This window comes from Callospermophilus lateralis, unplaced genomic scaffold, assembly GCF_048772815.1.
Source record: "Callospermophilus lateralis isolate mCalLat2 unplaced genomic scaffold, mCalLat2.hap1 Scaffold_45, whole genome shotgun sequence".
Classification (NCBI taxonomy): Eukaryota; Metazoa; Chordata; class Mammalia; order Rodentia; family Sciuridae; genus Callospermophilus; species Callospermophilus lateralis.
Window position 1 is genome coordinate 11,162,057 of NW_027514398.1, and position 72,089 is coordinate 11,234,145.

The 72,089-nt window shown below is 35.5% G+C and overlaps 1 protein-coding gene across 2 annotated transcripts; it reads right to left on the minus strand.

Annotated features, from left to right (window-relative positions):
• Nucleotides 1-15,365: 15,365 nt before the first annotated feature.
• LOC143388859 (uncharacterized) lies at nt 15,366-55,686 on the minus strand. 2 transcript variants are annotated; one of them, XR_013090080.1, is made up of 7 exons: nt 55,623-55,686; nt 53,757-53,927; nt 52,236-52,404; nt 33,187-33,338; nt 27,977-28,186; nt 16,580-16,767; nt 15,366-15,454 (listed from the first exon to the last, which is right to left on the minus strand). XR_013090080.1 is itself a non-coding variant. In XM_076842331.1 (6 exons), the coding sequence occupies exons 2-6, from the start codon at nt 53,841-53,843 to the stop codon at nt 23,240-23,242; spliced, it is 648 nt and encodes a 215-aa protein (XP_076698446.1). In that variant the 5' UTR covers nt 53,844-53,927; nt 55,623-55,686; the 3' UTR covers nt 22,896-23,239. The 2 variants fall into 2 exon arrangements, 1 of the variants encoding a protein (XP_076698446.1); XM_076842331.1 differs by lacking the exons at nt 15,366-15,454; nt 16,580-16,767 and adding an exon at nt 22,896-23,269.
• Between the last annotated feature and the right edge of the window lie 16,403 nt (nt 55,687-72,089).

Below are 72,089 nucleotides of genomic sequence, written 5' to 3' on the forward strand. Positions count from 1 at the left end.
AAATAATCCAGGAACATAAAAACAAATATTACCTGATTCCATGTATACGTGAATTCTACAAAAGTCAATCTCATAGATGTTGAGAGAACAGTTGTTACCAGAAGCTGGGAAGAGTGTAGAGGATGGGAGGATGGAGAGAAATTGGTCAACCAGAACACCATTACAGTTAGGATGAATAAGTTCTTGTGTTCTATGGCAGAGGAGGGTGAATATAGCATTGAATAACTGAAACTAGATAGAAGGGAGGATATTTAAAATATATTTACAATAAAAAAATGATAAAAGTTGAGATAGATATTACCCAGGAATCAAAGTAATTACATTGCACATACTAAAATGTACTTATAAGGTGTTAAACAAAATAAATCTTTGAGAGAAGAAATATTGCCTGGGAGGTCAGAATAAATGAGAAGAAAAGCCAGGCACTGTGGTGCACACCTGTAATGTCCATTAGTTTAGAGACTGAGATAGGAGGATGCCCTCTAGGGAAGAATACAGGTGATTTGGATAAGGCAGAGAGGAGTGAAGGGAGTGGAAGAGGGTAAGAGGTTAAGAAGAATAGTGGAATGAATTTGACATTATTACCCTATATACATATATTATTACATGACCAGTGTGAATCTACATCATATACAACCAAAAGAATGAGAAGTTATACTCTATTTATGTATGATATGTCAAAATACATTTTATTGTCAATTATAACTCATATGAACAAATAAAACAATCAAGTATGCATCCCTTTTCTCCATTTATACCATCATCATTCTAAACCAAACCACTAGCCGGGGCTTGGAGACCCTGGGGTATGTCACAGAACTGCTGTGGGAATCCAAAATTTACACATTTAGTTTCCTCACGAGAGCCCTCATTTGCATTTTGAGGTATTCTAAATAGCAAAAACTATGAAATTAACTTATACAAATATAATCAACACTCAGAAAGGTATTCTACATAATTAAAAATCAAAAGTGACAGGATTTCAGAGCATACACACACACAAACACACACACACACACACACACCACACATATATGTTTAGGTGTAGCCACAAACCCAGCCCAGGAATTCAGGGCTTAATACTTCCATTAAAATATGTAAGCTTGGTTGCATCTAGGCATATTTGTTAAGCTGCTACACTTAAAAATACTTCAAAGAAATGGTACTCCTCATATAGTTCTCAATCCCACTGTGAAATCCCAAAAGTAAAAAAGAATTAATTATAATAGTGCTGGTTAATGTTAATATTCTGAATTGCCTACGTTGATGCTAACATGTAAAACCCCTATGTAAAACTCATTATGACAAATGACCTTGTGGTAAAAATAAAAAATAGCCCTAACTTTGCTACCAGCTTCTTTTATCAGAATGGTGATCATAATCAATTCCCACCTATAGAACATGAACAGAGGCTCAAACATATCGAATGATGAAGTGAAAAAATAGAAAGCCTTTTTTTACTAAAACTGGGTGTATGAACAAAAAAATTGACATGAAATATGGGTGTTACTATAAAGACATGTACTTACAAAATGCATGTCTCAAAAGAGCAAAATGTCATGTCAACAGAAGACAAATGCCTTAAAAACCTGACCATTTCAACAATAGTTTATCTCCCATTTTAAGACAAAAACAACTGATAATTAAATTTCCATGAAGCTTGAGTAAGACACACTGGACAAAATACAAATCAAAGTATTTCAGAATGAATATACCCTTTGCACAGCAAAAAGGGAAATGCCAATGGATGAGTAATTGTACTTACTGGGAAATAGTGAACTAAAAAGCAAAGAAAATGAGGACTTACAAAAATGGTTTCCATAAAAAGGGTTGATTTAAAATATGAAAGTCATTGATATATAAACAATGAATCATTACAAATCACCTAATTGTAATAAAATATAAGGTACAAGAAAAACACATAAATTATACGTACAGAATGTAGAGAATAGACTTACACTGAAAACTTGTAATTTACTCTTTTGGGGGGACAAACAAAAGAAAACACTGGCAGATAAAGTTTAGAACACAGCTTTTAAAATGATACACCATATGCACAACTTTAAAAATGATACATGTGTACTCCCATTTAAACCAGGTGTTCCTCTTTCTCCCTTCAATATTCCCCCATTCAGGTCAGCCCCCAACCAAAGTTTCCCTTCACACTTATACCCCCAACAAGGTCCCACTATTGAAGCCAGGTACCGGCCCTAAAACCTCCACCACACAAACTCAGCTGCCTCCAGGAACACCCAGGAACAGCACCCAAGTGCCTCTGCCCCACTGCCCTGAAACCTCGGCCACACCCACTCAGCTCCTGCCAAGAGCACCCAGGAACAGCACACTAACTCCTATGCCACACTTCCCCACCTCAACAGGCCTTAGCACTAGTGCCCCCTCCAGGCACTCCCTCACAGCATGCACCCACTACCCCACTTAGCTGCCAGTCCCCCTGCACCTCTCCAGCCAGGGTTGCACCACCAGAGGCCTCACGACGTGTGTCTGCTCCAGTCATCACCTTGCAGCCACAGGCACTGAGTGCCCCCTCCCCACACACTACCCCACCTAGCCCTCTGGTCCCAGGACACCTCTCCTGCAAGGGTCCAACCCCAACAGGCCTCAGAAAGAGGGCCCTCTCAAGGGGCCAGCACAGCATGCCCCCTCCACACACACTACCCCACCCAGTTCTAACTCATCCAGGTCCAGTCCCCAATGCCTCTCCAGCCAGGGCTGCGCGCCCCCTCCAGGCCTCAGCATGAGCACCCCCTCAAGTAACTGCCTCGCAGAGACAGGCACAGTGTGCCCCATCACCACACATTACCCACCGAACTACTTCACCACCCAGCTCTGGTCCCCTAAAACCTCTCCACCCAGGGCCATATGCCACATACCACTGGGGACACTGGAGTCCTCCCTACCTGAGACTGTCCTCATAAGTCCACTAAGACCAACAAGAGGTGGTGGTGAGGGCCATGCTGCCCCTGTGGGAGGCCCAACATCCTCACCAGGAACCATGAATGAGAAAGGATGGCAAGGACACCTTCCCAGAGGGTGACATAGTCTAGGGGCAAGACTGGACCAGCCCAGGCAGCCATCAGTAGAAAGGATCTCTGTGATTTGAAGGCCCTAGCCTCTCCACAATCTGCAGTTTTACGCTGCCCAGAAATCCACTGTGCAGATGCAGTTTGGGATAAGTTCCTGCATGAATCAGTGAATGTGTGCAAACTGCATGCACGTGTGTGTTGAGGGCAGGGCTATGTGCAGGGATGTTCCCAGGCCCTACCTCACAGTTATAGAAACAGTTCAGCCCTCCCAAGGTACTACCTCATCCAGCTCTGGTCCCCTAAGACCTCTCCAGCCAGGGTTGTGCCCCTACAAGCCTCAGGACAACTGCCCCCTCCAGCTACCCCCTAGCAAGAACAGGCACAGTGCACCTCTCTCCACAAAAGTTCCTACCCCACCAAGCTCCACCCCATTCAGCTCTGGTCTCCCAATAATACTCCAGCCAGGACTGCACCCCCACAGGCCTCAGCACAAGCATCCACTGTAGGCATTGCATTGCGGTGACAGGCACAGCAAGTACCCTCCCCATGTACTACCCCATCCAGTTCCTGGTGCCCTGACACCTCTCCAATGAGGGCCTTGTACCCACAGGCCTCTGCAAAAGCGCCCCCTCCAGGTATCTCCTCACAGGTAGAAACACAGTGGGCCCCCTCCCCATCAACTACCTCACCCAGCTCAGTTCCCCTGAAGGCTCTTCAGCCAGGGCAATGCCCCCAAAGGCCTCAGCATGAGCTTCCTCTCCAGGCACCACTTTACAGAAACAGCATGCCCCCTCCTCACACACTACCACACCTAGCACCTACCCCATCCAGTCTGGTCCCCCCAACACCTCTCCAGCCAGGGCCATACGCCACACATTGCTGAGGACACTGGAGGTCTCCCTACCTTGGCTCTGCTCCCAGGTTCAGCAGGAAGGATCTCAGGTACTTGAGGAACATGCTTCTCCACTGTCTACTGGCCACTTCTGGATGCCTGGAAACTCAGAGCACAGAAACAGTTTGCAATATGCCCGCCCAAGCTTGTGTGCCTCATGCACCTGCCTGTGTGTTGAGGGTGGGGTTTTGCCGAGGAATGTTACAAGGCAATGCCTAGCAGCAACAGGCACAGTGCGCCTTCTCCCCAGACACTACCCCACCCAGCTCAGGTCCCCTAAGATCTCCATCCAGGACCCTTCCCCAACAAGCCTCAGCATGGTCACCCCTTTAGTCACTGCCTCCAGAGATAGCACAGAGCATCCCCTCCCCTGAACTATCCCACCCAGCTCCTACCCCACGGAGAGCCTACCTCACCTACGTCCTACCCCTCACACCTCCTACCCCACCATGCTCCTGGTTCCCTAAGAACTATCCAGCAAGGTTCCTATCCCAAACAGGACTCAGCAGGGTCCGTGCATCCATGAACCACCTTACAGGGAGAGAGACACACTTTGCCTCTTCCCCATGCATTACTTACCCAGCTCTGGTCCCATGACGCGGCTCCAGCCAGTGGTGCACCCCACAAACTGCTGGACATACTGGTGCCCTCTCTACCTGAGGCTCTCCACTGGAATCCACAATGTCCAAAAGGAACACAGTGGTGAGTGCCAGGCTGCCTTTGTGGGAGGTCTCACATCCTCACCAGGAACCGCAAAGTGGAAAGCCGGAAGGGACTTCATCCCAGAGGGCGACAAAGCTTCTTGGCCAGGAGCAGAGCAGGCCAGGCAGCCTTCCAAAGGTAGGTCCTCAGCTACTTGAAGACACGTGTTTCTCCACCATCTGCCTGAAACTTCTAGGCCGCAGGAAACCACTGCACAGAAGTAGTTCGCAGTGCGTCTATGCCTGTGTGCTTGTGTGTGTGCTTGCGTGTGTGGGTGCTTGCACGCGTCTTGCATTCATTTATGAGTTGAGGGCAGGGCTGTGCCCAACAATATAGGGGTGGGGCCACATGATGTGCAGGGAGGGCGAGCGGGAAGCAGAGTTCCCGGGAAGATGGGGAGGATGGCTTGTGTTGCAGGAGGGGGCACTGCAGAACTTGCCCAGGAGGTGGCGTAGGGTGCCTGCCGGTTCCTTGTCTGGGCCAGAGTGTAGGAGGCAGCGCAGGAATGTTGTGTTGTTCCCCCCCCTCCCCTGCAGTTTCTCTTGAGGTTGTGGTCAATGCACAACTTTTGCTTTTTGGAGCCAAGGGAGTTCTCACAGCCCTCTTGGCTTCAACTTGTGGGAGGACTGGAGTTCTGGCCAATGCGGTGCTCAGCACTAAATAACTCTGGCCAAACATGGAAACCTGCTGGTGCCAATGCAGAGACCTGGTAGTGATGATGCAATTGCTTGGCTGCACAAGACTGCTGAGGTCTCCTGTCAGTTATATATACATATACACACACGTACATATCTGAACCAGTAAGCACAGCTAGCACTCACAGGCACATATATACACCTGATACACCTGATCACATGGATTTATGTAAAATTGGTTAATATGTAGAGGTAAGGTTAGGGTTAATATGAAATTTTGGTTTGAGTTAGTGGTAGGGTTAAAGATTAACATGTATATGTGAAAATATGAACAGTCCTAAGAATTTACATTAAAAATGAACCAAAACATATATAAACATACAGGATATGACATAGAGAAAAATACAATATGAGTCATGTGATTACACATGTTGTATACAAGTGGAGGTGAGGATATAACTTATAAATGACATATATTAGTATAGATGCAGATTTATCATTAAACAAATAAAATAGAAGTCAAAATACAATTTAAAATTTATTGGACTTCATGGATTCAAGTCAAACTGGATTTAGATAATGTAAAGATAATATAAAATTTTGGTTTGAGTTAGGATTAGGGTTAAAGAATGAACATGTATACTGGGAAATATCTGTATTCATAAGATGAATGTGTGAAAATATGTTAAAAAATATATAAAAAACATGCATGGTATGACATTAGGGAGACTGCTATATGAATCATATGATGAGACATTTTGTAAATAGGGAGTTTCAAGGATATACCCTATAAATTATATACAGTGATATGTATGTGAATTTAATATTGATCATTGAAAATAAAAGTCAAAATACACTTTAAAATTCTTATTGGTGTACAAGGATTGAAGTAAAATTTGCCTTTCTTATAGAAGTAATATAAAGGTCAATATAAAATTTTGGATTGTGTTAGGGTTTTAGTGTAAGAATGAATATGTGAATTGGGAAATATCAATATTCATAAGAATATACTGTGAAATTATGTATGAAAGCATATATGAAACCACATGTTGATACAGGCATAAGTAAAATGTGAGTCATGTGATTACAAATTTGGTAAACATGGGGATGAAGAATATATCCTATAAACAATATATACCAGTATATATGCAAATTTAATATTGATAATTGAACATATAAGTCAAAATACACATAAAATTTTATCATAGTGTACATGCTTTTAATAAAATTTAGTTCAGTTTCTTATTTGAGGAAAACTGATAATGCAAGTTATATAATAGAAAGTATTTTCAGGGTAACAAATTTTTACCATGACGGTAGGATACCTGGTCCTACTTTAATTTAAATTTTAATGTAAATTTTTTTCCCCAAACATACTAAACGTTTCTGACTATGATGTGTCAGTACTCTTGGGAAGGAGGTTAACAAATGTCGACCTGACATTGAATAAGGAAAAACAAGAGACCAAACAGGGAAAGTCTTCCAGGTATAATTCCAGAACTGAAATGTTGATTGTGTGCCAGTTTCAGACTCTAATCTCTACTCCTGGGGGGAGTAAGGGAAGGAGAATTCATTTCACGAAATAAATTTGGGAAATGAGGTCAAAGAATCTGATCTCTTTCATAGAGCATTCTAATTAAATCCATTCCTCAACTGTCATGGAAATTCTTTTTCAGTACTGACACAGAGTGGAGTCAAGGTGTCATACCTGGGCTGGATGGCCCCTCAGGAGAGCTTGTTTCCAAAGCACTGTCTGGAGGAATCCCATCTACTAACTGCAGGGCTGAAAGAAACAACACAATTTATAAACAAGCCTCATACAGAAAGCACATTTACAGCTTCACTGTAGCTTTTTTTTATATATAATCCAAAAAGAATTGAGCCTTGACCTTCCTAAAAGTCATTTTACTACCCAACTGTGAAATGACAAAATTCCACTTAGATTCATTCCTCTTACTATATAAGTCAATCCTGGAGTGGCAATGTTTTCTAAATAAGTTTACAAATTACAATCTGCTCATTTTCGGATAATGAAGCCATATAATTTTGTCATTTTATTTTGTGTTGCAGATTCATAGAAAGCAGGCAAGTGAGAATAATCAGGGACTATTTATAAATCCTAAATATCATTATTTAACAAAAAGACAAACATATCATTTCTGTTTGTATTAAGCAGAACATAATACAAATGATAGTGTTAATGGGAAAAGTAACATTACCAGTCACTCGGCCATTTCCATCACTTGAATGCTGGGCTGCTTTGGAGGATGGGGAAAGTGCTTTTCACTTTGTTCTCCTCAAAGATGAAGTTCCCAGATGGAGGAGCTACTGAGCTGCAGTGAGCCTGTTCTCACTATGCTTGCTTCACAGGGACTCTGTAAAAAACAAAACCACCAAACACAATCCTATATTTAGAAATTAATTGCATACCTTATGAAGACACTGATCTTTAAAACAAATCCATCATCTACCAAAATGAAGCACAATAGTAATTTATTAAGAAAATAGTTATGGAACAAAAGAAAATATGTGCAGAAGTAAGGTAAAATGTAAGGAAAAATAAAATATATCCCTCCTCAATTAACTTAGACTAGGACAGGGGACAAATATGAAAATAACAAATTGAAATGTAAAAGGCTTTTGAGAAATACAATTAAAAACTAATTTTTACAGAAGAATCAGAGAAATTATTGAATGCAAAGTAAGGGTTAAAAAGAGGAAGAATACTGGTACACTAATACCTGGCTTGGTTAATCTCTCTCTTATTAGCACCAGTGTATCAGTGGAAAATGTTTCAAGAATTTATATTTACCCAAGATAAGGTCCTTGAAGTCACAGACTACAAATGGCTACTGCTCACATTCCTGGCAGGTGAATGTCTGCAGAACCTAGGACTTTCCTGCCTCCTCAGGCAGATTGATGCCTTCTGGCCAACTGCCACACCATCTTTGCTCTTTCACTTATAACAAAACTTAGAATTGTTCATATTTTATTTCTGCAATTTCTCTTTTCCCTCTTGAATTTCCCAATTAAACTTTTACCAACCCTTGACCCATTACACTTTTCCTATCAAAATCACCAATGACCTTGACCACAAATAAATCAGTGGTCATTTCTCAGAACTCTTTTTTTTTTTGGACCTGTTAGCAGCAATAAACACACATGACCTCCCTTCTGTAGTGCTTTTTCTTACCCAGAACACCACATTTCTCACTCTCAACAGATCCATACTCTGGCTGCTCTGCTTTCTTGGTGCATTACTTTTCATCTTCTGACCAACATTGGTGTCACCAGAACTCTGGCCATATTCTTGTTAATATCTATACTCACACTTTCTTGATGATTTGTTACCTTTAAGTTTTATATACATGCTGATGATTGTAAACTCATGTGTACTCCATCTGATGACCTGTTTTGGTCTCCAGTTCAACTTAGCACATCTAAACCTGAAATGTTAGCAGTCATTCCTTTTCTTCCTTCTACCCCAAACTCTGTACTTCTCATGGTCTTTATCTTAGCAAAAAGCAAGTCATTTTTCTATTTGCTGTCATCTCCTCTCTCATCAACCATTACAAGTCTACCCTGTTGACTCCTCCCTTAAAAGACACAGAGCATCAGCTTGACTTCTACCATAGAGTCTGAATCATTGACAACACTCTAACAGGGCTCTGCTTCTACGCTACATGCCAACTGTCTTTTCTCAACATAGCAGAAAAAAAGGATCCTGTTAAAGTGTGTAAGTCACTTTAGGATGCTTTGTTCAAAACCTTCTAGTATTTTCCCAATTGGCACAGAAAATCTAAGTCCTTTTAATTGATGTCCTGGTTCCTAGATGTCTCTGACCATCTGCAAGGACAGAATAGCTCACTCCAGACACACTGGCGTTTTTGCTGCCTCTCATGGTGCCTGGAGAGTTCCTGGGATGGCTACCCTGGCTGTTCCTATACCTACAACATTCTTCCTTCTGATAGCTTAATGTTTCCCTCACTCATTTCCTTCTGGATATTTCTCACATGTCACCTTTCAATGCCTTCCTCCTTGACTCCAAAATTTTCTATCCCATTTCCAAGCTTTATTTTTTTTACTATAAGCCTTTAACAGCTTTTGGCTTATTTACTGGTTAATTATCTGCTTCCACTGGAATTGGCTGTAAGGGCAGGAACTTGTTTTTCTATTTTGCTCATTGCTGTAATTCTGGAAGAATTGTTTGGCATACAGAAGTTTCTCAATAAATATTTAACTGAGTGGAAAATGAATTCTGTATTTTCTTCTTCATGGGTAAGAAGTCTTGATAAACTTGGACTAGATGTTTGTGTAAATTTGGGTCATTCCACTCTTACAGGACCATGTAAGTACATCCAAGCAAAATAGTCCAATACATAAGAAGTTCTCTGTCTTTGTGCTTTGCTATATATCCAGAAAAAAGTGACGAATTTACTATTTCATAACTTTCTAATACTTCTGCCAGAGTAAAGAAACCTGCCCCAAAAAGAAAAAAAATGATTTAAAATCTATCATCATTGCCAACTGTGTGAGATACTAAAGACAATGATGGATCACTACAGGGACAGAAACACAAGACTACATGGCAGATTCTATACTATACAAACCCCTCATTCATAATTCCTCTTAAGGAAGGAGAGGTAAGGTGGCTGGTGATCTCATCATCCCCCAAAATATTAAACTTCTACCATAACAGTTGGTATATAGTTATAGCTAGCCCTTGCCATCATATTACGCTGTTCCTTCTTTCAGAACTCAGACCTCTAATAATCTAGCAAGAAAAGAAAACCTGCCACTCAAACTCATATTTTGATTCTGAACCACTAAAGTCAATTCTGATTAATTATTGTGATCATCCCCCAACGGGAGGTCAGACCTCTGAAATAATTCAAGAGAAGGATCCTCAGTAATAAACAGATGATATAGAAACATAGTGAGGAATTAGCAGTAAATACTGATTTGAGTAGATTATAATGCCTCTGTGGTCTGAAACTTTCACTTGATCTCTCATAGTATTAGCAAATTCAGAGAAACTCAAGGAGATGGTTAAACTAAAAGGACATTTTAAAATATTTGTCTAAAAATCTAAAGATGTTATTTCTTGAGAAACTGACTTCAGTTTAGCCTTATCCAAGCATCACTCTCACTGCAGACCTGGTTTATTAGTAACAATACAGTAAAAGCACGCCAAGTATGACATCTTTGATCTTCCTCCTTAGTTTCATGTTTCTCATGTTTTGACTGATTGCTCTCATGAGGTATATAATAAAAATACTTTTACCTTAGGCCATATTCTCAATCACTGTCACTTATGGATCTCACCTATTACATGCTTAAAGCAGTCATGATATGAACTTCACAGACAATAGTGTTTAAGAGCTAAAGACTTTCATAATACAGTAAAGCAGACAGCATAGAAATTTTAAAAATAGAGGAATTTTTATACTCACAAATTCATGTGAACATATCCACAACTCAAATACAGAATACCCACATGTTCATATATTTATCAGTCTGGAGATCCTAAAATAAGCTAGCATTTTTTGTACAGAATATGTATATTTCTATGAACAAGAAATTTGAAATTTGTCAGAATAAATAAATAGCATTTATGAAGACAATTGAGGGAATACAAAGCTATGGATACCTTGGGAAGCATATACGGTATAATCATTCTACAAAACACTGGTATAAAGGGGTGTACATTTCTAGAGTTGCAGTTTGAACCACAGACCCTCAGAACAAGGACATTAGGAGAGACATGATTCTTACTAATTGATATGAGGTAGAACTTGTGCCTGTCATAACTAGATTCCATCGTATAATTAATAGTGAAAACTTGCTAAATAAAGAGACAAAATATAAATGTAACAATTAGTATAAGATGATTCAAAAGCAGGAGTTCTGAATTAATAAGAATTGTGAGATTAGATAATCAACACAAGATTAATAATAGAAATGTAAATTTTGAGATGTAACACCAGTAATAGCATTTAAAAAATAGCTTTATATTTTCAGTCATCCTATGGGATACAGAAGAGGTTAGTTGTTTTTATAAAAACAGACTCTTAGAAAAGAGCTTCAGTCAGCTAAGGTAACAGCCAAAGAAAGTTACTAAAAGTCATATTTGAAGTTTTTCGGGGTTGACTAAAATATCACTACTCAGAAAACCTGGAGGAGTACTTGGTCTTGAAGAAAAGATGATCTGTATCTACTGAACATATCCTTCTCTTGGGTGAAAGTCTGCAGGAAAAGATGGAGTATTTACATTAGAACACTTAAGTATTTCTTGGTTAGATTGTAGCCAAGAAAGCTGGGTGTATTTAGATATATATATACTGTATATATATCCTAATACAAAAGATTGGAAAGGCTCCAAACACAGGAATACTTACAGCTAGAAAGTAGACTTCCTAAATTACCACAGTTATTAAAGTAATACACAAGTTTCCATTTAGAATATATATTCTCCTGTGTCCTTCAGGATGTGCTCCCAATAGTCTCCAAGTAACTGTACTTTTGCACTGATCAGAATTCAATCACCTAGTGTTCTGAAGGTATATCTTTTTAAACCAGAGGGAGATTCATAGAAGTTTTTTATGTTGGAAGATAGCTCACCATAATGGTGATCCCCAAAATGGACTATGGGGTCAACACTAGGGGCAGAACCAAGAAACATGTCATTTACTGTCTCTGTGACCTTCAGTCTCATCATCTATAAAAAGTAACCATATCTATGTTAAAAGGTGCTGTGATCCTTAAATAATCTCAGCATATATAAAATGGTGCCTAGTACACAGTACATGTTACATATTTATCAGCTGTTATTACATGACATGTGAATGTATTCCGTCAACAAAATAAAAACATGATAGTTATTAAGGTTAAAGTGAAAAGTATGGATATTAAAAAAGGAAGTATTTATTACTGCCTTTCTCTTTGGTGACAGTGGCATTGCAGGTCCTACTGAAATCAATCTCAGTTATGATCAACTTTAAAACCCAACAGTGTTCAATGTTCAGGAACCTGTGCTTAGTTCGCTGCATAAGCCAAATTCGCTGTTCTAAAATTCTCCACCTTTAATCCCCTCAAGTTATTTCATCATACCATGAAAAACTTTAATAAAAGTTAAATATTTAACACTAGTTTGTTAAATGTTGGAGATGAGTACATGAATATGCATTAGAGTATATATATTTGAACAATCTAACAGGTGAAGTTTACATGAAGAATTAAATAAAGAATAATTTATAAATATTTACCTTTTATAACCAGGATACATTTCCTTTGGTCAAATTTTATATATATACACATACATATACATACATATATATTTTACAGTGGTTAAAATTTAATTATTTTAAATCTAAAGGGTTTACAATATGAGAAAATGGGTTTCTATTTACCAGGAGAAACCTGATATGGTTAATCATTAGATATATTCAATTATTTAATTTAGTCAAAGCTACTAATAAGTCTGTGTGCCATTAGTGACCACTGCAAGTGTAATAGAAACACACATCACCAAACTGTGCGCTCTGTGAAAAGGGAAACACTACAGGAAAAAACAGAATCCTCTAGCAAAAAGGGCAATGTCAGGTTGAAAATCAGGCCCGATAGTTAGTGTCCCACAATTCTCATCCAAATCAAAATTCACTGGTTCAAATGAAACTAAATAAAAGTTGAAAACAGAATTAAATAATGTTCAAAAGACTGATGACTAGCTGAGAACTAGCTTTGCACTAGTTACTAGGTCACTTATTAATCATTAGGTGAATCATAAGATGTGGGTCACTGGAATCAATGCATTCTAGATAAGAGTTAAAGAACACAAAAAGAAAAAAATGAATTAAGGCATATAAACAGTAGTCTAATTTTAATAATGTTATTTAATATATCTATTAGGAGTTTTTTTTATTATCTGTTTACAATATTATTTTCACATGTGGGGAGGAGCAGGGTAAATAGAGAGAACCTAAGAAATCCTGTAAAATTATTATAAATTTTAACACCCCTCCACCCTAACCACCCCCCTCCCCCCAAAAAAAAACCACAACTTTTTTTTGCCAAAAGCACAATGCAGGTCTACCTTTGTTTTAATCATCCTCTATTACAGACTCATCCCTGGTGACCATCTTCCTCAGGATCAGAGTTTTGTGGAGGTTTTGAGGGCTTTGGGCAGCAGTTGGGTGATTTCCCCAGACTGCAAACACTTTGGAGGACCTGTGCCTCCTCAGAGGAGGGTCTCCCCATGGACCCTCTTCATGGATGGAAAATCACTTTCCCCCTAACTTGTCCTTGGCAGGAAATGAAAACTTTTCCCTCAACTCCCCATGGAATCCTCTCCCTTCACATACACAGCTCACGAACCGCTTGTGAAGGAAACACTGCATTCATCTTTTGGCTTTGTGTGTTGGAAGCAGGCTATGATTTTGAGCATTTTATTTTTTTAAAATGTTTTTATTAGTCCATTATGGTTATACATAATAGTGGGTTTATTTTGACAGAGTCATATCTTCATGGGATGCAATTTGCTCTATTTCAGTCTCCAGTACTTTCTCTTCCCTCCCCTCCTCCTTCTTCCTTTTGGCCTTCTTCTCCTCTACTGGGCTTCCTTTTATTTATTATTATTTTAATTCGTGCTTTATAGACATGCATAAAGATGGAATTCACTGTGGTCTATTCATATGTGTTCATAGCATGATTTCATTAATTTCATTACGAAGTTCCTCCCTTCTCAAGTCCTCCCTCCCTCCTTCTCAATCCCCTTCCTTCACTCCACTAATCACTGCTCTATTTTCAGGGGATCCATCTTTTCTTTTCCCCCCTCATGTTTGAACATATTCTTTTATCCAACATTTGAACCAACATTTTTTTTTTGTCCTGATGGTTATTGAACCTAGGGCCTCATGCTAGGCAAGTGCTGTGCCCCTGAGCTGGATCCCCAGCCTGAAACCAACTCTTTTCAATGGAAAATTACTATGTGAGCACGAGATTACAAAAAAATTAAAATGGTGCAATATATTAAACATGAAGTCTCTCCCTCCAGTCCCCTCCTCAGAAGCCACTGTTCATAAATTTTCTGTTTGCCTTCCAGAATTATTCTATGGAGAGCATTGAGTTCTTTAGACAATACACACTTAGTAGGGAACATGTTGTTAAGTGAATAGCAGTCTGGGGTGGAGGCTGGAAAATATTCTCCAGCAGTGGCTTTTAGACATCAGGGACCAAGTTTTACCATAGAACTCTTTGCCTGAAAAATACCTCTAATTTCCGAGATTCTGTTAGTACTTTGGTCTCCTTCGTGTCAGCTTTCCTGCCAAAGGAAGGCATTTGTCTCCCTAATGACCTGCAGGCAGGAAGGATGTTCTGTAACCTCACTTTGTTCTATTTACCTTCACTGGAGCCACAACTGATCCTTTGAAGAGAAGATGGGACAATGAGCATGAGGAGTGCTTGAGAAAGCTCTATTGAAATGTTCATTTTCTCCTGTTAGTTTGTCTGTTTTACTCCTTAAGTCCATTATTTTAAATCTGTATGCGTTGCACAGATCATTCTCAAGCACTTCCTCTGTACAAGGCTGTGTGTGCAGGTGAGGAGACAAGGTGAACTTGTGCCTGAGAACAGAGAACAGTCCTGGCAGAGGTGGTGGTGACTCACTGGGTGGAAATGGTGCAGGACAGGGCCAGGTAAACCATCCAGGGCCGGTTCTTATTGTCTTTTCTATTCTGAAGCATCTGCACAGGTCAGTTTCTGTGGAAGGTTGGACTTTGTATGTATTTCTTCTGATGATTCATATGAGGTGAAATCTATTCTGAGAGGGATATGGATTGCTTCTAAAAATGATTCAAATGATGAAGGAATTTTATACATGATCTTTTTGGGTTTTTTTCTTGAATAAATCTTAAGTTGTGATGAAATGGTGACTGAGGTGCTTTGCCAAGTCTGACATCTCTTTAAATAGATCCCCCATTTGGGTGTGCATAAGAACGGCAGCCATTCGAGGCAGTTCATTGCATGGTGTTGCTGTATTTGCATTTCTCATCAAAGCCACCTTTTCTTATTTAGCACTTTTATGTTTCAGTGAGGGTGGTATTGGAGGTAGTGATGTTGGAAGTAGTTGGCTTCTATGGTTGCAGCTAAAACTGGGAAGTAATAATTTCCTGGGTTTTCTTTTCCTATCCATGTGATAGAAAATATAAAAACATAAAGAAATATGGTTAGTATGAATACCCCAGGGAATACAATTTTACATCCAAGATACTCTAAGGGAGGAATGATTGTTAATGTCAGCTTTAAAATTCTGTAAATCAAAAATAGAAGAGAACCCTAAAGACCTTTGTCACACCATGAAGCACTGTTAATTCATGTTAGCATTTTAGCCACCCTGGTTTGCTAGGAGAGAGAATGCAGGACACATTCCCATTGCTTAGGAGATTCACTAAGAGACACGGGCAGCCCAGGGGCTTCACTGTGCACCTTTGGGCAGAGCTTGCTGTGTCTCACTGGGAGAGAAGGAAAAGAGGGGGCTCTTGACTCTTTTTCATGTGATTCCCAGGAAATTCTCCCAGAGGATATCTCCCCAACCACAAAAATCACAAGAGTTACTGGGAAATTTTGCAGTTGAACGTTAGTTTAGAACAGCAGAAAAGCAAAGAGCATGCTAACCATGTCATCTTGATATCTTTAGGGTAATTGTGAGAAACTGTTGCCCTGTGTACCTCAATCTGGGTTTGAAATATGTTCTGTGGCTGCCTTCATTCAACAATTTCAGAATCGTCTGCTTAGAAATAGGGGCTGGAGGTGTAGCTCAGTGGTAAACCACATGCTTAGCATTCACAAGGCTTTGAGTTCAATTCCAGCACCTCACCCCCCCCAAAAGTCATATTACTCTAGGCAAATCATTATTTATTCTGTCTGATTTCTTTTGATCCCTGAACTAAAATTTGAACTTGAATATTGGTTACCTATGTGCATTTTTTTTCTGCTAGGGATTGAACCCAAAACCTTATGCATGCTAAGCACATACTCTATCACTGAGCTATATCTCCATCCTGGCTATGTGCATTTTTATTAAATTAAAATGATAATATCAGAAGTGGGGAAAATTTTGTTGCAGCAATTATTTGTAGTATCATGCATATAAAAGCTCATCAACTTAAAAAAAGAGCAAACTGTGCTATGTTCATACAGTGTGATAAACTAATTTTGTGTGAAAAAAGTTTAAAAGCTTGGTAGGTACTTCTGTATTAGTTATTTATTGGTAATAAACCCCAAACATGTTAGCTTAAAAAAATACACACTTATTATCTTGTAGGTTCTGTTAATCAGGGATCCTGGAAGGATTTAGTAGCTCATTCTGGCTCAGAATCTTTGATGAAGCTGCCTTCAAACTCACTTCTTGACTATTGGTGCCTCTCTGTAGATCTTTTTCCACAGAGCTGCCTCATGACATAGCATGGCCAGCTGACTTCCTCCAAAAAGATGAATCCTAGAAAGAATAAGAGAGATCACCCAAGATAGAAGTCATAATCATTTTATGACCTAACCTTCTAAGTGGCATCACATTACATATTCTGTTCACTTAATGAGAGAAAATTCCCCAAGGCTATGAAGAACAGAAGGTTGGGATCATCAGGGAACAAAGTGGAGGCTGTTACAACTGATTACTATTTTTAATGTATTAAAATAAATGATAAAATAGTATAAAATATAAAAAAAATTGTAGTAACATCAATAATAATATTATTAAAAGAAACATATGAAATTTGGGTGAGGATTGGCCCTTGGAATAGAAGGTGGTAGCAGGATTGGGAAAGGGTCAAGAGTACCTGTAATGTTTCATTTCTCTTTAAAAGAGTGAATATGGGGCTGAGGATTTGGCTCAAGCGGTAGCTCGCTCGCCTGGCATGCGTGCGGCCCAGGTTCGATCCTCAGCACCACATACAAACAAAGATGTTGTGTCCGCCGAAAACTAATATATATATATATTAAAAATTCTCTCTCTCTTTTTTTTAAAAAAGAGTGAATATGAAAAATGTTATAATTCAATAAATTTGGGAGACAGTGAATAAATGTACATTAACATTTTTGTATTTTTGATAGGTCTACAATATTTCACAATACTAAGGAATGAGCAAAATACAAATAATTAAAACCTCTTCATCTATTTTCTGTGAGCTCACTGGGATGGGCTTCAGATATTTGGCAGAGATATGAGAGATAAAGGTGAGGGAATCTCTGACTCTCTGGTTATCTGTTTTGCTTCGGTTTCACTTTATTGGAGGTTCTGGTGTTACTAAAGGACCACTATTTAGCCAACCAGTAACATTTTAGTATGTAATAGACAGTCTTACATTGAGTGACAGGGAAGCTGACTCACCCTCATACTCTAACCCTACTCTCCCCTAATTTAGGGATATGGATCCTGGCAGGAGAAGGCATAGTTAAGTTTTCATGAATGGAAATTTGTTTCTGCACTTTATTTTTAAAGATTTGTAGAAACAACAACTCCATCTCTAGTATTTAGTAGGTTACTGAAACAAATTTTCAATGAAATGAACTGGTGACATGGTCTTGAAACTTTTCTGTTTATAATACTTTTTTTTAATAACACTTTGCTTATATAATACTTTTGCTTTTGCTTATATAATTCTGGTCGCATAGTGTTTTGTAATGAACTTTAAATGAACATTTAGATGATATTGTCATCTTATTGTAATTCATTGTTTTTCATTAAATATACTTGAATAATTTTTAATAACACCTTTTTTTGTATTAAGGTAAAAATACGCAACATAACATTTTCCATCTTAAACATTGTAGATACATGGAATGAGGTACATTTGCATTCCTATGCAACTATCACCTCCTTTCAACTCCAGAAGTTTTCATCTTACAAAACTGAAACTTTGAACTTATTAAACAATAACTCCTGATTCTCCCTGCAGCCCTGGCACCACCTTTGTACTTTCTGCCTCAATACATTTGACTATTTTAGGTACCTCTTATCAGTGGAATCATATGGTATTTTATTTGGGGGGAGCTGGCTCTTTTCATTTAGTATAATATCCTCAAGTTTCATCTATATTGTAGCATCTGTCAGAATAATATTTCATTAGATGTTTCTATGTCACATTTTGCTTTTTCATTCATCCTTTGACATTTAAGCTGCTTCTTAGGTTTAGCTATTGTGAACAATGGTGCTATGAACACAGGTATACAAGTATCTCATCAATACCCTGCCTTCAAATGGGGGGTTATATACCAACTAATAGAATTACTAGATCATATGGTGATTTTATTTTTAATTTTTTGAGAAACTGCCATCCTGTTTTCCAGAGTGACTGCATCAATGTATGATCCCATCAACAATACCTCAGAGCTCTCATTTTCTGCATCTTCACCAACACTTATTTCCTGATTTTTTTTTAAATTAGGGCCATCCTAATGGGTATGAAGTGGATCTCATGTGGCTTTGATTTGCATTTATGTAATAATTCATTATAGTATTTTTTCATGAGTTTATTGATTATTTTCTTTAGAGAAATGTCTATGCAAGTCTTTTGTTCATTTTAAAATCAAGTTGTTTGTTTTTGTTATTGAGTTTTAGGAGTTCTTTATGTATCCTAGACATGATTTGTAAATATTTTCTTCTCTTCTGTGGGTTGCTTTCCTTTCTTTAATTGCCTGTGTCCTTGGTGTCAGACCCAAGACATTATTCCAAATCCAATGCAAGGCATTTGACTTCTAATTACTGTTGCCACTTCTCTGTTTGTCAGGTGGAACACATCTCCTATTTGTCCACTGAATCCATAAAACATGTATGTAATTGCAGCTTGTGATTACTCTACATTTTCCTTTTTCATTTAACATCTCATTGTTGTCACATTATATTCATCTGATCTTTTTTTTTATTTTAATATTTATTTATTTTTTAGTTATCGGCAGACACATCTTTGTTGGTACGTGGTGCTGAGGTTCGAACCCAGGCCCCACACATGCCAGACGAGCACGCTACCACTTGAGCCACATCCCCAGCCCCATTCATCTGAACTTATTAAAAGATTTTTGTTATGAAGCATTTTCCTAGTTTTTTTATTATTGTAACTGGTAATGTTTTTCTAAATTCCTTTTTAGCAGTTTTCCTGCATTTTAATTGGTGTTTTTCCTTTATGATTGCTGATTCATGGATTTGATGGAATGCACATGCAGATTGCATCTCTGTGAACAGGTATTTTAAATATGCCAGGATTGTTCCTAGAAGATTTCCTAAGTAAAAACTGATTCCAGTCAACTTACTTAAATTCATTCTGAATTACCTCAGACTCTGTCTTTAACACATTCAATATTTATGCAATGCATCCCCAGGAGTGTTTCAAGTATATTGTTTGAGGATGAGATGAAACATCCAAAAATAATTAACACTGTGGACAAAGATAACAAAAGGACAAAACTGAAATAGAAGATGCAGATGTACAATTGTTTGCAGCATGAAAAAGTAACAATCAATTGAGAGTGATTTTTTTTTCTGGACAGGATTGTTGCAAACAGCAGCAGGTTTGATGTTTATGAGTTGCAGCATTTTATAAGATGGACAGAAACCAGGATCATCACTGTGGTGTATTACATGATCTGGGTACAGTTATGTTTCTGTAATTGATTAGAATTGTCCATGGAGAATGTTCTTTCCAGCAATCTAAGGATTTCTTCAATGTTTCAGTTTCTCCAAAGGCCACTTGTAGGGTAATGTGTTTCTAGAGGAATGAATTTTCTAAAGGATCAGAAAATAAGATTGAGGTTTTACAAAGATGTCTATATTATTCTCATTGCCTCTGCTAACAGAAGCACTATATTAGAAGCCAGAGGCCTAATTTGTTCCTCCCTATTTTTTTTGTTAGAATTAAGTTTCAGAAGTTGGATAAAATCATGTAAAAATTGTTGCTTCTGAAAGTAAAAGATCAAACATTTGCTTTTAGATGGAAAGGGTTTAGATTTTTAGTGAATATAGTTAAATTGATTTTCATGCTTATGTAAGCATGGGAGGAACACCACTCCAAGAAAGATTGGGCAGAGTGGTATGACTTGCAATATTAAGCAGAGTACACAAATGCTTTTAAGGACACTACAGAACTTGCTTAACCATTTTATTTCACTCTAGGTGTAACAAACCTTATGATCCATACACTCAATGAGAGTGTGAGGTACCCCATATTCCTGCTCTCAAAAGTTCTTCTACTCCAGAGAGATCCCTGTTTCTGCTGATTTGGACATCAGAAATGGCCCTTAGTAGTCTGCAAAGTGGTGAAGTTTGTCTCCAGAACACAGATGAGTAGAAATGAGGCAGTCAGACCTCTCTGGTCTTTCTAGGGGCTGTTTACTATCCCATCAAAACATGGTCTCAGGAAATACCCACAGAAAAGCTCCAATGAAGTAACTCACGTTTCCATATGTGTACTGAGCTACACTGAAAATATAAATTCATTTGCATTTCAGAAGTGGAATACCTATTCCTGAGAAATGGAACACAAATACAAAAATTTATTGTTTTTGGTAAAAGTGGAGATGGTAAAGTGTGTTCTTAGTCTACTACCTTACTAACACATAAAATCAACCCTGAGAATGACATTATTCTTAGTTTTACTTAGACTTCCATTCACATTTTGTTTGCTATTTTTAATTATTTATAATTCTCTAAGCATTTTCACATAAATGATTCATTTAATGAAATTGATCCAACACTTGCTGTGTGAGAGGAAGCCTAAGCAAGAGTTACCTCTGTTTTTATGGGTGAGGACATGGGAACAGAGGGGAGTCAATAGGATATATTACTCTCAATCTTTCAAAATGTGGTTGGATCACCAAATACAACAGGGGGTGAAGTAGCAACACAGAAGCTCATTAAAAAAAAACATGTCCAATCTCAAGGAATTTTAGGGATTCTTTTTGTTGGTTTCTGAATTACAGAAAAGTAATGGAATTTCTTACAGTGGTCTATGTTATGCTTTGAATATACCTTGCTGCTCTGTCACTGCAATTTATTTTTAAAATGGACATGTTTCTTTCTCTCCCTCTTTCCCTGCTCTTCCCTAATCTCTCTGTCCCTAATCTCAGGGGAAACAGGATTACCTTTCTTCCCCATCCTAGGGAGATGTCCTTGAGCATACATCCACCATAGGAATGACTTTGGGGATGGTACCTGATCTAAGAAATGACTATCTCCTAAGTAAATTACAACTCCAACAGAAAACAGGTGGAATGTAGCCTTTGATTCACCTCTTAAAAAGTCTCCTGCTCCTTGATGTGCAGAATCACAGCCTCTGGGACAGGGCTGTGCTTCTTCTTTGCTAGCAAAGCAATAAACCTTTTTCTTTTTTTCTCAAAATGATCTCCTTATTATTGGATTGGCATCAGAGACAAGGACTGAACTTTTGGTAACAAATTCTTTATAAACTTTTTTGAGTTGTGAGTAACCCTTTGGTGTCTTGCATAATCTTTTAATACAGTGGTGTTATTGTGTAAGGAATTGATAATAAAACATTTCTGTACTTGCCTAAAAAAACAAAAACAAAAACAAAAAAAAAAAAACAACCAATCAATCACACAAACAAGAACTGCTTCTGTTGGCATAGCAAATATAGCTTTTCTTCATAAGCTGTTCCTATTCCTTCTAGATCCCTGGTGAAATCATGTTGTGAAAGACAGTAAAGCATATTTTTGAAACTACTAATGAGCTCAAGTAACACAGATAAAGATGCACACTCTTGGTAAATAGCCCATAATCAGGCAATTTTTGTATTGTAATTAGAAGAATTTATTTGAAGATAAAATTGAAGTTATCAGCATTCTTTGTTAGAATTTTAAACATTTTCATGTGATATTGATTTCAGATATTTAAAGAAATATTCAATGACTTGTTTCCAGTGTGTCCTGGAGTTTGGTAGAGAGAAACAGTTATGTTGAGGAAGATAATGTTTGATTAATGAAGATTTCCATTGATAGTTTGCCTATTCATTATTTTTTAACCATAGTGTGAAGTTTGATTTTTTTCTCATTTTAATCCAAAATTTATCTTCTATAATTTTATTTTATTAATTTAAAAATGTATCTTGTTTTTCATGGACATAAAATGATTGTACATATTGATAGAGTACAATGAGGGTCTTGATGCATGTGTCCATTATGCAACAAATTGCATCAGGGTACTTAGCATATCCATCACTTCATATGTTTGTTCATGGTGAGAATATTAAAAACTTTCCTTCTAGTTATTTTGAAGTAGTCAATAAATATTGCTGTTTTGAAATGTTTGATTAATATTGCTAGCCATATCACTACTGTGCAATAGAACACCTGAACTTATTCCACCATTTTAACTGTACTGTCTCCTGAATAAATGGTGCTGGGAAAACTGCAGAAGAATGAAGTTAGACCTCATTGCTCACCAAATACAAAAATCAACCCAAAATTGCTTAAAAGCTTAAATATAAGACATGTAATAATAAAACTATTAGAGACTCATTTTTTTTGCCAGTTCACTCTGTTTAGTTTTTTTTTTTTTAAATTAACCCATATATACAATTTTATCCAAGGCAGTTATAAACCTAGAACTTACATATCCAAAGAAATTGTGTCCTTTTAGGTTGCTACTTTTGGAGAATATGTGCCAATCCTGACATGTTGTCATGAAGAACACTCTTAGGACTTCTCTTTTTTGATTGTCTTTCATGTCAATTCACAAGTCATGAGAAAAGTAGTTTCACTTTTGGGAGTCAGCATTACTCTGTGTTATCAGCCTTCTCCTTCTCAGAAATTATTTGGTTATTTCCGAAGTTTCATTCATCCCACAAAGGAGTAACATTTGACACCTTTAAGGGCATTTTGAAAAATGGGTCATTGGCTTTGGTGAGTTCCAGAATTGGCTGTAGCAATCTAAAAAAATAGGCTTTCAGGACAACCAAAAATCAATTATCATTCTCAGAATTTTTGAGAACCTGGAAAGAAATAATATTAAAAAAACTTCTTAAGCTCAAAATATTTATTTCTTGTGTTGTCTAGATTTAAAATTTTTATCTTTAAAAATTATTTATTTATTTATTTTAGTTGTAGATGGACACAGTATCTTAATTTTTATTTGTTTATTTTTATGTTGTGCTAAGGATCAAACCCAGGGCCCCCTACATGAGAAGCAAGTGCTCTACCACTGAGTTACAACCCCAGTCCCTAAAATTTTTAGTTTTGAAAGCAGGAAAAAAAGCTTATCGAATGCATGTCTTTGAAACCAATTTCTATATTCAGTTAACACTCATTTGAAAGCTAAAAACTTAATTCAAGTTCATTTTTCTTTTTGAAAAGGTGGTTTCTGACATATTTTTTGCCTACTCACTTTGGATTATTTCTGAAAGGCAGAAGGCCCAAATTATTACCAATCCTTATTCTTTAGATATATGAAGCTTACGCTTAGGAGGCAAACTAAAATGGTCTTATTCATTTGAAATTTTAGAATACTTGTAATATCCAAGATCTATTGCTATATATAAAAAAATTTCACTCTCCTTTGCCTTAAATCACCATCATTGTTATCATCAAAATACCAATTAAGTAAATTTTTCCTTGACAGAAGATATAAGAAGATCTGGTTAGTACTTAGTTTTTGTTGAGCCTCTAAGAATAGCTGTGATAAAGTGGAGGTGTGTGGGTATTTTATTATTCATCTGAGTGCCGAAGAACATTTAGTGATTCATGAAATATTTATTGAGCTATTGTTAAGGTGAGATTGCAATAAATCACCAAGTCGATCTTAAAGCAGGAGACAAAAACCTTATTCATCAGCCATTGGTTCAGATCCACCAGCTGGCGTGCCAAGGGGTAGGCTGCAAGTCTATACCTTTTAACTCCCTCCTGGGATTTGGGTACACTTTTTGTAGTCCAAAACCGTACTAATCATAAGTAGCTGTTGCTATGATTCAAAACAAATTTCATGAGATCTAAAATCATAAGTAGAAGGGGGAGTGGGTCAAAATGTCCCTAGTTGAGTACAAGTTGAATGGTTACTCACATTTAGACAATCAGTCTTGGAGAGGGTACATTGTCCAAGAAAAATGAGAACCAAAGAGAGAACAATTTTACATTGTATAAGAATTGCCATTTTGTGTTGCCAAATATGCTTTGCTAAGCAACTATTGATGGGTACAGAAGTGGGGCTTTCCCATGGTAGAAGCAGTTTTTACATGACAGGGAGTCTCAGGGGAAGATGGGGTCTGTTTGGTCTTTGCCCGTATAGCGTGGTCTAGAACACTACCACAAGCCAGGACATGCTGTCAGTCCTGGTTTTACAGTAAAGGACAAAAGTGACAAAAATTTCTGCCTTCCTGAATCTTAGTCAGAAGAGACTCCTGCTTCAGTAATAAACCAAAGGATATTTTTATAGTGGTGATAGAAATGATGGAGAAAAACCAAACAGGACAGGAGAATGGGTATGACTGATGGGCTTGGCACTTAAACTAAGATGGTCAGACATGCCTAACAAGGCAGGGAAAAACTTTCCGACTGAGGGAGTGAAAGGGCAGAGGGTTTTCAACCAGCAGCAATGTGACCCATGGTTTGATGTGAACTGAGCAGGAGGGAGAGTAAGGAGATAAATGAGAAGGAGGTGAAGGGAGGAGACAGCAGACCAGGCAGGGCCTTGGAAGGCACTGTAAGGATCTGAGTTTTATTTCTGCATCCTGGTCTAGCTTCTGTTGTCCATGCCCATCCTGCAAAGATGTCCACTACCTCAGCCCAAGAAGAACCAGAAGCTTCTCCATTCAGGCCCAGGAGAGTGCCTGGCCCCTCAGGGGAGAGGATGAGGAACTAGAAGCCACCTTGAATAGACTCTCCACTGCAGAGCCTGAGGAAGGTGACCTTGAAGACCCAGACAAATCATGTCCAGCATATTTCTGCATGGATGGAGTTCTGCACCTGCCACCTTCCACAGGTCCCTCAGGTCCTCCCTACGGTTACTATTCCACCTAATTGTTGTCCCCACCTGTCATTTGAGTCACCTGGAAGTGTCTGAGTCTCCAGTCCAGGAGTGGAATGGGTGTTCCTGGGTACATTTCCTTCCCTTAATGCTGACCCCGCCCGTAGCCAATTTTATCACTCTTTCCTAATTTACGGGGATCTTCGTTCGCAGCCCAGTGCAGCAGCTGCCTGCATCTCCAGGAATGAGGGACCTCTGCTTTCCCCAAGGATTTTCCCACAGTCCTCTGTTGACAGCCACACCTACATCAGATCCCATCCCCCACCTCCATCTTTTAGATACCATATCCAATATAATTTCATCATTTTGAAATAATTTGGAGCTTTGATTTAATTTAGGTATTTTCCCTCTTATTTCCTTTTAGTCTTTGCTTTGTTACTTGTTTGAGGTTATTTTTCTGTTTGCTTTTCCATAAATTTTCTACTTTTGCTTCAGTGGAAAAAAAAAAGAAAAAGAAAAAGAAAATGCAGACCAGCTAGACACTCTAGGTTGGGCTATTTCAGAGTCTTGCTAATACTGTTTTAACTGGAATCCTCTTTCATCCTGCCCTCCCAGTTCTAATCATCAGCATTAAATGATTAAATGTGTAGATCACTTTGAGTTATATGGACATTTTAACAATATTAATTTTTCCAATCCATGAAGATAAAATGTATTTCCATTTATTTGTGTTCTTTTCAATTTAGTTCTCTTTTTTTTTCCTTTGAGTTCCTTATATATTCTGATATTAAGATCTTGTTGGGTGAAGAATTTGCAAATATTTTCTCCCATTCTTTGGGTTTTTTCTTCATTCTTATTTATAATCTTTTGCTGAAAATGGTCTTTTTAGTTTTATAGTATCAGATCTTACATATGTATGCCTTTAATCCATCTCAAGTTAATTTTTGAGTGTGGTGTGAGAGAGGAATCTAATCTCATACATCTATGTGTGGACATCTAGATTTCTTGACAGCATTTACTGAAGAGGGTAATTGCCCAAAAGCATGATCTTGGTGTCTTTGCCAACAATTTGATTTTAAGTGCATGAATTTATTTCTCGGTTTGAAAAATCCCGTTTTATTTGTCTTTGTCTATATTTGTGCTAGCACCACAGATAGTTTGGGTCACTATAGTTTTATAATATATTTTGAAGTTGTATTGTGTGTCCAACTATACCTAAAAAATATATTTTTTTTAAATTAAAAACAAAAGACTAGTACTAATGTAATGACAGAATCTGGAGTCTTTATCTTGGACCAACTTTTACAAAAACAAGGATATTGTAATGTGTCTTTAAGACAATGACTTTATGGCATAAAACATATTAATAATGACATGTTCCTATTGAGATTTCACTCTGTATTCCAAGGGGAGATGCTTCAGTTATAGCATTTTAAAACAGAGCCAGAGAGTAATATAGTTCCATTTGAGTTAGGAATAAAATCTACAATTTTTTTGAACATGATTAAATCTAATTTTAAAGTAGATTTTGAAGGTTAAAAAAAAGAAATCTACCTTTGCTCCATGATTTTATCTTAATTATTATGATTTTTATAACTATTTCTATGATTAGTTTATGATTATTATTTTTTGGAAGCTGGAATTTAGTAAGTCATCTAGAAATGCTCATATTGAAGCTCTTAAATGCTAGAGGCCTATCAGTTCATGTTCGTATTGGCTGATATTTAGTATTAGAAATGAAATGAAGTGAGACCTGTACTGAAAGGACATTGTAACAATACACATGACTATTCTATGAAAACAGAGGGGCTTACTCATCCCAGAGGGTTACTCTAGATATTAAAAACCCTAAATCCACTAGGATAAAAAGAAAAAAATGGACAAATTCTTTCTTATTTCAATTAATATGGTGCTAAAAACCAATCAGCTCACACTATGTGTACTAATATTCTTAGAGGACTAAATAATTAATTTTGGTGTCAGAGGATACAGAAAAGAGCATAGTAATTTAAAATAAAACTACTGTACATTTTTGGTCTGTATGAAATTGACAAAGCTCTCTCATATGCATTATAATGAAGTAAGCAGCTAGATGTGGCAACTGAGTCTCAGAAAAGCTTAGCATCTTATTCAAATTCAATAGAGCTAAGAAGGAAAGCTTCAATTTCATCTGCATCTGGCCTGATGTGGTTCCTATACCAAAGTGCCTCTAGTGCGGTACTTCTCAAACTTTAATGTCCTTAACAATCATGTGTACATGGGGGGACTGGGGACGGTAGAGCATTACCTAGTATGTGTGAGGCCACTGGATTCAATCCTAGATACAAAAAAAAAAACAAAAAAAAAAAAACAAAAAAAGATCAAGTGGGGCACCCAAAAGAGCTTCAGTTTTGCGATTCACTCATACCCTGAGATTCTGATTCAGTCATTCAGTAGTGGGGCCAAGAATCTATACTATAAAGGCACTCCAGGAAATTCTGCTAGACTGAGTGTGTAAACCACACTTTGAGAATAGTACTCCAGGCAATATATGATTATGTAAGGTGGATACTCTGGGGTTGAAAAATGGCACATGAGAACTGACTGACTACTGTCAAAGACTGACTCTTGCTGGTTAAGGCCAGTTGAGAAAGCAGGATTCATGAATGACACGGACACATTAGTAATAGAAAAGATATGTGTGGTGGCACATGCTGGTTGTTGGTGCCAAATATTTGAGAATGGAGACCAAATACTATACCTTGTGGAACCCAAAGTGGACTTTCTGCAAGCTGACTTGGAGCACATACTCCTGATCAGCGTGCAATCTGATCCATTTGTTGTCATCTCGTTTGTCTGCAGTCAGAGTTGAGACAGAGAGTTCATTGTGTCCTTCAGCTAAGTCATTCCATGAGCCTTTAACACTTATGCCAACATCTATCACTGGCAAATGAGATAAAAAATTCCATGCCTAAAAAGAAAAAAGGAAAAACAACAAAAAATGTCACATGGAGTAATCAACTAAGAAATAGTGTAATTTTAGAAAAAATCAAACTTTTAATTTTGAGATTAATTCTGAATTAAAAGCAATTGAAAGAAATAATGGACATCTTTTGCGTCGTTTACCCAGTATCATGCAATGGTGGCATTTTTCAATACCAGGATACTGACATTGACACAATCCACTGATTATTCAGGTTTCCCTAGTTTTTCCTGTACTTGTACATAGGTGAATATATGTAGAACAGTGTTTTTTAAAATCTTCTTTAAGTTTTTTTTTATAAACCAAAAAGTTATTATCTAAACTTTTAACTTATTATAAATGCCTCTTCATATTGAGTGGTTATTGACTAAAAAAAAAAGAGGGACTAAAAGTTTTTATTGTATTTTTTTTAAAGAGAAGCATCTATTTTAACATTTATGTGACTTTTAAGGTAGAAAACATTACTTAGCGATATAAAGGAAATCTGAAAATAAATCTGTGATGCAATTGTTGATGTCAGTATAATCCATTGACACTTGTCATATAACACAGGGAATCCTGTAAGACTAGGGTTCCTTGTAGAAACAAATAGGTTTTTTTTGGCATTATCATGCTGAAAGTACCAGTTAAAATCACACATATTAATTAAAAGAGTAGAAATATTTTACCAACTTTATTCTTGCCTTTTAAATTAAAAGATATTTGTGAGTAATCAGTATTCCAATAGTACTTAACAATGCTGAATGAACAAATGAAAGAGTGAATCTTATATCCACGGAAAGTATATAACACAATAAACTTTAGGACTAGGTAACTGTAACCTTTTTTTAACATTTACAATTATGTGGTAATGTAACTATTGGTCAAGACAACTTCTTTTTTTAACATTTATTTATTTTTTAATTGTAGTTGGACTCAATATCTTTATTTATTTTTATGGGGTGCTGAGGATCGAACCCAGGGCCTCACACAAGCTAGGCGAATGCTCTACCGCTGAGCCACAACCTCAGCCCAAGACAACTTCTTAATAGCTGTTTTATCAATTGTTATCTTCTAAGGTCATTTTTAAAGTTACACAACGAGTTTAATTTTAGTTTTCCTTTTAGTTCTTTTATATATGGTATGGATTTCCTTATAAGCTTTAATTTTCTGTTTGCTAAGACTTTAGTGTTGCTGGTATATGTAATCAAATGCAGTAGCCCTGATGAACCAAACTATCACTTAGGAATTAAAAAAAAATAAGATAAAAAAATAGATCCAATGCAAAATTTCAATTCAACTCCAATCCTGTAACTTGTCTTGTGAATTTGAAATTATGCCTACAATTAGACTTCTGAAATTAAAATTGTCAAGCTATAAAATGTACTTCAAGTACAAATGATGGTCTATCTCCTACTAGAACCAAAAGTCACTGAGTTCAGAAGCTGCACTAATTAATTATTGGCCGACACAGAAAAGTGGTTGAGGGAACACTTAAATATTTAATTTCTGCAAAACATTTAATTTTGTGAAACAAGGAAAGTAATATTTACCACACAAAGCAGGACTTCATGTTTTTGTACTCATACCATTAAATTAGTCACCAATATGATGTTTTCTGATATTAGCAACTCACTGAGATTTTTCTTTACAAAGCTTCCAAATGTCTAACTGGCTTATATTTACATATGGCATCTTTTTGTAGGACTTATTATTATGTTTTAACTTATAATGTGTACAGATATATTTATTTGGTATATAGGTATATTTATGTATATAAAACATGAGCTTTTTAAAAGAAACTGCTAAGATATTTCAATACCAGCCAAACAAATCTATCTGAGGATTAATCTTCATCTATTGAATCAGGCAAGAGCACTGCCATGCATACAATTATTTAATTAGCAGTCAAATCCTCTGCCTGTCAGCAACTGTTCCAGGTATACTGATGGGGTAGGAGATGTAAATCTCACAGTCGTACTGCTTTTTCTCATTACTACTTCAATTAGCACTTAAATTGATGCTTTAAACATACTAATTTCTGGAATAATTCAGGATTTGTATGTTACCTGGGATCGCCTCACTGCAAAGCCGACACCAGATTGCTCTGCAAAATTGAAGCACTTTTGAGCCAAAATCAAGATCATCATATCAGACAGAGCCAATTTGCATTTGGTTTTAAAGATAACAGAATGGAAATTTATGCAAATAAATTAAGTAAGTTTACCTGTGAATTCTCCCTGAACTAATTATAACAAGTCTTGTTCAAAAAAAAGTTTTACTTGGAAAGAAAAAGAGACATGCTTTAAAAGTTTCTTTAATATGTGTACATACAAATCAATATAATCATGTTATAAATCCTGAACATTCACTTTTGACACATTTAGGGTAAAACTGCTTAAGACTTAAAAGGCTAGAAAGCCAAGTATCTGGCATTGTTCATTTGGTTTTTGGCCTTCCAAAGATTGTTTAGATTTAACTTTCCTTATAAGTTACATAGTGAACAAATAATGGGTTTATTTGAAAGAATCTCTTTGAATCTAGGAACAATAATGTAATTAAAATAAGAGTGGAACATAAACAAGTAATTGAAGGAATTAGATGAAAATATACCCTACAATAAAAAGGGCAAAACTCCCTAGAAGAGATGGAGAAGGCTCCTGGGTAATGCAATCTGGTGATGGAAAGGCTAAATGGAGCCTTCCAAAGCAAGCTTGAAAGCCTTATACTGAACAAGTTCTCATAATGCCAGTAATGTTATTAATCACTATTACTATCATTTGTTCAATTATTATTCTATGTCAAGAACTATATAAAGCAGTTTACATAATACTATTTTGCTTAACTTTCATAAGAATGTCATAAGATATATATAATGTTTCCATGGTTAGTAAATGGCAAAGACAGAATTTAAACACAGGTGGGACTGACTTCAAAACCCACGCCCTACGTTAGAAAACTCTTGGTACAACTTCACAGAGTAAGGCGGCCTTACATGCTTTGTTTTGGTGGCCTGTAGCTCCTTCTCGACCATGGAGCTGAATATATGGTCTTTCCCTACACAGGCATGAATCAGTTCAGGGAGGCACTCAATGGAAGTTTGGCACCTAGCATGTGAGCACTTTATAACTGGTTTCCATTTCCTTAGAACTTATATCAACACCAACAAAATAACTCTTTCAAAGCACAAGTTAGATTTTCTGATAACATTGGTGTGTATGATATTAACAATTGTTAAAAATTAAGATATAACTCTTTATAGGCCATTATATTAAGTTTTAAATATTGCCTAACATTCTTTATATCAACCTAAGGCAGTATCACTATCATTGTATGAAATCTGTAAACTGTAAATAATGTATCAGGTTCAGTAAATACGTAAAAGAGTTCATATGCAGTGGATGTCTTTCTATAGGAAGCACCGATGTGAAATAATGTTTCCATGGAGATAAAAGTGCTTATGTGAAACCTTGACATGATTTTGGTGAATGTGTGCAAGTGTCAACTATAATTACTTGAATAAAATTTTAAATTTTAAGTTTGGGAAGCACAGAATTTAAAGTACACTTTGGAGATCTTTGAGATAATTTTAAGTTGTGCCAGATCACAGGAACACGAGCCACCTAAAAGTTATAGTAAGAAGAAAATATAGTCGAAATTACATTAATATTGAATTTTTAAGGGTAATAAGAAAATTGGAACAGATCTCCTACACCCTCCAGCAGATTCCTTGATAGATGATGCTGTGTGAGGTTGTGCCTTTAATGTGCTTTCTATACTGCTGAAATCCAACTCACATAACCTTCAGAACCTTACCAGAAGAGCTTCTGACAAGTTGTAGATATATCTACCTTCTTTCCCTGCCACCTGTTGCTGCTATGGCTCACTCTCTGAATGTGTCTGTTAGTTTCCAGGGACATCCTATGGTAGGGACTCAAGCATACCTGTCACCCTGTCACCCAGAACACTTGATTCAAATTAGGGATTTTTCTTAGGGGACCCCAGGTGTTCCTGAGGTTCTTGTTGGCATCTGTACTTGGATGGTTTAAATAACTGTGATCCTCATGCAACTGACAAGAGGTAGAGGGTGAATGATGGCAAGCCAGACTATTTTGGCTATCTCCATAACTGTGAAATAACATTCTGTCTGCAAGGTATCTCAACTGCTGTGAAACATTGGTGTGAAAGGATATTTTCATTTAAACACTGTCAATCTAGCTTGTATACTGTACTGTTCTTTTCCTTGTTGAAACATTTGCAGCCATGTATGTGAGACCTAAGGGTTGAATTATTCGATACTATTATAAACTCAGTACAGATTATATCTTGAACTCCCACTACACCTGACTATCTAGTTTTGGACATTTCAGATCCATAATTTACTATTTTTAAAAAACATTTTCTTTTAGTTGTCATAAGACACATATCTTTATTTTATTTATTTATTTTTCTGTGGTTCTGAGGCTTGAACCCCACGCCTTGCATGTGCTAGGCGAGCCCTACCACTAAGCCATAACCCCAGCTCCCCATGGTTTACTTTGGACAATGGATTTCAGATCCCTCAGTCTCTTCTACATAACAGAAGCTGCCTATTTATCTTGGTTTTAGATCACAAAGCACCTTAATAATGTTTTCTTAAATAAAGCTGATAATGTAAAGGAATAAATGCAGTTAAAATAGAAACATATTTAATATTGCAAAGGGAGAACACACAATTTAGGTAGGAGAAGGTTAAATTGAATTGTGGTTCATCTTGGTACTGAGGGCAGGTCTCCTTCTGGGAAAGGGGCATTTTTAAGCCAAAGAATCAATATTGTAGGCACCACATGAAATTCCAGTGTCTATATATATATTTTAATAAGGGAATTTTGGGGAATTTGGGGGTGTAGCTCAATGGTACAGCCTAGCATGCATGAAGCCCTGGGTCTGATTCCCAAAAATACCCACTCCTCCCCAAAAAAATCCATTAAAAAACTTTAAAAAATTACATTGCAAATTAAGACAATTACCTGAAAAGTTGAAGACGGTGCTGTTCTATGTTTGGTAGTGAAAGAAGAGAAGAATCTTTTAACCACCGGCCCTGGATCAACATCTGAACGAGGTTGGTGGTATTCAGGGCAGTCACCAGCCAACCTTGCTTTGCAGCCACATCCAGCATTGCCTGAATAGGCAAAGAGCACATGTTACAAGAACATCAAGGCATTCACCCTCTCCCATTGGAAATCTTACATTAGCTTTAACAAAACAAACAAAAACAAAAAATCAATCATTTTATCACTAAATTACTATTCATCCAAATAAAAACAGAATAAACTACAGTTGGATGGGGAGCAAAATGAATTTCCTGTAACATCCTACAAAAAAGTCAAACCCTAAGCTAATTTTAAGAGTAAAAACTCATTGTGCTTTGAAAACAAATACTTAATAATTCACTATATCAAGAATACTAGTAGTTGCATTTCTTCTTTTTTAAAACAATTCTTTTTAGTTGTTGATAAACCTTTATTTTATTTATTTATTTATACACAGTGCTGAGAATTGAACCCAGTGCTTTATGCATGCTAGGTAAGTGCTCCACCACTAAGCTACAACCCCAGGCCCTTCACAGAGTCTTTTAAATTTGAAAACTATTTATGATGGTAAGGAGAGAGAAGGTTTTCTTGTGAAACACTCATTTTCCCCAAAGAGCAAGATAAGAATAGAATCTTGTTCTCAATGAGAATAATACACCACATCCACAATGACAATACAGAAAGGGGCAATTGCCAGTGGCACATGTGGAATGATGGAGAGCTATTCATATCAGTCTATACATTTAATCCAATGTTTTATGAACAAACAAAACACTGCATTTGCTTAAAGCAAAACTAAACAGTGAAATCTTATTAGTTTAAACAGTGAAATCTTAGAAGTTTACACAGGCAAAGCCATTTCAATTAAATTAGATTCTGGAGAATGCTGTCTTAAAGACACATAAGTTAATATTATGATCTTAGGCAGTTATTTCATACAGTTTTAAGACTCCACTCTTATTTTTGGATGTACCTAGCAAAGCATTACAATGATACTTTAATGGTAAATATCTCACTGACAGCAAAATATTTAAAAAATATCGAACAAAAATCTATTAATTTTGAAATAATTTTAAGCTGTTCTAGTAAAATCAATTTCCTGTACTTCTAAGAATTTTGATAGAGACACATTCTTCTTCTAAGTTGCAAATTTCCAATTCTGTGTTTTCTAATTTACAAAAAGTAAACTATTTTAATAAATTTGTTTAAACTAACCAATGATCTCTTTATATACATTACAGGGAAATAGAATAAAGTTTTTGCATACCCTAATTAGTGTTAAAGGATGGTCAAAATGATTTTTAGTACCTGCTAACCTGCTAGTTATACATCGTAAAGCCTGGATGTTGGTGTAATAAATATATGTGTCTTTATGTGCATGTATGACTGTGTGTACACACATGAATGTACATATTTATGAATCCAGAGAAGATATATTTATATTTTTCTTTACAAAGAAGAAAAATGCACTTTTTCTGTGAAGTATAGGAAACAAGCAGCTTATGATGAATATATGCTACATACAGAAAAAAGTAGTTCACTAGTTGTAACTCTTGAGACTTGCTAAGGGAAAAGGAAAAGGAAAAATGAATAATTATACCTAATTCAATATCATAACTTGTAATGCGGAGTAAGTATGGCAATTTTACGTGTGATTTTACATTACAACTTGACTGGAAATAAATTCCAGACCAAAAATTCACATACTAGGAGAGCTGAATGAATGAGCCATATGTTTTTAACTTTGAAGTTTTGACGATAAAGTTGAAAGATTGCATAAAATTTATGAGACTTCCCCAGAATTTTTCATTTTATGATCCAGATGTGAAAATTTAGAAAAAAAAAGCAAAATAAGTGCTTATCATGTGAAGTAAATGAAAGGCCATATCACGAATTGAAAAACTGTTATCTTTTATTAGTTTACAGAAAAGGCAGGTGGGTAGATCAAGAATCCGGGATGATAAAAGGTTTTGAGGTTTGTGTGGTGAACCAAATGCTATTCCCCTTTTCTCTCTGCTCACCCCGCCCTGGTGCTCCTGTTGTCTCCTCCCCACTACTTGATACTGACGCTCCTTGTCTCTGCTGGAACGTTATATAAATTTCCTTTATTATCAATCTCATAATTTTCCTTTAATTTGTACTTTATATTTTTTCAAATTGAATTTTTAAAGGGGTAAAACTGGTCATGTCATTCCCCTGCTTAAATTTCTTCAATGCCATCATTTGGTCAGGAGAACAAAACTAACATGTCTCTCTGCATTACAGATGGTCAACACCCCACTATCTATTTGGTCCTTGATTTATCTGGTCCTTACTTTTCTCTCTGGCCATCCCCTTGCATAGAGCACTAGAAAATTACTGTTTTTTTTTTTTTCACATTTACCCTTTCTTTTATTTATTTATTTTGTAAAACAAATATCATTCCTTTTGTTCACCTGAGAAATTCCTATTCATTCTCTGGGTCTAGCTTAAACACTACTGATATTATGAAACATCACTGATTCTTTTTTTTTTGAGAGAGAGAGAGAGAGAGAGAGAGAGAGAGAGAGAGAGAGGGAGAATTTTTAATATTTATTTATTTATTTTTAGTTTTCGGCGGACACAACATCTTTGTTTGTATGTGGTGCTGAGGATCAAACCCGGGCTGCATGCATGCCAGGCGAGTGCGCTACCACTTGAGCCACATCCCCAGCCCTTCACTGATTCTTTCAGATGGATTTAGTTCTTTCTCTATGCCTTTGCTGCTTTTGAGGAATGCCATCATTATTATAGCATGACTTTTTGTTTACACATTTGTCCTTTGAACTATAGGTTCTTTGACAGCAAGAATCTGGAATTATTTTCTATAACTCCAGCCCTAGCAAAGAACACTAAAAAAATACCTGTTCTACTAAAGAACACTGGAAAGCCCATGGTACATGCTTATAATCCCAGTGGCTCAGGAGGCTGGGGCAGGAGGATTTTAAGTTCAAAGCCAGCCTCAGTAATGTAATTAAGGTCCTAAGCATCTTGGCAAGACCCTGTCTTAAAAAATAAAAAGGGCTGGGGATATGGCTCAGTGGTTAAGCACCCCTGGGTTCAATCCTCAGTAACAAACTAACAAAAGAATATAGGTTAAAAAATTATAAGAATTATAATAAATTCTGCCTAATTTACTGTATAAAACAGAAGATAAAACACAAGTTTGATGTCACACACACACAGATTTGTATCCTAATTCTGTCCCATTTATAACTCAGGAAGATCACTTTACCCTACTGAACCTAAGCTTCTCACTAATCGAAGGGTATCATATTTCACCTCCACATGCTTTCTTTTCCAAGAAGCAAGATACTTGCAGCCCTGCCTGGCCTAAGTGGACAGAATGTCACATTCTTTAGCAAACTATCTGTTAACTGCCAAAGAACAGATCCTGAAGAGATTAAAAAAAATATGAGATAAAAAAAAATGAGGTTCCTTCTAACCATAAAATCCGTAATCCAATTGGAAGGGGTCAGCATGGGTGAAGGTGATCTGGAGTTGCCATGACAATGGAAACTTGAAAAATTCAAGAGCCGGGAAGCCTGGCTCTTGCCCCTGGCAAGACCCCTTGCTATGACACTCGTAGGCCTGATTCACTCCTTACATGTTAAACTGCCTGGTCCAGTTTGTTACGTCATGCCTAAAACCAACAAAACTAAAGATGGTCCTGACTTATGAACAGGAAGACCTTATTTATCCAGCTTTATAAAGGTTGATGCCTTATATGATACAGACAGGCATCAGAGAGGGAAATGAAGAAGAAACATTGGTTTACATTACATTACATTACTTTACAGTTTTGGTCTTTGTAAGAGTGTTACTTAATTACTGGTCCTTGTAAGAGTGTAGTTTAAGTGCTAGTTTTTTTTTCTTTTAATATACCTCTGAGAAATGTAAGCTTACAGTTTTTGAGAAACTGCTGCCTGTGGTGAAGGTCACTTGTGATGTCGCTTGGAGGTATTTCACTGCATTCATTCTGCATCTGTGTACTACTTATTGAAGAATTCCTGTGCATGATCCTTGGTCACACAGTTCAGTAATTCAAACTAACCAATGTTGTAATGGGTAAAAGAAATAATATCAAATTTCCTACAAAAGTTCCATGTAACCTCAGTTTGGGGTCCAGAATTTCAGAGCATTAGCTCATCTGGGTATGCCGGAATCATAAACCTGAGTTCTCCAACAACAATCCCCCCCACAAAAAAAGGTATCATATTTCCTTTTAGGTGTTCTATGAGGGTAAAATGAAATGTTCTACTTACTATATTAGTACCTAATATACTATGCTACAGAGTGGAAACTAATGGACAAATGCCTATTTTAAAGTTCCTCTATGATAAGATGAAGACATCCTAAATCAACCCATTCTTTCTAACAGGAATTTTCTTTGATCTTTTTGTTGTTGATTCCTACACTGGGCAGTAGTAGAAGGGCAAAGGAGATGCATGGGATGGAAAGTACAGGTCCATCAAAAGAGGTGTGCAGTTATAGGAAAGCCAGGAGAGAAGGTCAAAATCCGATCCTGCAACTTAGGTCAAACGGGAAGGTGTGGGCCTTCTCAATTCAGTGGGCAAGTTCATTTTACTCTTCAGAAGTGTGTTAACTAATAGGAGGTAAAAATGGAGGTGGTCTAGGTAAACAAGCTGGGGGATCCTGGTAGTATGTACATTTATATGACTGAGCCTAGAAGGACTGACTCTATCTCCTTATCTTTATAGTAGTCTGTCTGGCAGATAAGGTCTAATATGCTTCTCTCCAGAGTCTGGCTTTGGCTATAGTGGAGAATATGGCTTAGTTTCCACGTTACCTTGAAGTCCTTTACAGAGATGCAAGGCTTAACAATAAAAGGCTTCTTCAGTACATTGAGAAAGAACCCTGGACATTTTTTAGCAACTTTACATTAATATTAGGTAGATACTGAATCCCCTTTCACCTCTTATCCACTTTCTCCTTGGCACACTATCTATCAGACAAAGAATAATTCTGAGTACAGGGGGAAAATACATGGGGGCTCACTGCATAAGACCTTTTACCACATTGGCACCAATTTCAATTGATTGCTGATTCAAAACAATTTCTCATATCCAGTCATGGCAGAGTGGAAATGTGATTTCTAGTATACTATGCATTTATAAAATTACAATGTAACCAAAGAAAACCCTTATCCTTATTACTAGAAACAGTGGGGGCTATTGTCATTTGCTGATGAGGGGTGGGTTGAAAAGGAGGCGATGAGTTTGATCTTGAACACATTTTAACTGGGGTGCTACTATGAAGCCAGGTAAGAAGTTCAGGTGAAAATGAGCTGTGGAGAAAGTACAGACTGGAGCTCTGGACTCTGAAATCCTGTCAAAGAGGTATATGAGCCACCCTGTCTGTGGCACAAGTAGAGAGAGTAGAATTGAGGTTACCAGGAGATCTGGAAAGACAGAAAAGAATAATGGAGGAGGATATCTAAGGATTCTCAAGGCCAAGAACAGACATTTGTTAAGTGTCTACTATTTGCCAAAAATTCTGTAAAATGTTTTATGTAAGATACTGAATTTAAGCCTATTTCACAGATGGAAAAATTGTGGCTAAAAGAGGTAAAGAAACATGTCTAAGCCTGCATAATTCTGGTAAGTGGGATTCAAATTCAATCCAAATGATATACTTTAACAACATTGTGGGTAATATGGAAGGTGTGTAGAATTTAAATGGGGTTATAAACTAGAATTACAGATTTTATGAGAAATGGGTATAGCTGCAACAATGAAACTTTGAGAAGTTTTCCTGACAACACACTGTATTTAAAATGAATATAGTCAGTCATCCCTTGGTATATATGAGGGATTGGTTGTAGGACCCTGGCAGATACCAAAATTCATAGATGGTCAATCTCTTACTTAAAGTGGAGAATTTGTATGTATCTTCCTGTATGCTTTAAATTCTCTCTAGATTACTTACAATATCAAATAAAATGTAAACATTATGCAATTAGATGTAATACTGAATTGTTTAGGAAATATGATGAAAAAAATATGCTGTACATATTCAATACAGATACAATTTCTTCCCTTTACATTTTTAATGTACCACTGATTGAATCTGCAGATATGGAATTGAAGAAAATGGAAGGCCAACTTTTTAAATTTTGGATAAAGTGTAAACAATAGTACGATTCATGAATATCTGACACTGATTTGAAGGTGGTGTGTGGTACACTTCAGAGACTCAGAATGACAGTTTCGAGTTCCGTGCCTCTAATTTTACTTTGAAACCTTGGACAAATCCCTTAACTCCTGGTATTTATTTTCCTCATCTGAAAAATATAATTTGATTACGTACTTTTTAAGGTTTGTCTTCTGTCCAAGCTTTACTCTTTCAATGATTAAATACCAATACACTCATACTATGTAATTATTTGTTTTTATGAAGTTTGCTTTTTGTCATTTTAGGTGGGCTATAAAATTCTTAAGGTTGGGGGTAGATTATACTAAATACAAAATAAGCTGTATAGAGGTAAAAAACCCTCCTGAGTTCAGAAGATGAGGGTTTCTGAGGTCCAGAAACTGATGATACTGATGCCAGAGGCTTTCAGTAATCTCTGTAAATTGGAGGTGATATCTTATGCTGTGAGAAAGAAAAATGTTGGGAATAATTACTGGTAGGATGAAAGATGTGGAAAACAACAAAACAAAATTAGAGCTGCTGTGACTTTCAATGACTCTGTAGTAGCAAAAATTAGCAGTGCCCTGTGGTTGTTTACAGCAATAATGAATAATTTGGGTGTGAAAGCAGAGAATTCAGGTGTTACCCAAAGAGATAAGATCTTTTAGGGAATCCTGGCATTATTGTTAAAATGGCTAACTCTGGGACTGATGCTATTTAGGTGGCAAGTGAGGTTATAATGGGACTGAGGAATAAACTGAGGGATCAGGAAAGAGAGAAGAGATCCCAGGTCATAGTATCAGAAATGTTTAGTCAAGTTGATTGACAAAAATGCTGCAGCTAAAGAGGTAACTTGGAAGATGATATCACAAAGGTGGGGGTTGAAGTGGTTTGGATATAACAGCAATAAGAGTAAAGGAGTTTGGGATGTATATCATTATGATATACATAAGATTATTTGTTTAAGCTACTGTGATGGAACCGAAGATGGAGAGCTGAAGGCTATTAACTGGTGCTTAAGGAAGGTGGGGAAAGAGATCTAGAGATTGGGAGACACTTGAAAACAAATCTTATGTACAATGAAAATTAAAAACAACATAGATTGAAGAAGCAGGAATCTGAGAAGGAAGTGGTTGGAGAGACCCAGGGAGGTCTACTCTTACTGTTGGGAGTAAAAGAATCAGCCAACTCAAGAGTTTTAGAGAGAAAGGTGAAATGCAGATGGTGTGTGTATCTGCCTCTATTTCAGCAAGAGAACAACAGAAGGGAGGAGAGAAAGAAGGATAAGGTGAAAGAAGGAGGCAAAAAAATAAAAAGAGACAGTATACTCTTGCTAGAACTCCTCCCCATATGGGAAGTGCAAGAGCTTCTGAAGTACTTGGTTATATACAAGGGTAAAGCAAAACAAAACAGCAATGGCAAAAAACAAACCAGAAAAAAAAGCTTAAAACAGTGAGAACTTAGAAAATGAACAATCTCTAGAAGGAAATATGTTTTGGGTGTGAGACTCCTAAAGTCAAGGTGTGCTTTTTGACTTGGATACATTTCATGTCCTCAATATTCATTTTGAATCCATTTCAAGAATTCCCTACGTTCGTCAATCTTGGTCTTAGCATTTAAATTCAACCACAGTTTTATAGTGCTAGAACTATTTTTGCATATCAGATTTATTCAAATCTACTGATATTTTTCTTATCTTCTGAGATTGCCAATTATACTTTAAACAGCTAATACGTTAAGTTTGACAATATCTTTATATTTTATAGCAAGTATTATGAATCTCATGCAATTATTGTGAAAAGATTCAAATGGTGAATTATATAAAGTCCAGTCTGTGTAGACAGTATGTATATATAATATAACGAAAATATTTGTACAGTAATATATAGTATAAAACACTTTCACTAATGGCTATCATTTAATCCTTAACAATACCAACTATGAGGCAGGCATCAGTATTACCTGCTTTCCACAGACAGGGAAACTGAAACTCACTATGTCATCCCTCTGGTAAAAAAAAAAAATGGGATGGAGTTAAGGATTTCTCTCAGATCTACACTAATTGCAAAATAACCCATTACTTCTGCTGACTTGCACCCTGTCTTGTTTCAAAAGGATTTGAGATGGCTTACATCTGATTCTCTTTTGTTTACATAGCTGAAATTATAAACTGCAGATAAAATTATGTGTTTATTTAATTATTATCTCTGCGAGTAAATTTAAAACTTATGTTAACATAAGTTTTAAACACATAAAATTTAAAAATTAATTTTAATCTACCATTGGTTATAACTACATCTGAATGTTTGATCTTTAGGCATTTACCTTTTGGCCACACCTGAATTCTGAAGTTAAATAATTCAAGGGTAGAATAGGAAAATTGAGTACTGTGATCAAATTAAGTCAGCTTCTGTGTAAGATAACTGAATCACTGACCTAGGCTATTAAAAGAAAAAAATGACATCATTAGAAGAAAAATGATACCATAAAAAGGTATATTAATAGATCTGGCTCTAAGATTTATTATTAAAAATTTCTCCTAAAATCTAAAGTTCAATTTGAGAAATCTGTCAGTTTAACCCTCAGTGTTGTCAAGATTCTGGCTGTAGGATGCATGAGTGGAGCTGGACAGAAAATGTTCCAGGCTTTTTCTACATAGTGGGCACATTCTATAGACTTGTACCCTCTTTTCCTCTTCTCTTGATCCTCCCTCCTCCTCCAGGGACCCCTGCCCCCTGTATCTCTTGGAGTCATCTTGCTGTCACCAGTGATTGTACAGGCATTGCAACAGCACAGGAAAATCATATCATGATGAATGTCAAAATGGCTGGTGATGTTGCTAATTCTATTCAGGTTAAATGATATGAAGATAATATACTGTTAACAGATTTAAAATAAAGATTTAGTTAGTCCAGAATGAGAAGAAAATTGCATTGATTTATAAAAATCAAGTGGTTATTAATGGAAAAACAAAAAAGTATGAGAAACTGTCACAGCCAAGATAAGAGGAGTCTGAGACATGAAGAGTACAGTTAAGTAATGTGGTATTCTAAATGAAATTCTTGAGTACAGAAAAGATATGAAATAAAAATTAGAGGGTTATGAATGAATATACACTTTTGTTGATAGCAAAAATAGCTTATTAATGTATATAAGCTACTAACACTAGAGGAAAAGCAGGTTCAAGGTACACAGGAACTCTATATTTTTGCCACTTTCCTGGAAATCTAAAACTATTCTCAAATTAAAAGTTCATTACAAAACAATAACATAACCATGGAAGTTTATCCTAGGCAGCTTGTTAAAACATTAGTTGTCAGACATCTGCTAGCAAATGCATTATTTACCTCAAGAGCTCCCCAAAGTTTTACAGTGTTGGGAAGACCTAAAAAAAGCTTTCTTGACAGAAAGGCACACTCTTTTAAAGGTTCAGGTCAGTTTCAAATAATGATACAATATTTTGTCAATAATTAAAATGCTGTAAGTACATTTATAAGAATCTTTTCCAATAGCAACAGTTGTTCATAGTAACTTTCTCCTGAACTTGTACCCCCAGAAGGTTAGCATTCAGGAAGCTCAGCTGCTGTCTAACAAACTTAATTAATAAAAAAGTCATTTCCGAGCTGTAACTATGAGTAACAGCACTTCAAGTGTGCTAGCAAGTCTACAAGTTAATCAAAATGCTAATACAGTACAAATTAAAGTTGTGATTAACATTTCACAATAGCTGCTTAAGTGAATTGATCACACAAATTGGTTAAGCATTACTCATTTCCTACAGCCCCAACCGGGAAAAGGGTTTTTATGTGGGTATGCAGAGAGGAGCTTCGGGGAGAATGATCCTTCATGATAGCATCATATCCTCAATACACCATCATTGAATTGTCATACAAAAGCTTACAGGTAAAGTCACCCATGAGAAAATAGCCTCCCAAATTATATTATAGTCCTTGAAGGGAGATTGCTTGTAAATCCACAAGAGTAATTAAAGGTGTTTAACACTGCAAAATACACACATTTGTGTTAGTTTTGGACATGCTAAATACACCAGCTCAGTGCTGCTTCCCTAGTGGGGAATGGTGCTTTCTTTTAAGGGGTGTTCTGGTCATTATCCTTTGGAGTTAAACTGTACCTTTGACTATCCAGGATGACTTTTCTCCACCACTGTGTGAATCTTTGTAAGAGTAAATCATTCAAGAGTAATCTCATTTCTTAAAACTATTTGATTTTAAATACCCATTAATAAAACGTCATCAGGTTTTTATGGCAAGATCTTAGCTTCTGGAAATCTGGCCAGGAGAGCAGCCAGATTAGAGTTTACTCTGCTCTTTATGAATTTGATAACACTACACAAATATTTATAACAGAGACTACATTTATTGGTAGACAATTCAGATTTGGTAGAAAATCTTAAAATAAGTGGGAATCTATATACATAGAATAAATCTAGCCTTTCCAAATTTTTCTTATGAAAAAACTAGAAAGGAAAAACTGAAATATTTATTTCATTCTGAAACTGATATCTACTATATGCCAAGCACTGTGCCAAAGTCATCTTAATGGTGATGCTACAGGTATTGAAAAGTTTCCAGCACATCTTAGGTGACACAAAACCTCCAAATATATGTTCAAACTATTGATATTCTTTGAAACATGTCATGATAGACATGTTATTGACTGATAATCTACCTGTCTTTTTAGCAGAATGATTTGAAGAAGCTTTCTAAAGCCTGTTGTGCTACACTAACCTTTGTTTTCATTTGGTTTAATTATAAACATTTAAAAATTTCAAAGAATTTTACTAAGAGTAGTAATGAAGATTACCTGTCATTTGCTGTATCAAAACATTTCTTGCAAGTATTGGATTAAGGATTTGACTAAGGACTTCTTCTGTTAAATTTGATACTACCTTAGGAATATTTTCACTGATAACTGCATTTGACTCTGCAATTCTAAAACTGACATTCTTCAATACACTGCCAATCCACTGGGCCTATGCTTTGTGCACACATAGGCAAATATTCCTAAAAGGTTACCTGAGCCCTGCTCCATAACAGTTCCACTTCCTGGCATCATCAGATATTTCTGTGCTTCTTAATCTACTATACATGGGAAGCATGTATAGTAGATTTGTCTATGAGACATAGACCTCTCTTATAGTATTTGTCAATGAGACATTTGTCAATGAGACATAGACCTCTCTTATAGTATCCTCAATTAAAAGGCCTTTTTTGAGTTTACCCATCTTTTGTTGTTGTTGTTGTTGTTGTTTTGGTGCTGCTGGGGACCAAACCCAGGGCTGGGAAACTGTTTCTGTGTCCTTTACTTTCCTCTTCTCTGACTCTGATATGTGTACATACATGTGCACACACATATATCTTATGCATCTCTATAATTATAGAGAGTACAGAAAAATATAATATTGGCTATGTGAAATGTAATATATTTTTAATTTATTAGATGTTGTTATACGAATAAGAATGTCAAAGTACTATTTTGAAATTTAGATTAAAAAAAAACCCTGCCAATGAACTTTAAAAGATCTATTTTGCAAATTTCAGAAGGCTCTCTATAAAATAGAGAATAAAAAATTTTTAATGTTAAGTCACTATGACACCGTAAGGATATAGAAAACCTACTAACTATGAGAATCCTAAGATTTATTGAGTTCCCAACTTATTGTTTCACTTTATGACAATTAATAATGCTTCATGCTTGTAAGATATTGTTTTAACTCAGACATCAGGGGTTAAGTGATCTTCCTAAGGTTTCATAGTAAAATGACAGCAGAGGAAAATTATAGAGGTGGTGTATGAAGTCCCATCCATAAAGGACAGGATCAGGTTGCTGTCCCATGAATGCAGTATATAATTTTCAATCGCTAGGAGGGCTGAATCTTGGAAAACTGCTGAGCCAATAATTTCTATTACTAAGAGTACCCATGTATCTAAATGAGAACAAAGGCACAAAATTAGAACTATCAATCAGTCTTTACAGAAAATTTTAATCTGAGACAATTTGAGAAGCAAAATAAAAATGACAGCAAGGCAGTTTAACCAATAGGATAAAACAAACATCTATGATTCTATAGTTATGTAACTGAATAAAGTAATAAATGTGAAAGAATTTTTGCAACTTTATAGTGCAACTTCAGGAATGACAGAAATAGAAAATCCCAATAGTGGGATTAATGCAGATCTTAAAAAATTCCAGTCATATATTTTAGCTGTTCCAATTTTATAAAATACATTATTCACTAAAATAGCACTTGTTTAAAAAATGTCTCAAACTAGAGTATTAACTTTTCCTTTTGATTTTGTTTAATATATGACAGCAGAATGCATTACAATGCTCCAGAATGTTGGCTTAAGAAAGGACTTCCTCAATAAGATTCCTAAAGCACAAGAAATAAAATAAAGAATCAATTAAAAAATCAATAAAAAGTTTCTTCACAGCAAAGGAAACAATCAAGAATGTGAACAGAGAGCCTACAATATGGAAGAAAATCTTTGCCACCAGCATCTCAGACAGAGATTGATCTCCAGGATATATACAGAAATCAACAAACTTAACCGAATAAATAAGTAAATAACAACAACAACAACAAAAACAAATAACCCAAATGACAAATGAGTTAAGAAACTAAACAGGCACTACTCAGAAGAAAAAATATGAATGGTCAAAAAATATATGAAAAAATGTTCAACATCTCTAGCAATTAGAGAAACACAAATCAAAGCTACACTGAAATTCCATCTCACCCCAGTCAGAATGGCAGAGGTTCATTTATACATTGTTGGTGGGAGTGCAAATTGGTGAAAATACTCAGAAAGCAGTCTGGAGATTCCTTAGAACACTTGGACTGGTTGTACATTCTGTGTCGAAGGAACTGCTGAGCTAGAGTCAACACTATAAATACAGAGATTTAATAAATTATGGTATAAATGTGTATTAAGAATTGTAATGCAAAAAATTATGATTGTATTGCACTGTTATTCCACTCCTTTCTTTATATCCAAAGGACTTAAAATCAGCATACTACAGTGACACAGCTACTTCAATGTTTATAGCAGCTCAATTCAAAATAGCTATGATACCAACCTAGGTGCCCTTGAAGAGATGAATGGATGAAAAAATTGTGGTATATATACACAATGGAATATTACTTAGTCATAAAGAAGAATGAAATTATGGCATTTGCTTGTAAGTAAATGGAACTAAAGAATATCATGCTAAATTAAATAAGTCAGTCACAAAAATCCAAAGGCAGAATGCTCTTTCTGATACGTGGATGATAAGTCACAACAAACAGGAGGGATTCGAAATTCACTGGACTAGACAAAGGGAAATGAAGCAAAGGGAGGGGGTGACTGCAATAGGAAAGACAGTAGAATGAATATGGAATATCATTCCTATCCTCATATATAAATAAATGACCAGTGTAACACTACATCATGTACAACCACAGTAACAGTATCCTAATTGTAACAAGTTACAACTTATTCTATGTATGTATAATATTTCAAAGTATACTCTACTGTCATGTAAAAAAATAATAATGATAAAAAAGAAAAAACCCTTTCTTTTTCATAATGTTATAGCTGAAATCAAAGAATTCTAGAATTGCAGAAATGATGGGGACTTTAGAAATCATTTAATACAATTTTTTAGGAAAAAGTTCCAGAGAAGTTGTGACATTCCTTGTGTCACACAATAAATTGGTAGTGGGGGTAGAACAAAAACCTGATTTTCTTTCTTTAACTGTGGAAAAATTTGGAAGCCCCTGATTGATTTCATGTAATGAAATCATTATGTTTTCTTTGGAGTTTTATTTAGTTAAATTAAGTTTGCCCTGTTCCTACATTTATTCAAGGAGTACTGACAACAACAGAAAAAATTCCTCAACAATGAGAACCAGAATAAATGTGTGCAATCACAGTTCATCTATTTCATCAAGGAATAAAGTTCCAGTGAAGTTGTGAAACTTGCCATCATAAAGTATGAAAAAGTGTCTACCTATTCTGGATCACAGTCTCCTTTTCCAGCTTCCACTTTCCAGTAATGTAGACTTTATTGCAATCTGAGACACATTATGCTGTTTTATAAGCATATAAAATAAAATTAAATGTTTAACTGAAAAAAAGTAACAAACTAACTACCCAGAACAATCTTCAGATTCAATATAATCCCTAAAAAATGCCAATAGCATTTTTCTTAGAGATTGAAAAAATCCAAATTATTAAGGAACCATGAAGAACCAAAAAACCAAAGAAATCTTGAGAAAAAATAAAGTTAGAGGCATTCTACTTCTTGACTACAAATTATAGTACAAAGCTTCAATAATTAAGATAGTATGGTGCTGGCACCAACATATACACATAGACTAACAGAACAGAATACAGTCTAGAAATAAACAAACATCCTGTCACTAATCTAACAAGAATACCAAGAAGGAAAAGGATAGGTTTCAATAAATGATGTTGAGAAAACTGAACATCTACGTTTAACAGAATGAAACTGGAACCTTGTCTTACACCATATGCAAAAATCATCTCGAAATTTATTAAAAACTTAGATGTAAGATCTGAAACCATAAAACTCCTAGAGGAAAACAGGGAAAAAGATCTTGACACTGGTCTTAGCAATGAGTTTTTGAATATGTTCCCAAGAACACAGGAAAAAAAGGTGCAAATAAACAAATAGGGGTGCACCAAAGCTACAAACCTTCTGCACAGAAAAGGAAGCCATCAATGAATTTTAAAAATAACATATGTAATAGGAGAAAATACTTACAGATGTTAGTAAGGTGTTAATATCCAAAACTTATAAGGAACTTATATAGCCCAAGAACAAAAAGGCTAAAAATTCTATTATAGAAAAAAAAGGTGGAGGGACAAATGAGGCCAATAGATATCATTCTGTTGAAATACAGAATGGCTAACAGACATGAAAAGGTGCTTACTTTCACCAATCATTGGGGAAATGCAGATCAAAATCCCAGTGAGGGCTGGGGCTGTGGCTCAGTGGTAGAAGCACAGGTCAAGCATGTGAGAGGCCCTGGGTTTGATCCTCAGCACCACATAAAAATAAATAAATAAAATAAAGGTATTGTATCCAACAACAGCTAAAAAATAAATATTTTTTAAAAAATCACAATGAGTCAACACCTCACATCTGTTAGAATGAATATTACTAAAACAATGAAGGTATTGGCAAGGATGTGGAGAAAAGGAAACTGCTACACACTGCTGGTAGAAATGTAGTTGGGGAAGCCATTATGGAAAATACACATGAACAGCCTTAAAAAATTACACATGGAAAACATCATCATCATCATAGGAATTCTACTTTTGAATACATATCCAAAAGAAATGATATCAATGTCTCAAAGACATGTACACTTCTATGTTTATTACATCATTGATTAGAAAAGCCAAGATAAAGAAACAGTCTAAGTGACCCAAGAGGGATGAAAAAAGAAACTGAAACACAATGGGAGATCTTTCAGCTTTACAAAAGAAGAAAATCTTGCCATTTGCAATACTATACTTTGTGTTAAGAGAAATAAGCTGAAAACAACAAAACACTGAATAATTTCACTAACAGGTGCAATAATAAAAAGTCAAATTCATAGAAGCAGATTAAAATAATAGTTAAGAGGGGTGAAAGTGGGGGATATGAGGAGATATTGCTTAAAGGATACAAAGTTTCATTTATGTAGAACTAGTTCTAGACATCTAAGGTACAGTAGGGTGTCTGTATTTAATAATATCGTATTAATAGATTTGAAATTTGCTGACTAGATATTAAATGTTCCCACTGCAAAAATATGTGATTATCTGAAGTGATGGATATCTAGCTATCTTCATTCTATCAATTATTTTATAATGTATATGTATATTTAAGTATCACATTGAACACCTCAAATATAAATCATTTCTATTAAAAATAAAATAGTATTGGGAAAAATTTACTAAATATGTTTTAAAAAAATTAAAAATCAATACTTATTTGATTCTGGTGTTATTTGACATTAATTGAAATATCAATATTTGGAGGAATGTAGCATAAATTATGTCTATATTTCCTGTGTATAATCGAAGTGTTTTAAAGCTTTAGCATTTCATTCATATCCAAAGAATTATTATGAATCATTATATACCTAACAAGTACAGCTAAGAATTAATTACCTCATAAAAGAAGTACCCATGAATTATAGATATGAGGATGTGTGAGCACTATATACATGAGAAATTCACCTAGAAGACTCCAAAGTTGATATCAATTTTTTTTGCAACAAATTATTCTAGTACTGATCTGGCCCCCTGGAAAATTCACTGAGAGTATAACAAAGCTATTCACCAGGGTATGCCAGAATATTTGGACCTGGCTTGTTTAGAGACATTAACTATCTTTTCTAATTGAATATAATAAGCACACAATATGTTCAACATACCTTTGAGGAGGGATACTTGTTGAAGAATCTGAAAATAGCTAATTCAGCTGCAACAGTCTTTCCTGATCTAGTGTGTGCTCCAACTAGGACACTACAGTCTGTGTGATACAGTGTATGAAGTATTTGTGTCTGCACAGGGTTAAAGTGGCTGAAGTTGTACAGGGCTTCATATGCTTTACATCCTAAAGCCATAATTGGCAAAGGCTGAAGATCCAGTAATTCTGAAAAGATCCAACAGTTACTTCTATACAATAACTGAAAAAAACATGCACAATACTGAATACTGTATTATAAAGAATAACATTTCCTAATTATCTCTAGAGAAGAACATATTTAATATAAGTTCTTATACACCAGTGACACATCTTATTTAGTCACTACATTTAACATAACTGATAACAGAACACTTTTATTGAAGAATCCCCTATAAACCAACTATATATTTCTCTTCCACAAAGGGAAATAACTTGAATAAAAGTACATGACAATATGTATGTTATGGTACAAAAATAAATCTGCCATAATTTGTAAAACAATGAAAACCTCAGACTCAGCAACTTAGTGATATCCTATCTCTCAAAATAATAATAATAATAAAAAGACTGGGGATGTGCTTCAGTGGTTAAGTGCCCTTTGGGTTTAATCCTGGGTACCTTGTCCCTAAAGGAAAAACAAAAAAACAAAATAAAAAGATGACTTTAAGAAGTTATCTTTGCCCCACCCATTGCTCTACTCTATTATAAGAATAGCTGAGAGCTAACTTCATACTCTCTGTGTCTGATTATGATTGTTTAAATTTTCCATAGCTCTGGAAATCCAGGAAGGAGGAAGACATTGCATGATAAGGCATGCAATGTTAATCAAACATATTTTTTTTAAAATAAAAGACTAAAAATTAAACATTGTACAATGTCAAATGCACAGTTATTGACAATGTTAAATTAAGATGATCTATTACAGTGATTTTACCTAATTGTTATGTTTATACAATATCAGCTAATTATATAAATAGGTTGATATGTATTTGGTTGCTTAAGAAAGAAATTATTAAATTGGCATTAACATATAATGCTAATATATGTGAAATTAAGTACTTTAATGAAAGAAAGAAACCTAGCAATGATATTGGAAGCATATATTTTAAGTTAAAACATCATCACTTCCACATATTTTGAACTTATGAGATTCTAGATATCACATAAACACATTTGATGAAATAAGACCAGAAAGACCCTCTGCAATAAGTAGAATACTAAATTATACAGTCTCAATATCATTCTATTTTGATAAAATATTTTGGTTTTGCTATGCCAAGATATCAAAGAGAAATTGAGATGTAGTATAAAGAATCTCTCAATGAATGATATGAATAAGGTGTACATTTGACAAAATGAAAGATTATAAAGTCATACTTAGGTCTCCTTTCACTTCTGAAAGGGCTGTCAAATAGCATGCTCTTTAAAGTAGTCAGAATAACATTTTTATTCTGAAAAGTCAAACAGTGTGTCTGAAATATACATGGGAAAGAAAATTTGACTCCTAATTTATGTCTGTAAAGTAAATTAAGGACCTCTGAAAATCAATACTCATCAATTATGAATTCTCAAAAAATGAAATTAGTATACTACTTTCGAGATGTTTTTGAAATAGATTTCAGGGGTACTTGAAAGTATCACTGCAAAGATTTATTCATGAAATTTTGCTTTTTTAATAAATCAAAACAGAAAGGCATTTGTTCATTTTATGAAAACCTAGAGTTTATACATTACAACAATAAAAATGCTGCTGAATGCTCTTACTATATATCCCTTTTAATAATTTGTTATATATATACAAACATTCCAAAATCTAAAAAAAAAATGTGAAATTTGAAACACTTCAGATTTTAAACATTTTGGATAAAAGATAACCTGTACTAGAAATAAGTTTATGTGAATTGGAATAAATGTAAGAAAAAAGAGATATCTCAAAACTTTCACAGAGAATACAGATTAAATGATAAATGACAATTACAATGAAAAAGGAAGGCTATATGGAGAAATAATGATTATATGTACAGATGAAAGTCCAGTAACAAAGAAATAGTAACTTTTATCATTACTATGGTTATCAGAATTGACTAAGCCTACTTTAATGCTTTTGGGGCTTAAATAAACAAAAAATTAAAGGTCCACAATTTGACTATCTACATATACATATTTGATTTTGAAAATTTTGAACATACAGTTTAGAAACAATTTTTCAAGTAAGTTGGACTTTGATTCAGAATAAAACAACTTTATACTTGACAACATTAATTAAAATAACAATTTTGGGAAGTCAATAATTCACATCAACACATTAATGTTCAATTTGTTACCTGTATGGGGCTGATGCCTGTCTGGTAGAATCAGATGTTGGAAGTTGATAATACAAACAGCCTCTGCTCCAAACCGTCTATCAGAAACTGCTTGGATATAGTATTGGGAAGGCAAAGGTTCAAAAATAGGGATTGCAAATACCAGTAGTTGAGCTTCTTTACTAATGACCTAATGTGAAATAAAGTCTAAAATAAATAAAGTTCTTAATAGTCAATTCTTAATAGTATCTATACCAGATGTAATAAAAATAAACTATGTTGGATTTCTAAATAGCTCAAATATTCAGGTACTACAGTAACTTGTAGGTGATTTCCTTCTGAGGATTATTTGATATAACAGAAGGTAAAAATTTCTACTCACTTTATATTATGTGTATATGTGTGTGTGTATGTGTATATATATATATATATATATATATATATATATATATATATATATATATTATCATTATGACATGTTACCAGTTTGATTCATTATCAGAATTTCCCAAACATGATTCATGCAATTATTTCATGATTTCTATAATTTCAAGTACCATATTATTATTTACTTAATATTTTTCTTTAAATCTGATGAGTATCTTAAGTGGAATATCTGAAATCTCTTAAAATATATATGTTACATGGTTATCAAGATGATAAATGCATGAAAACAAAATATTGCTATAAAATACTATCGGTATCTAGTCAAGATTTTCAATCAAAAGCTTGCTTTCTCTTTGATAAAAAGAGAAATTACAAATAAAACATGAGTTAAAGATGTAACAACAATTGAGTCTTTACAGATAATTTTACAAGGAATGATCTTTTCACTAAGCAATTTATTATTTTGCAGAAAATTATTTTACCCTCCTTATTTTATATATTCCATGCCTCTAGAAGCCATGCCTTAAACCATGGTAAAGATTATAAATGAATTTCTTGAACTAGGATCAGACTGAATAATCAATATTGTTACACTGAATCTCTGTGTTCCTTTGAAATAAAACAGAAAAACAGAACATAACAAAACTTTCATGGCACTCTGAAATCAGAGAGATAGTAAAAAACAAAAATTGTTTATATATTTTTTTATGATAGCTAAATAATAAGGTTATATTCACCTGGTTTTAAGAGCTAGAAAATACTCTGAATGATAAATATGATCATTTGTAGGATCTCCCACCCAAATCCACCAGGGTTCTCCTACTGTCCCATGGACCTAGAATAAAAATTATCCTACTACTATGAAAATCATAACTCAAGTAACAGTACTGTTTACATATCAGCACCTATTAGTCTAACAACTTTTTTGATATATAATTTATAAAACAAAGTTCACTCATTTAAAGTATACAGTTCAATGGTTTTAATATATTTACAAAGTTGTACAACTATGAACATAATCTAATTTTAGAACATTTTTATCACCTCCAAGAGAGTACTTATATTCATTAGAAGTATGGACATGGCTATTCTAAACACTTTGTTAAATGGAATGATATAACATATGGTCTTCTGTGACTGGCTTTTTAAACTTACCATACTATTTTTATAGTTCATCCATGTTTTAAACTGCATCAGTACTTTGCTTCCTTTTATTGTCAAATAATATTCCACTGGACACATATATCATATTTTTTTATATAAGCCAATCTCTCTTTTTTCCTTATATGGTCCGATACTGTTCAGAATTCACTTCTTCCTCGGGGACTCATGAAAAGGAGATCACATCCCAATCATTTCTCCTCCAAATAATCTTGCACTGTCTCACATGAGCTTTTGGGGGACACCACATTTAAACCATAACACCTGGGATAATTTTGATTCACATAAAGCCAATCACCTCATGATATTCTCGTGACAATATCTACAGTAAAGGAGAAGTCCATAACAAACACTTGGCATAATTAGACTGGGGGGAGCATGTATTTGTGGGAAGAGGGCTTACAGTTTATGTTGTGGGCTGAGGAAGTGGGTATGTGTTCCCCTTACTCCATTAAAAGTGAAAGAGAAGCAGGAAAACATTGGGGAAGTATCCAACAGTGTGAGCAGAGCAAAGAAGTGGAAAGATCTTGGGCCTTGTACAATACTATTAACCTCAAGACTGGACCCTCCTTAGGGCCCATCTGATCTGTGGACCTTTCATTGTACAAAAGGATATATTACCTTACGTAAATCAGACTGAGGCAAGTTAGGTTTTACATTCTTGAAGCTAATAGCATTATAAGAGAGTTAATCATAAAAACAAACATGTACTTTCTCCTATTAATTAATAAAACTAAATTATGATGTATTATGAATAGCAATAGTAGAAAACTATGTGCAAAAATAATGAAACTTCCATTCCTTTAAAAACAATCAAAAATTTCAAATATGAGCTTATACTTAAATATAATTTAATATTTTATATAAAATTTCATATTTATAAAAATATTAACTGTAATTTGGTGTTATCAACTAGTGCTCATATACTGTGAGAAAAATAGGAATGAGGAATGCTTTAGGAATTAAAGGTCTGAATGCTTTAATGACAATGTGGAATTAAATTATAACATGGATGGGAGATTTTAGAACACACTGCTGAACAAAATTCATTTACATTAAAGATGTACAAATGTTAACTAATATAAGAAGTATCCAAATACATTTAACTAGAATTTTAAAAGACTACTTGATGTAAAGCATTGTTGTATACAGTTCCTGATTTACTTGCCTTCCCCAGTTAGTTTTTTGAAACTGTAGACTGAGTCCTATTTGCCTTTTGTATGTACAATTTCTAACACAGTAACTAGTCAAAGGATATATCTTAAAAACTATTGATAGAATAAGAAGAGGATACAAAGTAGGTTTTTACATGTATGTTTACCATTATGTTGGTAAACACATATAAGATATCGAAGAACTTCTAAGTATTAAAGGAAGAAAAGGAGGAATAAAAGTAGAAATAGAAACATGATAAGAATCAAGAAAGGACATCCTAGGGAAGAGCTCCATATAAAATGCTATCTAATCAGAGAAGGGAAATAACTGAAAAATCTGCTGGTTATGGCATCTGGTCAATCAGATATTAGAGATCCTTGAGGAAGTGGTCTCAGCAGAAAAAAAAAACTGGTGACAAGAAAGAAAATGTAGAACACCTTTCTCTACAAGTCTAATGTTTAAGAAAAGGAGAGAACAGTATTTTGAGAGACATCATGATTTAAAAATGGATTTTTGGTAAGCAAAAATGAGAGTCAATAGAGAGGGCAAAAATAAATGGCAAAGTTCTCACGGATTTGAAACCACTAAAATAGTGTCCAGTGATGCAATGTTAAGTTCCCTAGGCTCTCTGAGGACGGAGGTGTAGTAAAATCTGAGGTACAGACATTTTAGTTTAATATAGATACAGATATTTTCCACTTCTACCTGATCATTCCATGTGAAATCAGGGTAGATGCGGACAGTCCATGTGATAGGCTGAATGGATGCTTCCATCATAACAGAAGGAATCTGATGAACACATTGTTTGACCTTCCATCCAATATCCACAATGCAAAATGTGACCTGAAAGAAAAATATCAAATAGAAGTAATGTGTCCAGACAGAAAAAAAGCAATATAATCTGACTTGACCTGGCATTGTTGAGAGCCACAGCCCAGTCAGAATGATGCCTGGCATTTGCCAGAGGGAATGTTTGAAAGGTGATGCCAGCGAACCATTGAGATGATGATTTGAGTTAAGCTATATATAATTGCTGTGATGCTGGATTGATTGAGTTGTATATTTGACCTTTACTTTCGGGCAATAGGGTGGCTCTTGCTGCCTCGGGCAGCAATTCATAGCTCTGGAAATCAGTATCAAGGTTCCTTTAGGTATTATTAGGGTTCTGAGCCTTGATTTTGTCCTTAAACTACTTTAAACAAAACTACTTCTTTTTGAGTTAGTTTAGAACACATACAGAAATATTTAACATTTTATGTACATAGCCACTGGTTTATTCACAGTCTACTTTAGAACTCTAAAATCACGAGAAATGCTTCAGGAATTAAAAACAACTCATCCACCCAGGCCCACTTCTAGAAAACATAAAATAATCAGGTTTTGGAATGCAGACATGTATGGGAATACCAAGGGTAGAGGCTGTTAAAAAACAAATGTGACTGATTTGAGCAATTAAGTGAAAATAGATCATGTTTTAAAGCATCAAGTGTGCAATATGTGTACAGTCAACTTACTTTGTTAATAGTCCGCCTTTCTTTCTGCCCTTTTTCCTACTCTATCTTAGGGTACAAATGTTATGACTATCTCAGCCTCTCTAAACATCTTTGGAATTCTTTCTTCCTTTTTTTTTTTTTTTTTTTTGGTACCAGTGCTTGAACTCGGGACACTTGACCACTGACCCACATCCCGAACCCTATTTTGTAATTTTATTTACATACAGGGTCTCACTAAGTTGCTCAGTGCCTTGCTTTTACTGAGGCTGGCTTGGAACCTGCAGTCCTCCTGTCTCAGCCTCCCCAGCCATTGGGATTCCTGGGCTGTGCCACGGAGCTCAGTTTCCTATTTAGAATTCTGGCCAACAGTAACCCTCCTCCTTACTCTTCTTCAGAATGACTCTTTTCATGTGTAATGTCTATCCTCTGCAGAAGTCAATACTGTCTAATCAAGGCATTATACATTTATTCCATAAATGTTAGGATTTGTGGAAATGTATGTTTAGGAATAACTTTTCAATATTACACAAAATGCTGGACACTGAATACTATGCATGCACTGATGACAACTGGATTTAAAGGCATCTATGTGTGATTAAGCTTGTTTAGAAACTCTGGAGAATGTAGAGCTTATTGTTCACTTAAACTTTTACTGTGATACTGCTGATATACATAACAGATCTTTGAAATTAGTTCAATATTAAGAAACAAAATGAGAATAAATATCACTGAATGATTATTATCATTTATGGGTAGGATCTACATTTAAAATACTTAAAACTTTGCTAATATAAACTATTTTAATTGCTAATTTTTTGGAGGGGGTAGTGGGGGTTGAACCCAGGGACAGCAGCTAAGCCACCAAGCAATATCCCTAGCCCATTTAATTTTTTTTTTTAATTTTGAGACAGGGTCTTACTAAGTTGCTGAAGCTGACCTGGAACTTGTGATGCTCCTATCTCAGCCTCCAGAACTGCTGGTATTAAAAGCATGTGTGACCACATCCAGCCTTAATTGCTAATTCTGCTAAATAACTTCATAAAATCTGGAGTGATTTTTGCTCTTTTGCATAAATAAAGAGATTTCACATGTAGGTTCAAAATTTATATTGAGTTATATGCATTCATGGATATGTCAAAATTAACAATGTAAACTATAATGTACTAAAAAAACAAATAAAAAAAGAAGAGAGAAAATAAATTTATTGGGGCTGGGGATGTGGCTCAAGCAGTAGCGCGCTCGCCTGGCGTGCGTGCGGCCCGGGGTTGGATCCTCAGCACCACATACAAACAAAGATGTTGTGTCTGCCGATAACTAAAAAATAAATAAATAAATATTAAAATTCTTTCTCTCTCTCTCTCCCTCTCTCGCTCTCTCTTAGAAAAAAAAAAGAAAATAAATTTGTGTTAAATAATATGAAAATTCACAATATTTTTTTAAAATATTTATTTATTTATTTTTAGACCAGATACCCTGAGCCTGACAGAGGAAAAAAAGAAAAAGTAGGCCTAAATCTTCATCACATCAGATTAGGCTCCAACGTCCTTAAAAGACTCCTAAAGTACAAGAAATAAAATCAAGAATTAATACACAGGATGGATTCAAACTAAAAAGCTTCTTCTCAGCAAAAGAAACAATTAATGAGGTGAAGAGAGAGCCTACATTTTAGGAGCAAATTTTTGCCACAACACATTGGAAGAGAATTAATCTCCAGAATATATAAAGAACTCAAAAAACACTTATAAAAATCACAATCAATACATGGGCTAAGGAGCTGAATAGACACTTATCAGAAGAAGATATACAATTGATCAATGAATATATGAAAAAAATGTTCAACATCTTTAATAATTAGAGAAATGCAAATCAAAACTACTCTAAGATTTCATCTCACTCCAGTCAGAAGGGCAGTTATCAAGAATACAAACAAAAAGAAGTGTTGGTGTAGACGAGGGGAAAAGGCACACCCATACATTGCTGGTGGAACTGCATAACTGTGCAACCAGTCTGGAAAGCAGTATGGAGATTTGGAATGGAACCATCATTTGACCCAGCTATCCCACTCTTGGATCTTTACCCAAAAGACTTAAAAATCCACATAATATAGTAATGCAGCCACATCAATGTTTATAGCAGCTCAATTCACAATAACTAAAGTGTGGAAGCAACCTAGATGCCCTTCAATAGATGAATGGATAAAGAAACTGTGGTATATATACATGAAGGAATATTACTCAGCATTAAGAGAATAACATTATGGCATTTGCAGAAAAATGGATGGAGTTCGAAAATATCATGCTAAGCAAAGTAAGCCAATCCCCAAAAAACAAAGGTCAAATGTTTTCTTTGATAAGTGGATGCTGATCCATAATGGGGGAGGGCATGGAAAAAATGGAGGTATTCTGATTGGGCAAAGAGGTGGGAGGGAAGGAGAGGGGATAGGGAGACAGAAGGAAAGATGGTGAGATGTGATGGACATTATTACCCTAGGTAGATAAATGACTGCACATATGATGTGACACTGCATCATGTACAATCAAGAGAAATGAAAAGTTATGCTGCAATTGTGCACAATGAATCAAAATGCATTCTTCTGTCCTGTATACCTAATTAAAATAATAAAATAAAATTTAAAAACCCAACAACACCATTCATTACATTTAAATAAAAATAAGAATTTTAAAACAAAAAACATTTAAAACATACTTTTTCTATATTAAATCTTCAAATAAAATTACAAATATAATGTAATAGAATAATTACATGAGATAACATAATTATATAGGATTAAAGTTTACTTCTCAACTTAATAAAGGTATTTCTAAATAAAAATAATCAAAATGTATACTTTAAAGGTTAGGATTTTTTTTTTAATTTATGCTTAGAATCAGGTATGGTGGCACACACCTGCAATCCCAGCACTTCCAAAGGTTGAAGAGGAGAATCATAAATTCAAGGTCAGCTTCAGCAACGTAGCTGTTTAAGACCTTGTCTTAAAGGAAAAAATAAAGCCAGGTGTGCTTGTGTGGGAGGCTGAGAAAGGAGGATTGCATGTTCAAAGCCATTCTCAGCAATTTAGGTAGGCCCTGAGCAATTTAGTAAGACCCTATTTCAAAATAAAAAAAAAATAGAAAGGGTTAGAGATGTGATTTAGGGCCCCTGGTTTCAATCCCTAGTACTAAAATAAATAATTAAAAGAAAAAAGTAAAAAAGAACTGAGGATATATTTCAGTCATAGAGAGCCTCTCAGTTCAATCTGTAGTATTATGGAAAACAAAACAAAGAAAAGAAATGAAAGACAAAGAAGACAAAAAATAACTTACTTTATTTCACATGATGGTTTAAATATATGAAGAATTTTTTACAATAACAGTTTTTAAAAGTTATAAATTAAATGAGCTGTAGGTTTAGGGAACAATTTTCTTTCAGTATTCAATATTTAAAATCAGAAACCTATCATACTGGAATATATATATTAGGCATTATATAAGATAGATTTGTTACTAAGCCAAACAAACCACTAACTTTCACCCCCAGTCCTGATTTACAAGCACAGGTTACATAAAAGATGTACAAATCAATATCTTTAATTCTAAGGAGAAACTGTAGTTCATAGAATTTCTCAAAGTAATGTATTCACAGAATAATAGAATTAATTCCTTGGTCTCTAGAGATAAACAAAGAAGAGAAAATGGGGAGTAAGATTCTTACCTGTGTAACATATGCAGAATCTGACATAAGGGAGAAACTATCCATCTCTCCTCGGCTGGTGGAAGCTTGAAGAAAGATGTTTATTTTCCCATAACTATTTTCTACACCTCCAGGAGCTGAGAGTTCACAAAAAATTTTTAATAGAGCATCTAACTCCTCTATTACTTCTTCTCTGACCTAGAAGAGTCAATATTTTTATAGTAATATTTGGTTTGATTTATTTAAAAATCATATTGAATGTTTTAAAGATTGCCTTTTAGTATAATGTAATATTTTACTCTTGTACAGCTAAAACCCAGTAATTTTCCCATAGGTAAATTATAAAATATAATATGAAATTATGTTGAGGCAGGTACAATTATATTTATTGTTCATCACCAATATTAAAGTTGCCATTGACACATAAAAATTTGATATGCCACAAAAATTAAGTCATCTGACCTCACCATCTTTCAACTGATGATGTTTCATTTTTTATTTGACCAGAGTAAAACCTCTGCCCAGACTGAATAGGGCAAAATTGAAGTCATATATTTTTATATGGCATAATGCATTCACTGCTTAAAATTGTGAAGTACTATTTCAAAGTATTAAAGTTTTCACTGTTAATAACATTAAATTATAATATGGGTACAGAAATATTCATTTCTGTATTAGTTTGAATCATGGATTTTCTTAACATTTTCTTCAGTGAACTATATTGCAAATAAACCAAAACATATACAATATATTTTTGATAAATTCATTAACACACAACCTATTTAAATTTCTTGATTTGGGATACAAAGCAAAGCATGATGTTAGGTATGCTGTGATATTATTATCAAGAACACTGAGTTTTCTTGTACAATAGAAAACACTGCTGATACTCCAATATGCCATATGGCTTTTTTATATTGTATCAGGAAAAACAATTAATTTCAAACTTTCATAAATGAATAAATGTGTCTTTGTTGTACATATCTGACTGAAATTTCAAGTAATCTTACCTTGATCTGATCAAATTATTCAGCTTTGGAGACTATCTCAAGTATGTCACCTTCTGTTTTTTTGAGCATCGAAGAGTTCATTAAAGGTCTATCAAAGTAAGTGTCACATTTAATTAAAATAGAATATCAAAAGATATTATCAAATTTATGAAAGATTATAAAACACTCTTAAACATAGTTAAGAAAGCCATTAGAACCAAAAAAAGATCAGTAAAATCATCTAATGAAATCTATACTAAATGTCTAAGAATGTGCAACATAACATTCTGGTCCTGACTTCAGTATAGGCATATGGAAATCTGCATCATTTACTAATTATAAGCTCACATACATCATATAAAATTCAGAGGGAAATAACTAGACAGCATGCAATTCAAAGAGTCTCAAAATATGAATAGTGAGAATACACAGAAAAATCAGTTAAAGGCCATATGGAAAAGACAAAGGTACTACAGGGCTAGAGTTGCTGAAAAAGAACTGCAAAAAAAGAAAGTGTTAGACTGTAGTTTGGAAGCAGTCTACTAGCAAGAGGACAAATGAGAAAGGCTGTCTCATAGAGACAATGAGATGAGAGTAGGTGATATAAGGAGGAAGGACTAGGTCTGGGATTGAGGAACCACCAAATCACAGCTCTGAGATAATATGTGAAGAGGTCTTGCAGAAATCTAGTGTCATACACATATAGGTTATTCTGAAAAAATGAGGAAAACCAAGTAAGCACATAAAGGTGTTTTTCTGAAACCTGTCTTATATATAAGCAAATATTAAATCTACAAACCCGAGATTTCATATAAGCTGAGTTTTTCTTTTTGATGATTTCTATTCTCCTATTTTAAAAACAACTTTATGTACAAAAGGCAAAAATGAATTTAAGAAAAAGCTCAAAACACTATCTATTGGAAAAAAGTATAAAAATTCAACTTAACCTATTTCAATCTCTTCATATTTAAGTATTCTCCCAACAGGTTATCATTGTATTGACATGCACTGATATACATACATGAAAACACATAAAGAAATGTATATGCTTTTTAAAAGTAAAAATATTAAAGTATCACATCATCTTAAACAGGACGTTGTTAAAAAGCAACAAATCCTCTTATAATTGTATGGTCAAAATTGGCCTTAAAAGTTTCTTAAATTACTCATCTAGTACAAACAGGCTGACTTGGTAATTTTAGTAGTTTCTTAAACTCTTCTTTAGTGTTTCTTACTAATATGCAATTAAGTTTCCAACTTTTTATTCAAGGAAATAATTAAGCTATCAAGTCCAGCTTAAAATCATTCTGGCATACACTCCGTAAGACTCACCAATAGGCTTCAACTATTTCAGGTGTATGTAGTGTTTAGGATATGTTCATGAAACAGGATGGCAGAAGAGCACCATTGCTATCTAAAGTCATTTTTTTTCTTGTCATTACTAAAAGTATATTGCTGAATTCATATAAACTAAATGTATTTGCTCATAAGTTGCTTTTGTTATTTGGCATTATTAATATATTCTGAAGTCTAGAAAGTATTTGACTATAAAAACAAACATTTTTGCATTTGTTCCTCTCAGAATATTACCTCAATGGTACTGTATTTAATATAATAGTGGCTGGCAGTTCTACCCAAATCCGTTGAGGAAAAATAACCAGTTCTCTCTTCAAAATGAATCATCTGAGCTTTGTCTAGTTTTCATCCAACTTCAATGACTAACTGTTCTCGATGCTTCTTAATGTTGGGTCAATCTACAGGAAAGAAATATAAACACTTGATGTTTTAATTAGACTTTTAAAAACTTAATTTTGAACTGGTACTTGGAAGCATAAAATTATATGTATCAATGGTGTAAAGTGATTTTTCAATACAAAAATATATCAATATTTAAAACAGATTAAATACAACTATCTTTCAAACATTTATCATTTATTTATGGTAAAAACTTAGTACTCATTGATCAGTCTCTCCCCATCCCTCTCTCCAGCCCCTGGTAACCACCATTCTATTTTCAACCTCTGTAAGATCAACTTTTTGAGATTCTACACATGAATGTGATCAGGTGGTACCTGTTCTTTTGTACTTAGCTTATTTCACTTAACATAACAACATCCAGTTCCATCCCTGTTACTGCAAAGACAATATATCAGTCTTTTTTTATAGCTGAATAATGCACCATTTGTGTATAGGTATTAGATTTTTCTTTATCCATTCATAAGCTGATGAACACTTAGGCTGCTTCCATTTCTTTGTATGGATAGTGCTGCAATGAACACAGGAGAACCGATGTTCTTAAACATACTGATTTCATTTCCTTTGGGTATATATCCAGTATTGAAGCTGCTGATCAGAGATTTTTCAATTATAAATTTTGAAGTACATTCTATACATTTAAGAAACAACTAAAAAAGATTTTATTTGATTAAATAAAGAAAGCTTTAAAATTCATTAAAATTATCAATCCACATAGTCTTTTTGGATAATAAAACTATCAATCTGTACAGTCTCTTTAGATACCAATATTATTCTTCCATGATCTTATAATCTTTCAGGTTATAGACACAGGGAATCAGGTATAAGGAAAAAAAAACATCATCTTCTCCTTCCCACACATAAATAGGCACTTTAAATTACCGAACCATACTTCTATTTTATCAGTCATTTGGGGATATGATGGCAAGAATGCTTTTCCCTGTCAAAGGTAAAATAAATGCATGGTTATTCCCTTAAAAATAAAATTCTATTGTTTTAGTAATTTTCACAACTGTTGGTGGAAAAATCCATTTTGCCTATAATAATAATAGAAGCAAAGAATAAAATGAAGTTGACAGTGAACTTTTATATAGTTTTAAAACTATTATAATTTTTTCTAAGTATAAATTGATATTCAATACAAAATACTAGCAAATATTCTTTTTCTAAGAGAGAGAGAGAATTTTTTAATATTTATTTTTTAATTATCGGCAGACACAATATCCCTGTTTGTGCGTGGTACTGAGAATCGAACCCGGGCCACACGCATGCCAGGCGAGCGCACCACCACTTGAGCCACATTCCCAGCCCCCTAACAAATATTCTTGTTGCTATGTATATACATGCACAACCATACTGTACAAGTGCACAACCATACACATCTAAGTCTTGAAGATTAATCTCTTGTTATGAGCAATAATGTAAAATATGACCTTTAATGGGGTGTTGGAGAAGTAGTAAAACTCCTAGAAATCTAATGAGTTAATACTTCTTCCATTTATTTTAACTTAGATCTTTATGGCAGCTTAAAATGTTTTAAAAATCAGAAAAATGAGGCAAAAGGAAACCAACTGCAGATAAGTAACATAGCATCAAGAGTATTATCAGCAAATATTTTCTATAAGTGATACTATATATATCAGGTCCAAACTACTTGATTTGTTTTTGTCTATAAGAATTCTATAGATACAAATTTACAGAGCAACAAAATCAAAACATATAAGTTAAAGAAAAAGTTAAGATATAGAACTGTAAAGGCAGTAAAACTATGAATCCTGGAATGAAACAAAATTCCTCTTTTTTAAATACCAGAAAACTATGTTAAATTTTTCATTATACTGCAAAAAAACTTTTGATATTAACCTAATACTTAAAAATCAATTGATGTGTTTATCTTATTCCAAGGGATATTTAACCCATGAAAATACATGTACTTGTTTATTTTTAGTCCTTCAGAAAATTTTCATTGTACCTTTGACTATTCTCACAATGATCATATTTGTCATGAGAACATTTAGAGACACATAATTTAAAAAGTGCAAGGTCTGTTGGGATTGTTGGGTCACAGCAGCACAAATCATAATAGTCAAAATTATGTGATCAGTTCAGGTACCCATGAACATATGAATGAATGAAGAAAATATGGTATATGTACAAAATGGAGTTTTATTCAGACTTAAAGAAGAATGAAATGGCATTTGCTGGCAAATGGATGGAACTGGAGAACATCATGCTAAGTGAAATAAGCCAGACTCAAAAAGACAAGGCCTTATGTTTTATCTCATGTGGAAGCAAGAGATAACTAAGGAACTAAAAAAAACAGAGAAACGGGGTGGGCAATGTCCCATGAAAATAGAACCGAGATCAGCGAAGTAGATAAAGGGTACAGAGGGAAGGGAGAAGGGATGGAAAAGGGAGGAACCTAGTGAAGAAACTGACCAAATTATGCTATGCACATGTATGAATAACCATCAGTGATTCCCACCTTTATGTGTGCCTATAGAGTATCAGTTAAAAATTAATAAATATAAAAATGTATGAAATCACAGATTATAATGCAGTTATAATTTGCTTATAAAATAAGACATCCATTTGAAGATCAGCACATATTTTAACTGAGAAGCAGAAAAGTAGTGGAATTCTATGTAAAGAAGACCCAAGTATGAAAACCTAAGAATTTCAGACTACCAGCTTCACAACTAGTTGCTACTACTATTCTTATTGTTTCCCCCCTAAGTCTTAAGTTTCAACTCTTCCATGCAAAATCTACTGCACAAGAAAAGGAAAAATGAAAGAAAAACCCCAAAAGTTTGGCAATTGCTTTGATAACAAATGTATGTATGTATGTATGTGTGTGTGTGTATATATATATATATATATATATATATATATATATGTATGTATTTACCAACACACATACACATACATACACTCTCAATGCATATGTATGTGTATTTATTTATCAATACAATATTTGTGTGTATGTATATTGGTAAATAGAGAAAAACTATAATTTTGAATTAGACTCAACCTCTTTGATAATTTTGACTTAACAGAAGTAAATATAATATGAAGATGATGAAATAATGTTTTTATTACATTACAACTGAATTTTATCTGTAATTAGGAAGCATTTACAGTATATAAAGCAGAGTTCTAAAGAAAAGACAAGATCTGTAAGCCACATGGACCACACAACTATAAAGCTCATAGGAAGACCTGCTATCACATGTATCTAATTCTCTGTCTATGCACACACATTGAATCATGAAACTGACTTCAAACTTTAAACTGTTAAGACAATAATGCATTAATGCTGTCTTTTATTTCACTATAGGGAATAGAAGGGACATGACAGGAGGAGTAGATTGTATATAACAAGTGTATTTTTAAAAATGGTTTATATGTTTCCTTATATACGGTTATTTCTAAAACTCAATGTACCAGAGTAAAAAATCATGGTGAAATATTAACATCTAACAGAAATATACCTGAAAAATAGAATGATACAAATATCAACATTATTAATGGGAAAAGAGATTTTAAAAAAGGCAAATAATTACAAGGAACCAATTTAATTTTTTTTAGTGTATTTTAAAAACGATTAAGGCTCTTTATTTTTCTTCTAGGTCCATAACTCTATTCAGATGAGGCAACAGTAGCAAATATTTATCCTCACATCATGAAAGGATTACAAAACTAAAAAGAAGGCTTGAGGTTTTTTTTTTTTAATAAATGAGTTTGAGTTTTCTACCTGATAAGCTTTGTAACTGATGCCATACACTAATGGATTTGCTCTCATCCGTACATAAAGGTAAGTGTAACTTATCCACTTCACTGCTTCTTCCATGTTTGTGACTGTTCCCAGAGCAATCTGCAAATCAAAAATACAACAGAAATTAAAGGAATGCATTAAAGTCAAACATAAACATTACAGCAAAGGCCATTCTGCCAGAAATTAAGTTTTCAAAATAGATCATTGTGCCACATTTAAAAGTAGGTAAGCACAATCACTGAAATGACTTCTCAGTTAATGAAAAAAGAAGGCCTCTTTATTTCACTGAGAATAATACATTGGAAATGCTATCTTCCAAAACTGAACTTACTCAATGATGACATTTGATTGTTTTTCCCTGTATGGATTTTAATTCTACATAGCATTAAGGACATTTTTGACATTTGTTAATTCTTTTTCATATTCTGTATCCATTTTGTTTTAGTTTCATTTTATATTATAAAACTACTGAATATGTTTAAATGTAAGTGTACCAGAATAAAAATAACAAAATAAGGGGCTGGGGTTGAAGGAGAGCACTTGTCTAAGCACATTTGAGGCACTGGGCTTAACCCTCAGCAGCACATATAAAATAAATAAAATGAATAAAGATTAAAAAGTAAAACTCAACATTATTAAAAAAATAATTAAATATTAATTCTGTCGAGAATTTTGAGGTTTATGTGTATAAAGTCATTCATAAAGACACAGATAGCCTAATCCCCATAACCAATTACCATATATGACTCTTGCTATGCTAATTATTCACTCTAATTTAGGAGAAAGAAAGTACTATAGGTTCTTTTCTATGATATATCCCTTGAAAGATGGTCTTGGTTCCCACATGGTCTGTCCTGATTATTACTACAGTACAAAAATATAGTAACAAGTTAGCATTTCAGAGAGAATCCTGGTTAGAAAAAAAAAACAACAAAAAAAAAAACCTCATCTACAATTTTCATCCTCTTTATTCATCTAGTTATCTTAAATAAATATCAAAATAATAATTTTTAAAAACTGAAATGTGATTTTAAACTTAAAATTTTCTCATTACAAATTTCTGTATCTCCAGGGATTTATAACATTATTTATTTAATTTGTATGTGTTTATAGTGCTTCCCCTACTCAGGTATTTTCAAATATTGCAATGAACATGCTCCCCCCCACAAAAACTAGCATGGTTCCTTCACAAGATGTATAAATTTTTCAAAACAAATCTATTCTATGTTTCTAAAATTCATTTTAAAGTACAGGAACAAAAGTTGCTGTAAAAAAATTTACTTAAAAGTAAGAGAAGAAATAAGGATAAAATCGCACTGTTATATCAAGAACTATGTAATGTTTTGAACAACCTACAATAAAAATTAATTTTAAAAAAAGAGATACAGGAAGAAAGCAAGCAAAATGCAAAATCAGGGGAATAAATCTAAATAAACATGATACATAATAAAAAAAAAGTGTGTCATTTAATCAAAGTAAGCCATGTGAAATGAACACCTGGGTTTGGTGAATTTCTCCTCTCTGAAAGAGAAAATGAATTCCATTTTTTAGTATTTGAATTCACATCACAAAACTTGGTTCTTCAATAGTCTTCAATAGCATCATTACTAAGCATACAAGTTAAGTCCTATGTACTCTGAACGGAACCTACATGCCTAGCCCTCTGTGCATCTTATAGTCCAATGACTAGATATTATTCTCTGAATATATCTAGTATTTTCGTTTAATGGTCTTTTTCTTTTCTCCTTGGAATGTCTATTGAAATCTGAGAAAACTAGCTTAAACTTACCTGCTTCCCTTTGGTGTTCCAACAGAACTGATTTTCCTTTTCTTAAGCAATAACAATTCTTGATTTACATAGTACATATGTGTGTACATATTCATTTCTAAATCCTGTTGAGTTGCCTGTATCTCAGAGGTAGAGGCCTTGCCTTGTTTAATCACTTATCATTTAGAGTGTCACTCAAGACATGATCAATTAAACTAGTATTGACAAGTTAATTTAAAACTGAATGTCTTGTTATACAGTCTAAAATAATGTCTTAATTTACAATACTTAATTGAATTTCTGACCATACTTTAAAATCCCCTACTGTTATATATGTTTGATGTCTATGTTTTTAATTATAAATAGTGCGTTGAAATAAAAATCTTGGTGTAGATTTAATTTTTCATTAAATTTTTTTCATTTAAAAAAATTCCCAATTTTAGGACACCAAGATTAAAGGTGCTGGAAAAAGATTAGCTATTAAAATATATTACCAAAATGTTTTGTAACAGGATTGAACTGTTCAAATACCACAGAAAATCTGAGTGTGCTAAATCCTCAAGGCATTTTCAGAATTGAACATTAAAATGTTTAGTTTTTGACAATTTATTTGAGTTAAGAATATATAATCTTTTTAACGTAATTCATCTAATGATATTTTCATCCAAACTTTCCTCGGAGCACGGGCGCGGGGCAGAGGCACCGGCAGGGCAGCCTGAGTCCAGCTCGGCCTGAAGACAAAAGGGTCCGAGTCGGCGCCCGGGTCGCAGGGCTGGCCGCCCAGCAGAGGCCGAGCCCCGCACCGTGGTCCCCCGCCCCGCACGCCCGCCGCCGCCCGCCCCGCCCCTAGGGTGTGTCCGCGGGAGAGTGCGGGGTCCTCGGAGCCCCCGCGAAGGCCGCGGCCAATGTCCAGCATGGCGCCCCCAACCCTCCAGGCCCCCGGCGCGGGGCGCGCCGGAGCAGGGATGGCGCCGAGGGGAAGTGGGTCTCCGCCAGCCCCGTTGCAGCCGCGCGCTGCCGACCGAGGGAGGGCGTCGCTCCCGCCGCCGCCGCCCCTGGGCACCGCGGCCCTGCCACCGCCGCCCCTTGGTACCTCGGCCCCCGCCGCCGCCGCCGCCTCAGGCACTGACTGCGGGAGATTCCGCCGCCAGCAGAGCTTCCGGATCCGGCTGCAGCCGCCTCCTCTGCCGGCCTGGGATGCGCTCCCAGCTCCAGATCCGCCTCTTGGCTCCCGGCGACAGCCAGCTCCAGCTGCCCCAGCAGCCTGGGCCTTGCAGCTCCCCACCCCTACAGGCCAGCGGCCGCCACCGCCGCCATCAGGGCATTGATTGTCTGGGGCAGCCTGGACCTGCCGGCTCTGTCCTGCCGCTGAAGCTCCGCCCAGGGCCCGCCCCGCCCTTTCTCCGCCAGCCCAGGCCCCGCCCGCCCTCGAGGCCCCGCCTCCGCCGTCCGACCTGCCTCACCCGCCTGACCTGCCTCACCCGCCGGACCAGGCCATGCCCCGGGCTTTGGCCCTTCTTCACTCGCTGGCGGGCGCCCCTCCCCCGTGACCCTCCTAGCTTCGCTCTACCGGGCAGGTCTGGTTGAGCTGCACAGGCCCCGCCTTCGCCATCTAACCGGCCTCACCCGCCCGACCAGGCCACGCCCCCGGCGTCTGCCCTTCTTCACTCGCCGGCGAGCGCCCCGCCCCCGTGGCCCTACTAGCTTCGCTTGCCCGGGCAGGTCCGTTGGGCTGCGCAGGCCCCGCCCCTGAGGCCTTTCCCGGCTTCCCTGGCAGCCAGTGCCCGGGCATGGGCATGCGTGGCAGCTTGGGACCCGCTGCCGCCCTTCGGGGCGCTTTCGGGCGGGCGTCGTGTCTCCGCCTTTCTACGGGGGGGGGGGCGGGGGCCGGAGGACAGGGTGGTGGTGCGTTCTGGTGACCTGAGCTCTCGGTAGTCGCCGCCTCCCTCTGCCGTGAGCCTGCCTTTGTCCTGCGGGTCGCCTCCCTACCTTGCTGGGCGCCTCCGAGGCCACTGGGCTGGCAGCCCCGTGCGCGCCTGGTCGCAGTTCTGTCCACTGAATTGCGGGGATGCTTTCGCAGACCAGAACTCCACGAGGGATGGGCAGAGTGGGGGACGTTGCCTGGCCGCCGCAGCCCGCCCATTCAGGACGCTCCGCTGTAGCGCCGCCCATCACCTGGCAGCGTGCAGGACGCGCCGGCTGTTGGCTCGCCCTGCGCCCTCCCGAGGTCTAGATCCCGGGTTTCTCCTGGGAAAATAGGTGTGTGTCAACCGATGGAGTGGGAAACCTAGTGCATTTATTATTTTGGTTGTTTTGGCTAAAACAACCAAATATGTTTCCCAAAATACCAAGCCAATCTCCCTGGTTTTAGGAACTTCAAAGTACAACAAGCATACATAAGTAGAAACTCAACCAAATAGACCTGCTTGTGCTTACTCTACCATATTGCTTATTCATGGCATGAGGCTTAATGTTTAGCTTTGACTTATGTACCCTTAATTTGGTGGTTCTTTTTCCAGAACACAACCAAAATGACAGTAAAGTTCAGTTTTTCCATAATTAGATGAAAGTTGATTTTATGAAACTGTAAATTATGATTTAAACAGCTTATTTGTTTTAATAGTTTTACTGGCACATTATAGTTGTACATAATGGGGGATTTATTGTAACATATTCATACATGAACACAATGTAACAATTTGGCCAGTAGCATTAACCAGTATTTGTCTTTTTCATCGCTTGCTCCCTCCCCCTGATCCCTCTCCTCAACTGATATCTTATCTCGATTTATAGATTTACATGAGATTCCCCCCAAAACACCTTTATTTTCGTTTTTCCTCTCTAGCTTTCACATATCTGAGAAAACATACCACCTTTGACCTTCTGAGTTTGGCTTATTTCACTTAACCTAAGTTCTCAAGTTCTATTCATTTTCTTATACATGCCACAATTTCATTTTTCTTCCTGGCTTAATAAAACTCCTTTGTGTATACATACCACATTTTCTTTATCCATTCATTCACTGATGGACGCCTTGGCTGGTTCCATAGTTTGGCAATTGTGAATTTAGCAGTTATAAAATGGGTATTTATCTGTAGCTGTAGTATGACTAATTCTTAAGGATAAATACTATGCAGGGGTTTAGATGGGTCATATGGGGGTTCCATGCCAAGTCTTTTGAGGAACCTCCATACTAATTTTCCATACTGGTTGTACTAATTTACAAGCCCATCAACAGTATAAAAGTGTTCCTTTTTCTCCACATCTTGTCCACAATTTATTATTGTTTTTATTCTTAATGGCTGATGTTCTAACTGGAGTAAAGTGAAATTTCAATGTAGTTTTGCTTGCTTAAGCAGTTTTTAAAAATATATTATTTGTTCTAATTAGTTATACCTGATAGCAGGATGCATTTTGGCATCTCATAGGTAAATGGAGCAGTTTTGATCATGACTTAGTTTACCATGCAACACTGATTGACTCTAGTTTCACAGTTGTCATTTTATGTTTACTGAAAATTTTAAATGAGAAATATGTATATCACATTTCATTTCCATTAAGCCACTTGCTAGTGTGATAATTAAAATAGTTTCTACCTAACAGGGAAATTCCAGAAACTTGGTTTGGTGGGCCTTTCTAATGATAACTATCACCCTGCATGGAATACAATTTATAGTAACATCAGCTACATCTAAGCAGTTT

What these genes read in the sequence shown, in the direction of transcription:
- LOC143388859 (XM_076842331.1), bottom strand. Translation starts at nt 53,843, where the DNA reads ATGTGTCCAGTGGAATATTATTTGACAATAAAAGGAAGCAAAGTACTG. An exon ending in CACCGTCTTCAACTTTTCAG is followed by an intron (nt 28,187 to 33,186) that starts GTAATTGTCTTA and finishes TTTTCTTTTTAG; the next exon opens with GCATGGAATTTTTTATCTCA. An exon ending in TCCACTTTGGGTTCCACAAG is followed by an intron (nt 23,270 to 27,976) that starts GTATAGTATTTG and finishes ATTTCTTTCCAG; the next exon opens with GTTCTCAAAAATTCTGAGAA.